The sequence below is a fragment of the Delphinapterus leucas genome, chromosome 18 (assembly GCF_059928025.1).
Source record: "Delphinapterus leucas isolate spDelLeu-1000000601 "Yukka" chromosome 18, BTC_Dleu_Yukka2, whole genome shotgun sequence".
Lineage (NCBI taxonomy): Eukaryota > Metazoa > Chordata > Mammalia > Artiodactyla > Monodontidae > Delphinapterus > Delphinapterus leucas.
Genome location: NC_143146.1, coordinates 452852 through 524300, shown reverse-complemented (window position 1 = coordinate 524300; position 71449 = coordinate 452852).

Genomic DNA, 71449 nt, shown 5'->3' with positions numbered 1-71449 from the left:
AAACCAGAATATTGTCTTGAGCTGCGGACACTTCAAAAAACAAAGCAAAAACAACTCCCCCCCCCCCCCCGCCACCAATACAGCAGGTGCAGAAGGGCGTTCTGAGCCTTCTCCTCTTTCTTCCTGGAAGCAGAAGATAACGTGTCCCCCCACCCCACCCCCAGGAAGACGCCTTCCCTCTGCTGGAAGGAGAGTGACATTGCGATCGTCAAGGGCAGACAGTGGAGAGTGAGAGAATTCTGTACAAACAGACCTGGTTCAACCTAATTCTCAACCTCCTTAGCCTCCCCACATAGTGTGGTTCCTTTTCCACAATCGCCTCTCTGCGTTCAACCCAACAGAAAAGAATTTAGGTTTTGCCACTTCTCTGGGTCTTTCTTCATTTCCTTAGGAGGGCGCCCTGGGTCAGGTAAAACTTGTGGGAAATAAATGTGTATGGTTCCGTCCTGTGAGTCTGTTTCATGCCCATTTAATTCTCAGGACCAGCCGTCAGCTCTAAGAGGGTGGAGGTCAGGTTCTGTCTCGGCCACATCTTCCCTGCCGGCATCTTTGAATTCTACCTCCTTCCTTGGCTTGACTCCTTAGCATGCTGACATGCTCTCAGCGACCATCTTCAGAAGCTCTGTGAACGTGGGCTGTGTCTTTCAAAATGAAACGCATTCTTCCTCCACGATCCAGTCCTCAAACTCCTTGGTACTGATGGACCTAAACGAGTCGAATGCTTCCATCTACACAGAAACTTGCTTCTGGACGTTTACGGCAGCTTTATTCATAACTGCCAGAACTTGGAAGCAACCAAGATGTCCTTCGGGAGGTGAATGGACAGATAGACGGGGCTCCATCCACGCAGCAGAATGTTCTTCACACTGAAAAGAAAAATGAGAGAGAGAGGGAGCCACGAGGTGACAGGTGGGGCACCTTAACTGCATGTCACTCACTGAAAGAAGCCAATCTGGAAAGGTGCCATATCTTAGGGTACCAACTACCTATGACATTTGGGAAAAGGCAAACCACAGAAAGGGTGGGTTGCTAGGGGTTTGTGGCGGGGTTAAGGGGTGGGGTATGATAAATAGCTCAAGCACAGAGGACTTTTAAGGCAGTGAAACTATTCATTGTGATACATTCATGGCAAGATACATTTGTCAAAACCCATAGAATGTACAACACCAGGAGTGAACCCTAGTGTAAACTCTGGACTCTGACGACCATGATGTGTCCACGTAGATTCAGCGATAGTGACCAACACACAGAATGTTGATAGGGTAGTTGGGGAGAGGGAAACTCTGAGCACCTGTGTGGGTGGCGGGGAGGGGGTGGATGGAGAGAGCAGTAACAGCAGAGCAAGGGCATGTGGCACCTCTCTGTACTCTGCCCAATTTTGCTGTGAACTCGAAACTTCTTTAAAAAAATAATAAACCCCATTTAAACAAAGAAACAAATGAACATTCCAGTAGCATCACATGACTCCTCCTCTTCAAGTCCTCAATTTGCCTGGGCTACTTGAGAGTCAAACTTCAGGAGGCACTTGGCCTTTCAATCAGCATCCTTTCAAAGTTTCATCTGATGCCCACTCTTTATCTCACTACACTCATTTTTACACACTTTTAATTAAAAAATTTTTTTTTTGCCTGCAGCGTGCAGCTTGCCGGATCTTAGTTCCCTGACCAGGGATTGAACCTGCGCCCTCAGCAGTGAAAGCACAGAGTCCTAACCACTGGACCACCGGGGAATTCCCCAACACTTTAAAAAATATTTATTTATTTATTTATTTGGCTGCACCGGGTCTTAGCTGCGGCACGTGGGATCTTTTAGTTACTGCATGTGGGCTCTAGTTCCCTGACCAGGGATCGAACCCAGACCCCCTGCATTGTGAGCACGGAGTCTTAAACACTGGACCACCAGGGAAGTCCCTCTTTTTTTTAAAAAAAATATTTACTTATGTATTTGGTTGCATCGGGTCTTAGTTGCAGCAGGCGGGCTCCTTAGTTGCAGCACGTGGACTCCTTAGTTGCAGCAGGTGGGCTTCTTAGTTGTGGCATGCGAATTCTTAGTTGTGGCCTGCATGTGAGTTCTAGTTCCCTGACCAGGGATCAAACCCCAGCCCCCTGCATTGGGAGTGCAGAGTCTTATCCACTGCGCCACCAGGGAAGATCCCCCTCCTCTTTTTAAGATAGTATTTTTTCTTCTTTTTTAAAATTGGGGTATACTTGACAGGCAATATTATATATTAGTTTTCTGGAACACAACATAGTGACTTGATATTTTTATACTCTACAAAATGATCACCAAGATAAGTCTAGTTACAATTTGTCACCATACAATGTTATTACAGTATTATGGACGCTATTCCCTATGCTGTAAATCACACCCCAGGACATTTGTTTTATAACTGGAATTTGGAACTTCTCAATCTTTCTCAACTATTGCACTCATCCCTCCACTCCCTCCCATCTGGCAGCCACCAGTGTATTCTTGGCATCTACGAGTCCATTTCTGTTTTGTTGTGTTTGTTCATTTGTTTTGTTTTGTAGATTCTACATATAAGTGATATCGTAAGGTAATTGTCTTTCTCTGTCTGCTACATGTCACTTGGCATAATGCCCTCTAGGTCCATTCATATTGTCATGTGATTTCATTCTTTTTTATGGCTGAGTAATATTCCAGTGTGTGTGTGTGTGTGTGTGTGTGTGTGTGTGTCCAGTTTTCATACATATATATGAAAACTTCTTTATCCAATTGTCTATTGATGGACACTTTGGTGGCTTCCACATCTTGACTATTGCCAATAAAGCTGTCATGAACATAAGGGTGCATATATCTTTTTGAATTTGTGTTTTGGTTTCCTTCAGAAAGATACCCCCAAGTGTAATTCCTGCATCATATGGTAGGTCTATTTTTAATTTCTTGAGGAAACTCCATACTGTTTTCCATAGTGGTTGTACCAATGAACATTCCCAACAAAAGTGCATGAGGGTTCCCTTTTCTCCACATCCTGAGCAATACTTGTTATTTGTTCTCTTTTAGATGATAGCCATTCTTTCAGGTGTGAGGTAATCTCATTGTGGCATGGATGTGCATTTCCCTGATGATGAGTGATGTTGACCATCTTTTCATGTGTCTTTTGGTCAACTGTATATATTCTTTGGAAACATGTTTGGTCTTCTGCCAATTTTTTATTTGGGTTTTTGTTTTTTTGGAGGCTAACTTGTGTGAGTGAGTTCTTGGTCTATTTTGTGTATGAATCACTTACCAGACATATTGTTTGTAAATATTTCTCACATTCAGTAGGCTGCCTTTTTGTTTTGTGGATGGTTTCCTTTGCCGTTGAAAAACTTTTCAGTTGGATGGAGTCCCATTGCTTTATTTTGCCTTTGTTTCCCTTGCTTGAGGAGACAGGTCCAAAAAATATTGCTAAGACTGTTGTCAAAGAGTGTACTGCCGGGCTTCCCTGGTGGTGCAGTGGTTGGGAGCCCACCTGCCGATGCAGAGGACACGGGTTCGTGCCCCGGTCCGGGAGGATCCCACGTGCTGCGGAGCGGCTGGGCCCGTGAGCCATGGCTGCTGGGCCTGCGCGTCCAGAGCCTGTGCCCCGCGGCGGGGGAGGCTGCAGCGGTGAGGGGCCCGTGTACCACACACACACACACACACACACACACACACACATACAAAAAAGAGTGTACTGCCTCTGTTTTCTTCTAGGAATTTTATGGCTTCATGTCTTTGTTCTAGTTCTCCTAAAAATTCCATTGGTATTTTGCTAGAAATGGCATCAAAACTCTAGATAGCCTTGGGGTGTGGAATCATTTTAACAATACGAATTCTTCTAATCCATGAGCATGCTATGTCTTTCCATTTGTTTGTATCATCTTCAATTTCTTTCATCAATGTCTTCCAGTTTTTTGAGTCTAGGTCTTTCACCTCCTCAGTTAGATGTATTCCTAGGTATTTTGTCTTTGTTAATGTCATTGTCCATGGGGCTGTTTTCTTTTTTTTTGCAGTACGCGGGCCTCTCACCGTTGTGGCCTCTCCCATTGCGGAGCACAGGCTCCAGACGCGCAGGCTCAGTGGCCATGGCTCACGGGCCTAGCCGCTCCGCGGCATGTGGGATCCTCCCAGACCGGGGCACGAACCCGTGTCCCCTGCATCGGCAGGTGGACTCTCAACCACTGCACCACCAGGGAAGCCCCATGGGGTTGTTTTCTTAATTTCTCATTCTGACGTTTTGTTGTGAGTGTATAGGAAGGCGACCAATTTCTGTAGATTAATTTTGTATGCTGCAACTTAACTGTGTTTTCTGATGAGTTCTATTTGGAGTTAGGTGTCATCTTCAAGATTTTCTGTATAGAGTACCATGTTATCAACAAACAGTGACAGTTTTACTTTTTCTTCTGCCATGAGATTCCTTTTATTTTTATTTTAAAAAATATAATTACTATGACTATGACTTCTTAGACCATATCAAATGAAAGTGGCCGGAATGGTCAGGGTTAGAGTTAGGTTTAAGTATAACTAACCCTCTTCCCCTTCCTCTCTCTCCATGTCTCTGAGACCTCCATGAAGGACAGGACTAGTCCACAGTCACAAATGGCTCAGGGAGTTGACCTGGACCATTGTTTTTCTGCCCCCTAGTCCTGGGCATAGTTTTGTGTACTGTCTGTGTATCTTCTTTGGCCAGGTGTCCATTCAGATCTTTCCCTATTTTAATTGGGTTGTTTGTGTTAGAGTTATTTGTGTTTTGAGACAAAACCTTTATTAGATATGTGTTTGCAAATATTTTTCTCCTGGTTTGTGACTTGTCTTTTGATTTTCTGAGTAAGGTCATTCACAAAGTACAAATCTTTAATTAAGTCCATGTTATTCCTTGTTTTCATTTTTAGATTGCCTTTTTGTGTTGTGTGTTAAAACTCCAAAGCTCATGATTTACATGGGCAAACCCAAGCTCATGTCAATTTTCTTCTATAATTTTGAATAGTTTTGTATTTAAAACTTGTCTGTGGGGACTTCCCTAGTGGCGCAGTGGTTAAGAGTCCGCCTGCCAATGCAGGGGACCTGGGCACGAGCCCTGGTCCGGGAAGATCACATACCGCAGAGCAACTAAGCCTGTGCGACACAACTACTGAAGCCTGTGCGCCTAGAGCCCATGCTCCCCAACAAGAGAAGCCACCTCAATGAGAAGCCCGTGCACCTCAACGAAGAGTAGCCCCACTCGACGCAAGTAGAGAAAGCCCACATGCAGTGATGAAGACCCAACGCAGGCAAAAATAAATTATAAAATAAAATAAAATTTGCCTCTGAATAACTTTGAGTGAATTTGGTATAAGTTGTAATGTTTGCATCTACATTCATTTCATTCCAAATGGTTTCCAATTAATTGTTCCTTAACTGATTTTAGAAAACTTTTGGGACAGAGACTCCAGTTCAGTTTGAATTTCCAGTTTAATGGATTCAGCAGTTCTGTCAATAGGGGGCGCTGTCTCCAGTGACCTGTGAGGGAGGCGCGGCCTGCACTTCCTGAACTGACCACAGGGTGGCGCCGAGCTCGCCTCTCTGACCCACAGCGCATGCGCGTTCCCTGCGAACTGGATTCTGAGCGCAGCTGAGAGGAGTGGAGCCTCCTCAGGCGCGAGGGCGGGGGCTTCGGGTGGGACGCCAGGCTCAGCGCCTCTGCTGACAGGAGCTCGGTCTCCGTCTCCTTAGGACTCGCTGGGGTTTCGGCTTCAGGACAAAGTGGGGCTGCGTCCACGCTGACTAGGGAACAGGTTACCTGAGGACCCAGGTGATGCCTGAGGGAAAGGTGAAGAGACAGCGAGGAAAAGTGGGGAGAAGCTTCCTGTGGGCGACTGACGGCCGAGGGGGTCCGTCTTCATGTGACCGAGGAAGGGCTTGGTGTGCAAAGCTGGGCTTTTGGTCAGGTTTGTGTGCAGGGTAGCCAGCATGAGTTATGGGGTGTCCAGTTTTCCCAGCACCATTTATTGTGGGGAGTGTCGTGCTCCGTGGTGTGTCCTTGGTCCCTTTGTCATGAATTAACTGACCCCGTCCGTGTGGGCTGAATTCTGAGCTCTCCGTCCTGTTCCTCTCGTCCCTGTGCCTGTTTTGAGCCAGTTCCGCGCTGTTTTGGTGACTGTAGCTTCGTGATGTAGTGTGAAGTCAGGGAGGGAGATGCCTCTAGCCTGTTCTCTTTTCTCAGGGTCGCTTTGGCTATTTGGGGTCCTTTGTGGTTCCACACAGATACTAGGAGGATTTGCTCTATTTTGGGGGAAAATACCGTGGAATTTTGGGAGGGATTGCATTCACTGTGTCCATTGCTTTGGGTAGAATGGGTATTTTAACAATATTAATTGTTCCATTCCCTGAGAACAGGATGTCTTTCCATTTATTGGTGTGTTTTTTAATTTCTCCATCAATGTCTTAAAGTTTTCAGTGTGCCGGTCTTTCACATCCTTGGTTAACTTTATTCCCAGGTATTTTGTTCTTTTTGATGCAGTTGTAAATAGGGTTGCCTTCTTTCTCTTTCTGATGGTTCATTATTAGTGTTTAGAAATGCAACTGATTTCTGTGTATTGAGTTTGCAACTTTACTGAATTCATTTATTAGTTCTAATAGCTTTTTTGTGGAATGCAGTGGAAAATTGGAATTCCAAAATCCCACTGTTTCTACCGTATCCAGGTCATCCACAACACGGAGGACAGTGGCTCCTAATATAACCTTCCCCCAGTGCCTCTAAATGACATGTGGACTTTGGGTGAACTGGATCTGGGTAAAGCTTGGCTGCTCTATGGAAGCTTGATGTTTTCTCTGCTTTTCTGGCGTGCTATTGACATACATGATGTTTTGAAAAGTAATTTACTTTCCAGTAATTTCAAACATACAACTTTACATGCATAAAACAAGTCTTGTACCTTGATTAAATATACTCCTAAATATTGATGTTGACATTATTTAAAACGGAATTGTTTTCATAAATTCTTTTTCAGATTATTTTTTGCTAGCGTATACATATAAGACAGATTTTCATGAATTGATATTTTGTTCTATAACTTTGCTTAATTAGTTGATTAGCTCAAATAATTTCTTCGCTGATTTTAGGTAGTTTTATATATAAGATGATGTGACCTATGTTCTGTGAAGAGACACAGTTTTAATTTTTCCATTCACCCACAGATGCCTTTCATTTTTTCCTCAAGAGTCTGGGTAGAACTTCCAGTACACTACTGAGTAACGGTGATGGAGGCCAGCTTCCTGGCCTTGCTCCTGATTTCAGGAGTAAATCTTTCAGTCTTCAGCATTGAGCATGATGTTTGCTGTGGCTTTTTGTACTACTCTTTTCCATATTGAACAAATTTCCTTTTAGTCCTGCTTTCTTGAGTGTTTATCATGAAATAACACTGGATTTTCACTGTAGTTTTTTTGCATTAATTGATATGATCATGTGTTTTTACTTCACACCATTATTGTGCTTTAATACATTGCTTACTTTTAATATGTTGAGCAACCTGAAACTTCTGGTGTAGAGATACTTGCTTATGGCATTATCCATTTAAAGTTCTGTTGGTTTCATGTTGCTATTATTTTGTGATAGATTTTTACATTCGTATTTATAAGTTATATTGGGGTAGTTTTCTTTTTTTTTCTTTCTTTCTTTATTTTTTATTTTCTTTCTTTCTTTTTTTTGTGGTACACGGGCCTCTCACTGTTGTGGCCTCTCCCGTTGAGGAGCACAGGCTCCGGACGCGCAGGCTCAGCGGCCATGGCTCACGGGCCCAGCCGCTCTGCGGCATGCGGGATCTTCCCGGACTGGGGCACGAACCCGTGTCCCCTGCATCGGCAGGCGGACCCTCAACCACTGCGCCACCAGGGAAGCCCGGGATTTTTTTAAAAATTCTTTTTCTGATGGTTCATTATCAGTGTATAGAATCATAAATGATTTTTGTGCATTGATTTTTCTTTTTCTTTTTTTGTATCCTGCAGCTTTACTGAATTCATTTTTTAGTTGTAACAGTTTTTTTGGTGGTTGAATGTGGAAAACTAGAATTCAGAAATCTCACTGTTTCATCTACATCCAGGTCATCCACAGCACCCAAGACATAGTGGATCCCAATATAATCTTCCCATGGTGCCTCTTGTAGTATGTGGACTCCTACAAGAGTGATTAGCATCACCACTGTGGGTGAACTGGATCTGGGTAGGGCTTGGCCTCTATAACAGAATTTGATGTCTGTATTTCTGGCATGGTATGACATGGTTGTTTTTATAAGTACTTTATTTTCTAGTAAATTTCAAGTGTATAAAAAACTTTAAGTAGCAGTATAAAGTTTTCCACATTCACAAAATACTCCAGTTTGTTTTACCCTGTGAGAGTGGGAGGGCCACTCTCCCAGGGAACCAGCACATAACCCCAAAGTGAGGAATAATTATGGTTTCCACATTATAATCCTATCCACAGGCCCGCTTCAACTTTCACCAGCTGCCCCAGCTTTGTGGAAATGTATTTTTCTATTCGAATCCAGTTTTCTTTTCTTGGAACCATCACTGGGGCTTTTCCTCACTTTAAAAACCTTGCTGGATTGAAAGTGTACAAGATGAGCATGATCTGGGTGGGTTTTCTGTATGGCTTCTTTCACTTGGGACGTTTTCAGTATTTATCCGCATTGTAGCATTGATCATTATTTCATTCATTTTTTCCATTGTGGTTAAAAACACATAACATTTACCATTTAAACCATTTTTTAAAAGCTTTTTAAAAAACTTATTTTATTTTCTATTTTTTGGCTGTCGGGTCTTTGCTGCTGCACGCAGGCTTTCCCTAGTTGCGGCGAGCGGGGGCTACTCTTTATTGCCGTGTGCAGGCTTCTCATTGCGGTGGCTTCTCTCGTTACGGAGCACGGGCTCTAGGCGCACGGGTTTCAGTGGTTGTGGCACGAGGGCTCAGTAGCTGTGGCTCGCGAGCTTAGCTGCTCTGAGGCATGCAGAATCTTCCAGGACCAGCGCTTGAACCCGTGTCCCCTGCAATTGGAAGGTGGATTCTTAACCACTGTGCAATGGGGAGAGCCCCATTTAAACCATTTGTAAGTATCCAGTTCTATGGCCTTAAGTACATTCACATTGTTGTAAAAATATCCTCACCATCCATCTCCAGAACTTTATTTTCCCCATGTGAAACTGTAGCCATTAAACACTAACTCCCCTCAACCCCTGGCAACCTTATTCTACTTTGTCTTTGGATTTGACTTATCTGCATACCTCATACTATTGGAATCATAGAACGTTTGTCCTTTTTGTGTCTGGCTGGTTTCACTTAGCATAATGACTTCAGGGTTCATCCACATTGTAGCATGTGTGAGAATTACCTTAGTTTTAAAGGTTGAATCATATTCCATTGTGTATATACTACACTGTACTTATCCATTCATCTGTTGAAGGATGTGTTGTGTTGCTTCCACCTTTTGGCTATTGTGAATGATGTTGCTATGAATATGGGGTACAGATATCTGTTCCAGTCCTTGCTTTCTAATATTCTGGGTGTACACCTGGAGTGGAATCAAGGGATCATACATTTTCCATGTTTTTTAGGAGCCACCATACAGTTTTCCACAGCGGCTGTATAATTTTACTTTATTCCTTTACATGACAGAATAATGCAGCTTATGGATCTACCTTACTTTGCTTATCCGTTTACCTGCTGATGGACATTTAAATCTTTCCTACCCTGGGCTATTGTGAACAGTGCTGCTATGAATCACTGGTGTACAAGTTTTTGTTTGAATGCCTGTTTTCCACTTTTTTGGTATATATCTAGGAGTGGAGCTGTTGAACCACATGGTAATTATATTTTATATTTTTGAGTAAATGCTAAAGGTTTGTACACATAGACTGCACCGTTGTACATATCCACAAGTAACTTTTAAGGGTTCCAATTTCTCTGCATTGTTGCCAACATTTGTTATTTTTATTTACATGTTTTAAAATTTATTTTTATTCTAGTGTGTGTGAAGAGGCATCACACTGTGGCTTTAATTTGCATTTTCATCATGACTCCTGACGTTTGACATCTTTTCATGTCCTTGTTGACCATTTGTATGTCTTGCCTGGAGAGCAGTCCATGCAAGCCATTTGTCTGTTTCAAAAAATTGTATTGTTTGTCTTTTTGTTGATGAGTTGTAAAAGTCCTGGGTATATTCTAGGTAAAGAGTCTTATCAGATATATAATGTGCCAATATTGTCTTCCATTCTGTGGACTTTTTACTTTCTGGATAGCCTCTTTTGATGCACAAAGGTTTGTAATTTTGAGGAAATCCAATGTATCTATTTTTTAATTTCCTTTCTTATGCTTTACTGTCAAGTCTAAGAAACCATCGCTAAATTCGTGGTCGGGAAGATTTAATTCCTTGGTTTATTTGAGAGTTCATAGAGTCCTTTCTCGGTACCCACTAGGCTAGGCTTTAGGCCTGGGGCTGAGTCAGTGTGAGGGTTCCGGGGTCACGGTTTAGGGTTATGGGTCATTGTTGGAGAGTCATGGTAGAGGGTTGTGGTTAAAGGGTCAGGGATTAGAGTTTAGGGGTCAGTGGCGAGGGTCTAGGGGTCTGGGGCTAGGGTTGTTAGGGGGTTACGGTGAGAGGTTAGGGTTCTTAGGGTAAAGGTTAGAGTTAGGTTTAAGCACAATTGGCCCTCATTGCCCTCCCCTCTCCTTCTCTCTGAAGCCTCCAGAATGGATAGGACTTGCCCAGGGTCAAACAGGAGTCAGGGAGCTGAGGCCAATAACTGTTTTTCTGGCCTCCCTTCCCCCAGTCCTGGGCTCTGAGAGAAGAATGAAATGTCTGTTCTTGTCTCGGACTGTTTCTTATCCAGCTCAACCTCTGTCAAGGATTGGGGAGGGTGTCAGAAGTCATGCATGGTTTCCTTCTGCCCTCCCACCTGGGAAGGGTGATGCTGGCCCTACTCTGCCTGGGCAGCCCCAGGTTCCAGCACAGCCCAGACAGGAGGGCACTCAGTGGACATGTGTGGATTTATACAGGACTGGGTGCAGTGACCTGCCAGCCCCCAGATGCTGCCTTCTTGAGGGCTGGTGGGGCCCTCCTGGCACTGGAGGCATCCTTTGTCCCATCTGAGTGGGCATGAATAGATGATCAAGCCTCAGGCAGGACAGCCCTTGACCTCTGACTATCCAGGCAAGCATCTGTGGTCCTCTAGCTCAGTCCAGCCCGGGCACTGTCAGGCCCTCATGTACAGTTATGGAGCTGACCATGATGCCAGGCAATTCAAGAGCTACCTGGGCAGTGTAGACATTCCTTTGAGAAGTTTCAACTACCAACATGCATGTGGCTGAGAAAAAGGCCTCCCGCTCACGGCCTCATAGGCTGCCAAGAGAGGTAATAATCCTCTAGACATTGGAGTGTGGCCCTGACACAACACCCATACAGCAGACCATGGCCCTGCAATCCTTTGCTCTTTCAGTCGTTAGAAACTTTTGACATGCATATTCATTAAGAATCAAAGATATGGGAGCAACTGGACCTCCCAGTGGGAGGTTTACACTGACACTGCCATTGTCTTGGAGAGCCCTATGCATCCATGTGGCCTCTGGAAAGCCTGCCAATTATGGGTTCCATGGCATGGAATAATTCTTGAGCCTCCTGTTACTTCATTGCACAAGAGTTTCCTTACCACCCTAGCATTTGTTTCTTCCTCTTAGTAAAGGAGAGAGAAGAAACTGGAAAAGGAGCAGTATTGTTTTTCAGGGATGGGCAATTAATATGGCCAGGGAGATGGCATAGCTCAAGGGCTCCCACCTCTCAGGGGCAGGAATGAGGTCTGTGTGTCTTCTGAGGGCAAATGGGCTGTTCTGGGCCAGCCTCTGAGATGTGAGGACCTGATGACCAAGGAAAGAGACTTGAGTTTACCACCACCAATGATCCTGACTTTTCAGCAAGGGAAATAACTTCTTGCAGTCTTGGGAGGGACAGTAAGAGCCCTGGATGAGTAGCTGCAGCCCCTGACCCTAAGTGAACCCCTTTCTTCCTTTTGTGTCAGATTCTGTGCTGTGCAGTGAGCTGTCATTGACATAGAATCTGTTGCTCTCTCCCAGCCAGCATCTGTTCTCAGGCCCAAGTGCCTCAGTTTTCCTTTGGGAATTACATCTCACCTGCTTCCAGTCCAAACAGTTGCAGAACGATGACCCCATGTTCCACCCAGCTCAAAGATGGGTTTACAACCCACATCTAGCCAGTCCCATTTTCCATCTTCTGGTGATGGGTCAAGGATAAGAATGCAACCCAAGGCAGACCAAAGGCATTTAAAACCATGACTCTCTTGGAATCCAAGAAAAGGAGAAACTCTTTCTCAGAAAATGGATGGTGAGTGGTTGTCAGCCTAGAACTGCTGTTGGCTCAAGGGCAGTGAGAGAGCCTGTGCCTGTGAATGGGGTCCCCCAAAGGCACTGAGCGGGACAAAGGTTTGGAGAGAAGCAAGGTCACCCTGAGATGGTGTGAGCCCCTGGACCTGCCAGGTCCAAACCCATTCTTCAACTTTCCACTTGCAAGTATTAACGTATTTCTACTCTTACAATAAATACTAATTTATTTTACTTCCGTAAGTGTGTCCAGTCGCTGGGAAAAGAAAAAGTCCTGGTTGATACATCTGAGTCAATAATCCCTGACCCTTCCTCAGGTGTCCTCACTGGGTAGGTGTGTCTGGGGGAGGTGAAGACACTGGGTGGGGGGTCATATACTAGGGGAGCTGCCAAACAGCTCTGTCCCTGCTCCTTCCCTGTCCCGGGAGAGGGAAAGCCTGGAACAGTGATAGGATAGCCAGTAGGGGAAGAGGTTCCTCAGTGGTTAATTGGCCTTTTTGTGTTTTCCTTAATTTAGGGTCCATTTGGGTAATGTGTTTTTACAAAGAAATCCCCCTTTTCCTCTAGATTTCCAGTTTGTTACAGTAGGTTTCTCTTATTTGATGTTTAATTTTTCCTGTCTAATTTTCTACAGAATCATGACAAATAATGAACAAATACTGATCCTTTACTATTAACTGAAGTCCCTATTCACATTCCCTTTGTTATACCTTTCCTTGTTCCAGGGTCTCAGAGGACATGGGATCATCATGCGTGTTTAGTCTCTTCTGGGCTCTGACAGTTGCTCAGACTCTCCTTGTTTCCATGACCTTGACAGCGTGGAGGAGGGCTGCTCAGGTATTGTATAGACTGCCAGGCGCTGGGATTTGCTTGGTGGTTTTGTCGTGGTTAGACTTGGCTTTGAAAAACAGACCACAGAGGTGAAGTCCTTCCTCTTCACTAAATATCAAGAGGACAGGCTCTTAAGGGAACTTCTCCCTTATATTCTTCATTTTGGTCACCTAGCTGAGGTAATGTTTGTCAAGTTTTCCCACAGTGAGGTTAATTTTGTCCCATGTTCATCCTGTGTGTCTTATGTAGGAGGAAGTCATAATGCAGAAGCCACACTTGAGGAGAGAGGGGTGAGCTTCACATCCTTGGTGGACAGCTGAGTGGCTATATACATTGTTTAGAAGCTTTCTGCATAGGAGATTTCTATTTAACACCATTCTTCAAAAACTATGTAATTTATTTGTACCAGTTTGGACACGTGAATAATTATTGTAAACTTTTGGTTATAATCCAGCACTACATTATTAGACTGCTTAGTTAATTCTTGCTTTGGCTGTTGAGAGCTTCTTCCATTTGCTCCTGTTTTCATTTTACATAATTTTCTTTTGTGGGTTTTTAAAATTTTTGGTGCTTCTTTACCTTCTGATATTTTAAGATTATCCTGCTTCATATATTTACTGTCTCAGTCCTAGCAGCAGCCCTTTCTTCAAAGAGCCCTTGTTCCTTTTATTAGAGAATGGTATTAAAAACTTACATGTGGGAGCTAAATATGCTCCGCTGACAGTACATAGAAATATATGCATGTATCCCAGCCTATGCATATACACATAATTATAAAGATTTCCATGTGGAACTATGTGTAGGCTAAAGAGAGTTTATACTGATATCTCCAACGAGATCTGTTATGACATGGATATTGTAACCTTCTCCCTTTGTTTGACTGTAACATCCAACTCCAGTGGTAAGAAACCTGGCTTCCACCATTTGTCATTTATTAAATTCAGTGCTTGTTCCATTCGATGACTGATATAGTAGTTTCAGTACTGTTAGCTGCTACCCCTCCTGGGAAAGAACATAGAGGCCACTGTGTATGTATGGCACATTTTGTCTTTGGCCTACAGATTCTGTACATTTCCAAAGTTAATTTAGGTCAGCCCATTTGTCCCACTACCAACAGTGGGTTTTTTCATACATTTCTGAATCAGTTAGATTCTTTGTTACATTCTGTATTCCAGTCTTTGACACTCCCATATCCTAGGTAGCTAAGTTTGAATAGATTGTAAATTACTTGTTGGGTTGTAAACATCTGTGGGTGTAGCCAAATGCATAGTGACAGGTATTCACCACTGAAGTATCATATGGACTATTTCAACCACATATTCCGTAAACTGTTTACCATTGTCAGTTTTGCCTTTTCTAGAATGTCATATAAATGAGGTCATACAGTGTGTAGCACTTCAGACTGTATTCTTTCACTTAGCAATGTAAGTGTTAGATGCATCTATTTTTTTTTGCATGGGTTGATGATCCATTCCTTTATATCTCTGAATACTATTGCACTGCATGTATATGAGAGGAAAAATAATTTTCCCTCTACACTCCTATGTTCTTTATTGAGATCTCCCTTGTAATGAAAAAGAGGTGAACTGGAGAAAACAATCAGAAGTTTAATATATACCATGCGTACCTCCTGTATACTTGAAAGATACCCAGGAAAACTGAGTCACTCCCTGAAATGGCCCAAGCCGTTACCTTAAATGCTATCTTCTGCTGAGAACAAGAGAAAGATGTTAGGGAATGGAGGCAGCCATTTAAGGGATGTTATTAGTCAAAGCCCAGTAAACAAGGGTATGGTTGTTACACAGATTTACATCCAGGCCTATTTCATTGACAAGCTTTTTTTTTTTTAAAAAAAACATTTATTTATTTGGCCGCGCCGGGTCTTAGTTGCAGCCTGTGGAATCTTTAGTTGTGGCATGTGGGCTCTTAATTGCAGCATGCGGGATCTAGTTCCCTGACCAGGGATTGAACTCTGGCCCCCTGCATTGGGAGCATGGAGTCTTAACCACTGGACCAGCAGGGAAGTCCCAACAAGCTTTTCTTGATATTTAGTCATCATTCAGTTCCTGTTCCAGAGAGGGACATACTCTTACAAATGGAGATATCCTTAATAAATGTAAATGTACCTCCTAAAAGCGCATTTTCTACTTGGTGTTGAAAGATTCTCCTGGGTCTGCTGTTTCTTAAATTAATCAGTCCAAAATAATCCTTCTGTCAAATGGGCATATTTTGGGGTGGTGTATTCTGCTCCCCTTGGCATGTATCTGCCCCAATTTGCTTATGAATTCATCTGCAGAAGGACATCCTGATATCTTTAAGTTTTTAGCCATTATGAATAGAGCTGCTGTGCATTGCTTGATGCTAGTTTTGATTTGAACACAGTTTTTCAAAGCAGTTGTCTAAATACAAGAGCTACACTTCTTGGATCCTAAGGTGAGACTGTTTAGATTTGGAGAAAACTGCCAAAGTGTCTTCCAAAGTTGGTTGTACATGCATTCCACCAGCATCTTGAGTTTATTCTTGTGTGCTTATTTACTGCCTGTTTATCTTCTTGGGCCAGGTGTGTGTTTCAAGCTTTAACAAATTTTAACGGCGTTGTTGGCATAATTTGAGTACAAATCCTTTATCAGATATGTGTTTTGGAAATAGTTTCTTGCAGTTTGTGGTTTGCCTTCCGGTTTTCTGAATAAGGTCACCAGACCCAAAGTCACGTAGATTATCTTTTTTTTTCCCTAGGATTTTTATAGTTTGGTAACTTAAATTTGTCTATGGGCAATTTTGAGTGAATTTTGGTTTAAGTTGTAAAGTTTGTGTATACATTCATTTCATTACATATGGTTTGTAATTAATTGCTCCTTAAGCATCTTTTGAGAAGATACAGTGAGATACTTGGCTCCATTTCAGTTTGGATTTCCAAACTTAGTGTATACATCAGAACTGCCTTCCGGATGAGGCCTCTGGGTTTGTGAGTGCGGCACTCCCGGCACTTTTCTCACGTCCCACAGGGGGCGCCAAACCCACCTGTCTGACCCTGGGGGCACAGGTGCACCCTGCCCACAGACTGCTCTGTGACAAGCAGACAGGAGCTTTGTCTCCTGTCAGGGCTTAGGTTTCTGGACCATGAGGCATTGTCCACACTGACAGGAGCTGGGTTTTCTCAGGAACCACTGGTGAGGAGACTTCACAAGAGGAAAAAATGAGCAAGTGTGGAGAATCCTCCTGTGCAGCTGACTGCTGGGTGGGTGGGGTGCATCTTCAGGGGACTCAGGAGAGGAAGGGTTTAATGTGGAATACTGTGCGCTTTTAGTTAGTTTTATGTGCAGTGTAGATGGTGACCGGTGTCGTTCTTTGGAGTCTGGTGTCTAGTTTTCCTGGCACTGTTTGTTGATGGCTATAGGTAGAATAAACATTATTTTTTAAAATCTTTATTGGAGTATAATTGCTTTACAATGGTGTGTTAGTTTCTGCTTTATAACAAAGTGAATCAGTTATATATATACATGTGTTTCCATATCTCTTCCCTCTTGCGTCTCCCTCCCTCCCACCTTCTCTATCCCACCCCTCTAGGTGGTCACAGAGCACCGAGCTGATCTCCCTGTGCTATGCGGCTGCTTCCCACTAGCTGGCTATTTTACGTTTGGTCGTGTATATATGTCCATGCCACTCTCTCACTTTGTCACAGCTTACCCTTCCCCCTCCCCATATCCTCAAGTCCATTCTCTCGTAGGTCTGTGTCTTTATTCCTGTCTTACCCCTAGGTTCTTCATGACATTTTTTTCCTTAAGTTCCATATATATGTGTCAGCATACAGTATTTGTCTTTCTCTTTCTGACTTACTTCACTCTGTATGACAGACTCTAGGTCCATCTACCTCATTACAAATAGCTCAGTTTCGTTTCTTTTTATGGCTGAGTAATATTCCATTGTATATATGTGCCACATCTTCTTTATCCATACATCCGATGATGGACACTTAGGTTGTTTCCACCTCCTGGCTATTGTAAGTAGAGCTGCAATGAACATTTTGGTACATAACTCTTTTTGAATTATGGTTTTCTCAGGGTATATGCCCAGTAGTGGGATTGCTGGGTCATATGGTTGTTCTATTTGTAGTTTTTAAGGAACCTCCATACTGTTCTCCATAGTGGCTGTACCAATTCACATTCCCACCAGCAGTGCAAGAGTGTTCCCTTTTCTCCACACCCTCTCCAGCATTTATTGTTCCTAGATTTTTTGATGATGGTCATTCTGACTGGTGTGAGATGATATCTCATTGTAGTTTTGATTTGCATTTCTCTAATGATTAATGATGTTGAGCGTTCTTTCATGTGTTTGTTGGCAGTCTGTATATCTTCTTTGGAGAAATGTCTATTTAGGTCTTCTGCCCATTTTTGGATTGGGTTGTTTGTTTTTTTTGTTATTGAACTGCATGAGCTGCTTGTAAATTTTGGAGATTAATCCTTTGTCAGTTGCTTCATTTGCAAATATTTTCTCCCATTCTGAGAGTTGTCTTTTGGTCTTGTTTATGGTTTCCTTGGCTGTGCAAAAGCTTTGCAGTTTCATTAGTTCCCATTTGTTTATTTTTGTTTTTATTTCCATTTCTATAGGAGGTGGGTCAAAAAGGATCTTGCTGTGATTTATGTCATAGAGTGTTCTGCCTATGTTTTCCTCTAAGAGTTTGATAGTTTCTGGCCTTACATTTAGGTCTTTAATCCATTTTGAGCTTATTTTTGTGTATGGTGTTAGGGAGTGATCTAATCTCATACTTTTTCATGTACCTGTTCAGTTTTCCCAGCACCACTTATTGAAGAGGTTGTCCTTTCTCCACTGTACATTCCTGCCTCCTTTATCAAAGATAAGGTGACCATATGTGCGTGGGTTTATCTCTGGGCTTTCTATCCTGTTCCATTGATCTATATTTCTGTTTTTGTGCCAGTACCATACTGCCTTGATCACTGTAGCTTTGTAGTATAGTCTGAAGTCTGGGAGCCTGATTCCTCCAGCTCCGTTTTTCGTTCTCAAGATTGCTTAGGCTATTTGGGGTCTTTTGTGTTTCCATACAAATTGTGAAATTTTTTGTTCTAGTTCTGTGAAAAATGCCAGTGGTAGTTTGATAGGGATTGCATTGAATCTGTAGATTGCTTTGGGTAGTAGAGTCATTTTCACAATGTTGATTCTTCCAATCCAAGAACATGGTATATCTCTCCATCTCTTTGTATCATCCTTAATTTCTTTCATCAGTGTCTTATAGTTTTCTGCATACAGGTCTTTTGTCTCCTTAGGTAGGTTTATTCCTAGATATTTTATTCTTTTTGTTGCAGTGGTAAATGGGAGTGTTTTCTTGATTTCACTTTCAGATTTTTCATCATTAGTGTATAGGAATGGCAGAGATTTCTGTGCATTAATTTTGTATCCTGCTACTTTACCAAATTCATTGATTAGCTCTAGTAGTTTTCTGGTAGCATCTTTAGGATTCTCTATGTATAGTGTCATGTCATCTGCAAATAGTGACAGCTTTACTTCTTCTTTTCCGATTTGGATTCCTTTTATTTCTTTTTCTTCTCTGATTGCTGTGGCTAAAACTTCCAAAACTATGTTGAATAAGAGTGGTGAGAGTGGGCAACCTTGTCTTGTTCCTGATTTTAGTGGAAATGGTTTCAGTTTTTCACCATTGAGGGCGATGTTGGCTGTGGGTTTGTCATATATGGCCTTTATTACGTTGAGGAAAGTTCCCTCTATGCCTACTTTCTGGAGGGTTTTTATCATAAATGAGTGTTGAATGTTGTTGAAAGCTTTGTCTGCATCTATTGAGATGACCGTATGGTTTTTCTCCTTCAATTTGTTAATATGGTGTATCACATTGATTGATTTGTGTATATTGAAGAATCCTTGCATTTCTGGAATAAACCCCACTTGATCATGGTGTATGATCCTTTTAATGTGCTGTTGGATTCTGTTTGCTAGTATTTTGTTGAGGATTTTTGCATCTATGTTCATCAGTGATATTGGCCTGTAGTTTCTTTGTGACATCCTTGTCTGGTTTTGCTATCAGGGTGATGGTGGCCTCGTAGAATGAGTTTGGGAGTGTTTCCCCCTCTGCTATATTTTGGAAGAGTTTGAGAAGGATAGGTGTTAGCTCTTCTCTAAATGTTTGATAGAATTCGCCTGTGAAGCCATCTGGTCCTGGGCTTTTGTTTGTTGGAAGATTTTTAATCACAGTTTCAATTTCAGGGCTTGGGATTGGTCTGTTCATATTTTCTATTTCTTCCTGATTCAGTCTTGGCAGGTTGTGCATTTCTAAGAATTTGTCCATTTCTTCCAGGTTGTCCATTGTATTGGCATAGAGTTGCTTGTAGTAATCTCTCATGATCTTTTGTATTTCTGCAGTGTGAGTTGTTACTTCTCCTTTTTCATTTCTAACTCTGTTGACTTTAGTCTTCTCCCTTTTTTTCTTGATGAGTCTGGCTAATGGTTTATCAATTTTGTTTATCTTCTCAAAGAACCAGCTTTTAGTTTTATTGATCTTTGTTATCGTTTCCTTCATTTCTTTTTCATTTACTTCTGATCTGATCTTTATGATTTCTTTCCTTCTGCTAACTTGGCCGTTTTTTTATTCTTCTTTCTCTAATTGCTTTAGGTGCAAGGTTAGGTTGTTTATTCGAGATGTTTCCTGTTTCTTAAGATAGGATTGTATTGCTATAAACTTCCCTCTTAGAACGGCTTTTGCCGCATCCCATAGGTTTTGGGTCGTCGTGTCTCCATTGTCATTTGTTTCTAGGTATTTTTTGATTTCCTGTTTGATTTCTTCAGTGATCACTTCGTTATTAAGTAGTGTATTGTTTAGCCTCCATGTGTTTGTATTTTTTACAGATCTTTTCCTGTAATTGATGTCTAGTCTCATAGCGTTGTGGTCGGAAAAGATAATTGATACAATTTCAGTTTTCTTAAATGTACCGAGGCTTGATTTGTGACCCAAGATATGATCTATCCTGGAGAATGTTCCATGAGCACTTGAGAAAAATGTGTATTCTGTTGGTTTTGGATGGAATGTCCTATAAATATCAATTAAGTCCATCTTGTTTAATGTATCATTTAAAGCTTGTGTTTCCTTATTTATTTTCATTTTGGATGATCTGTCCATTGGTGAAAGTGGGGTGTTAAAGTCCCCTACTATGAATGTGTTGCTGTCGATTTCCCATTTTATGACTGTTAGTATTTGCTTTATGTATTGAGGTGCTCCTATGTTGGGTGCATAAATATTTACAATTGTTATATCTTCTTCTTGGATTGATCCCTTGATCATTATGTATGTCCTTCTTTGTCTCTTGTAACAGTCTTTATTTTAAAGTCTATTTTGTATGATATGAGAATTGCTACTCCATCTTTCTTCTGGTTTCCATTTGCATGGAATATCTTTTTCCATCCCCTCACTTTCAGTCTGTATGTGTCTCTAGGTCTGAAGTGGGTGTCTTGTAGACAGCATATATATGGGTCTTGTTTTTGTATCCATTCAGCCAGTCTGTGTCTTTTGGTGGGAGCATTTAATCCATTTACATTTAAGGTAATTATCGATATGTATGTTCTTATTCCCATTTTCTTAATTGTTCTGGGTTTGTTATTATAGGTCTTTTCCTTCCTCTTGTGTTTCTTGCCTAGAGAAGATTCTTTAGCATGTTTTATAAAGCTGGTTTGGTGGTGCTGAACTCTCTCAGCTTTTGCTTGTCTGTAAAGGTTTTAATTTCTCCATGAAATCTGAATGAGATCCTTGCTGGGTAGAGTAATCTTGGTTGTAGGTTTTTCTCCTTCATCACTTTAAATATGTCCTGCCACTCCTTTCTGGCTTGCAGAGATTCTGCTGAAAGATCAGCTGTTAACCTTATGGGGATTCCCTTGTATGTTATTTGTTGTTTTTCCCTTGCTGCTTTTAATATGTTTTCTTTGTATTTAGTTTTTGACAGTTTGATTAATATGTGTCTTGGCGTGTTTCTCCTTGGATTTATCCTGTATGGGACTTCCTGTGATTCCTGGACTTGATTAACTATTTCCTTTCCCATATTAGGGAAGTTTTCAACTATAATCTCTTCAAATATTTTCTCAGTCCCTTTCTTTTTTCTCTTCTTCTTCTGGAACCCCTATAATTCGAATGTTGGTGCGTTTAATGTTGTCCCAGAGGTCTCTGAGACTGTCCTCAGTTCTTTTCATTCTTTTTTCTTTATTCTGCTCTGCAGTAGTTATTTCCACTATTTTATCTTCCAGGTCACTTATCCGTTCTTCTGCCTCAATTATTCTGCTATTGATCCCTTCTAGAGTATTTTTAATTTCATTTATTGTGTTGTTCATTGTTGTTTGTTTCATCTTTAGTTCTTCTAGGTCCTTGTTAAATGTTTCTTGCATTTTGTCTATTCTACTTCCAAGATTTTGGATCATCTTTACTATCATTATTCCGAATTCTTTTTCAGGTAGACTGCCTATTTCCTCTTCATTTTTTAGGTCTGGTGGGTTTTTATCTTGCTCCTTCATCTGCTGTGTGTTTTTCTGTCTTCTCATTTTGCTTATCTTACTGTGTTTGGGGTCTCCTTTTTGCAGCCTGTGGGTTCGTAGTTCCCGTTGTTTTTGGTGTCTGTCCCCAGTGGCTAAAGTTGGTTCAGTGGGTTCTGTAGGCTTCCTGGTGGAGGGGACTAGTGCCTGTGTTCTGGTGGATGAGGCTGGATCTTGTCTTTCTGGTGGGCAGGTCCACGTCTGGTGGTGTGTTTTGGGGTGTCTGTGGACTTATTATGATTTTAGGCAGCCTCTCTGCTAATGGGTGGGGTTGTGTTCCTGTCTTGCTAGTTGTTTGGCATATGGTGTCCAGCACTGTAGCTTGCTGGTTGTTGAGTGAAGCTGGGTGTTGGTGTTGAGATGTAGATCTCTGGGAGGTTTTTGTCGTTTGATATTACGTGGAGCTGGGAGGTCTCTTGTGGACCAGTGTCCTGAAGTTGGCTCTCCCACCTCAGAGGCACAGCACTGACTCCTGGCTGCAGCATCAAGAGCCTTTCATCCACATGGCTCAGAATAAAAGGGAGAGAAAGTAGAAAGAAAGAAAGAAAGAAATAGGACAATATAAAATAAAATAAAGTAAGGTAAAATAAAATAAAAAATAATTATTAAGAAAAAATGTTTTAAAAAGTAGAAAATACAAACAAACAAAAAAGGACGGATAGGACCATAGGACAAATGGTGGAAGCAAAGCTATACAGATAGAATCTCACACAGAAGCATACACATACACACTCACAAAAAGAGGAAGAGGGGGAAAAATCATAAATCTTTCTCTCAATGTCCACCTCCTCAATTTGGGATGATTCGCTGTCTATTCATGTATTCCACAGATGCAGGGAACATCAAGTTGATCGTGGAGCTTTAATCCACTGCTTCTGAGGCTGCTGGGAGAGATTTCCTTTTCTTTGTTCACACAGCTCCCGGGGCTCAGCTTTGGATATGGCCCCACCTCTGCGTGTTGGTCACTGGAGGGCGTCTTTTCCTGCTCAGACAGGACGGGGTTAAAGGAGCCACTGATTCGGGGGCTGTGGCTCACTCAGGCTGGGGGGGGAGGGAGGGGCCCTGAGTGCAGGGCGGGCCTGTGGCAGCAGAGGCCGTTGTGACGTTGCGCCGCTGTGACTTTGCACCAGCCTGAGGCACGCTGTGTGTTCTCCCGGGGAAGTTGTCCCTGGATCCTGGGACCCTGGCAGTGGCGGGCTGCACAGGCTCACTGTAAGGGGGGTGTGGATAGTGACCTGTGCTCGCACACAGGCTTCTTGGTGGCGGCAGCAGCAGCCTTAGTGTCTCCTGTCCGTCTCTGGGGTCCGCGCTGTTAGCCGCGGCTCGCGCCTGTCTCTGGAGCTCCTTTAAGCAGCACTCTTAATCCCCTCTCCTCGCGCACCAGGTAACAAAGAGGTAAGAAAAAGTCTCTTGCCTCTTCGGCAGGTCCAGACTTTTCCCCGGACTCCCTCCCGGCTAGCCGTGGTGCACTAACCCCCTGCAGGCTGTGTTCACGCCGCCAATCCCAGTCCTCTCCCAGCGCTCCAACCGAAGCCTGAGCCTCGGCTCCCAGCCCTGCCTGACCCGGTGGGGGAGCATACATGCCTCTTGGGCTGGTGAGTGCCAGTCGGTGCCGATCCTCTGTGTGGGAACCTCTCTGCTTTGCCCTCTGCACCCCTGTTGCCGTGCTCTCCTCTGCGGCCCCGAAGCTTTCCCCCTCCGTCCCCCGCAGTCTCCACCCGCGAAGGGGCTTCTAGTGTATGGAAACCTTTCCTCCTTCACGGCTCCCTCCCACTGGTGCAGGTCCCATCCCTATTCTTTAGTCTCTGTTTATTCTTTTTGCTTTTGCCCTACCCAGGTACATGGGGACTTTCTTGCCTTTTGGGAGGTCTGAGGTCTTCTGCCAGCGTTCAGTAGGTGTTCTGTAGGAGTTGTTCCACGTGTAGATGTATTTCTGGTGTGTCTGTGGGGAGGAAGATGATCTCCGCGTCTTACTCTTCCGCCATCTTCCCACTCTCCCAAACATTTAAATAATAGTAATTTTTCTGATGCATGAGCATGGAATATTGTTTTCTATTGTTTCTTCAGTTTCTTTATCAATGCTTTATAGTTTTCTGAGTATAGGTCTTTCATGTCCTTGGTTAAATTTATTGCTAAATAGTTCGTTCTTTTTGATGGAATTGTAAATGGGATTGTTTTCTTAATTTTTCTTGCTGGTGGTTCATTATTAGTGTATGGAAACAAAACTGATTTGTGTATATTGATTCCATATTTTGCAACTTTACTGAATTTATTTTTTAACATATTTTTGAAGTAATGTGAAAAATTGCAATACCAAAATCTCACAGTTTCTACTGCACCCCAGGTAATCCACAGGACCCAAGAGATGGTAGCTACTAATATACTCTTCCCATGGTGCCTCTTAATACCATGTGGACTCCTACAAGGGAAATAAGTATCACAACTTTGGTTGAACGTGGCCTGGGTAAGTCTTGGCCTCTATAACAAAATTTGATGTCTGTCTTATCTGATTTTCTGGCATGATACTGACATGGTTGTCTAGAAAAGTAATTTACTTTCCAGTAATTTTAAATGTACAGAAAAGTTGCAATAATGGTAAAAAGTACTCACATTTGCCACTTCACACAAAATGCTCAGTGTGTTTTGCCTAAGGAACCAGCACATAACCCCTAAATGAAGAAATCCTGATGTCCACATTATAATTTAATACTCAGCCCCACTTCAACTTTCACCTGCTGTCCCAATTGTATGAAAATGTCTTTTTCCATCCTGATCCAGTTTTCTTTTTCTGGACCCATTCCTGAGTTTCCCCCTCATTTGGACAACCGTGATGGATCTGAAGCAGACAAGATGAATATGGGATCTAGGTGGCCTTTTCTGTATGGCTTTTTTCACTAAGAATGTTTTTAATGTTCATTTTTGTAACAAATATCAGCGCTGCACTTCTTTTTCATTGTCATTAAAAATACAAAACACGACTTTAGCATTTAATTCACTTTACGTATACAGTTTTGTGGTATTAACTACCTTCATATAGTTGCACAAGCAAGTTAACTAACATGTGTACCTCCTGTGTGCATGGCAGATACCCAGGAAATTGAGTAACACCCTGAAACGGCCCAAGACATCACCTTAAATACCGTCTTCATCTATAAGGAAAAAAAAGGAAGGCTATAGTTGTTTCTGTCTACATTCATTTGATTGTATATGGTTTCCAATTGATGTTGTATAACTAGTTGTAGAGAAGTCATGGGATAGGTGGCTTCATTTCAGTTTGAATTTCCAAATTTAGTGGATTCTGCAGGCTTGATACAAGGCTTACAAACTTCATATTGGATCAGGACCTCCCATGGTGTAACTGGTATTCATGGTTTGTTCAACAATTAAAGTTCTGTGTGATTTGAGTTCATCCCGGAGTAATCCAGGTTAGTTTCTGTTATACATTTGTCCCAGGATGAAAGGACAAGAGAAATAAGACCTGATTTATAAAAGTGCCTTCAAACTAATTGATACTGAAGTATAGTTGACCTACAATGTTGTGTTAATTTCTACTGTACAGCAAAGCGATACATATGTACATACATACATATATACATATTTTTCATATTCTTTTCCATTATGGTTAATTACAGGGTATTGAATACAGTTCCCTGTGCTGTACAGTAAGACCATGTTTATCCATCCTATATATAATAATTTGCATCTACTAATCCCAAACTCCCAATCCATCCCTCTCCCCTGTCTTCCCCTTGACAACCACAAGTCTGTTTTCTATATTTGTGAGTCTGTTTTTGTCCTGTAGATAGGTTCATTTGGGTCTCATTTTATAATCCACATATAAGTGATATCATATGGTATTTGTTATTCTCTGTCTGACTTACTTCACTTTGTATGATAATCTCTAGGTCCATCCATGTAGCTGCAAATGGCATTATTTCATTCTGTTTTATGGCTGAGTAATATTCCATTGTATATATGTACCACATCTTCTTTATCCATTCATCTGTTGAGGGACATTCAGGTTGCTTCCATGTCTTGGCTATTGTGAATAGTGCTGCTGTGAATGCTGGGGTGCATGTATCTTTTTGAATTATAGTTTTGTCTGGATATGTGCCCAGGAGTGGGATTGCTGGTTCATATGGTAATTCTGTTTTTAGTTTTTGAGGAACCTCCACACTGTTTCCCATAGTGGCTGCATCAATTTACTTTCCCACCAGTAGTGTAGGAGGGTTCCCTTTTCTCCACACCCCTTCCAGCATTTATTTCTAGACATTTTAATGATGGCCATTCTGACCACTACGAGGTGATAACTCACTGTAGCTTTGATTTGTGATCTCTAATAATTAGCGATGTGGAGTGTCTTTTCAGGTGCCTATTAGCCATCTGTATGTCTTTGGAGAAATGTCTATTTAGACCTGCCTATTTTTAAAATTTTTTTTCGTTTTTGAGTTGTATGAGCTGTTTGTATATTTTAGAATTAAGCCTTTGTTGGTCGCATCATTTGCAGGTATTTTCTCCCAAACAGTGAGCACAGGTTCTGGAACAACTGGATACCCACATGCAGAAGAGTAAAGTTGGACCCTTACCTCCCCCGACCCCATATACAAAATCAACGCAAAATGGACCAAAGGCCTAGATGCAAGAACGAAAATTATAAAACTCGTAGAAGAAAACATGAGAGTAAGTCTACATGACCTTGGATTTGGTCATGATTTCTTAGATCTACCAAAAGCACAAGCAACAAAAGACAAAATAGATGAATTGGACTTCCTCAAAATGAAAAACAGTTGTGTATAAAAGGAGCAAGGAATAAGATAATCCACCATCCAAAGTGGCCCAAGTTGTTTGCAAACCATGTATCTGATAAAGGACTGTAGCCCACCAGCCAAGCCCCCGGTGGTCCAGTGCAGTGTCTGTGCGGCCCCTCCCGTCCTTGGTGATCAGGGGATTTCAGGCCCCACAGCACCCGAGGGGTGGGCACGGGTCACCCTCAGCACCCTCAGGGGGTGAGTGCTGGATGGTTTTGAGCCCAGATGCACTCCCATTACTGCCCTCAAAGGCTGAAGGCTTCATCATGCCTCCAGAAGGACACAGAGTATTTGCAAGTCTTTGAGAACCAAGAGAACCGCCTTCACTTTTCTGAAAGGGCATCTTATTATTTCACAGCATGACCATTTTCAATCTGGCTCTCAGGGGTGCCCTCCAACCTTCCTGATTTCTCTGAGAGTGGCCATGGTGGTTTGGCTGCCCCCAGTCCCCACACCAGGTGACAAGGCCAGTGGGGCCAGACCCTGGTGGTCCTTAGCTTCGCTGGAGACTAACCCAGACTCTCAGCCTGCGATTGAACGTGGACGCCCCTGCTTCTCCCCATCACCTATTCTCATCTCCTCCTCTGTCTCTCTTCCTCTTGCTTTTCAGTCTCAGATTTACCTGACGGCCACCACTCACAGCTCCCACAGAACCCAGAGATTTCTCCTGGAAGGAAAGGTTCTGGAAAATCAGAGGGATAAATAAAGGGTGCAGCTGATTCCCGCCTTGTGCTGACGCCCAAGAGGGTGAGGAGAGTCAGTGTTTTCTCATTAGAATTTTAAATCCTCCAAGTAATAGATCATTGGAGGACATCCAGTGTTCTCCTGCTCATTCTAAGAATGTCATTCCTGGATTTTAATGTGGTAAATAATTTATATTATAAATATGCTGAGGGGGATATCCATTTAAAAAATGTTAGAGGTAACTCCAAGGGATTTACAACAAACAAGGACACAGAACCCTGTGTCCAGACACTGGCTGAGAGGCTCCTACCATGAGCTGCAGTCCCCTGGAGGGCGGAGTGGCCATGACTCTCCTCCCGCAGGTGAGCCTACACAGGCACATCCCACGTGGGACCACTGCATCGCAGAACCTTAGAGTGGCCAATGGCAGGCAGCTGGCTAGAGATGCGGACAAGAGAAAACTGCCCAGCAGCCTGGGACAACCCTGGGGTGAGGCCTTAGGAAGGGCCAGTGTCAGAGCCTCAGAGATAACTTGAAGAGAGTTCAGGCTGTTAAGGACATCGTCAGAGATGTACTTAGGGACATATTCAGGGCCTTAGTTATGGACAGGATCAGGGCATTATTTAGTGACAGCTTAGACTATAAGGGAGAGCATCAGGGCCTAAGTTAGGGACAGTGTCAGTGCTTCACTTAGAGATAATCGTGAGAGCCTTAGTTAGACACAGTTCAGGCTGTTACTTAGGGATATCTTCAGGGCCTTAGGCCAGCATCATGGCCATAATTAGAACCAGTGTCAGGGCGTTAGTTAGGGCCAAAACTAGGGTGTTAGTTAGGGAAAGAGTCAGGTCATTAGTTACAGACAGTGTCAGGGTTTTAGGTAGGGACAGCGGCAAGTCCTTAGTTAAGGTGTCGAGGCCTCACTTAGGGGCAGCGTCAGGATGTTAGGGAGAGTCAGGACATTAGAATTTCAGATTCTGAGGTAGAGACAGCATCAGGGCCTTAGTTAGGGACAGTGTCAGAGACTTACCTAGGGACATATTCAGGGCCTTAGTTATGGACAGGATCAGGGTGATACAGAGGAACACCTAAGGATATTAGGGACATCTTCAGGGCCTCAATTAGGGATAGCATCAGGGTATTAGTTAGAGAAAGAGTCAGGCCATTATTATAGATAGTGTCAGTGCCTTAGGTAGAGAAAGCATCAGGGCCTTAGTTAAGGACAGCGTCAGAGATATACTTAGGGACATATTCAGGGCCTTAGTTATGGACAGGATCAGGGCGTTATTGAGAGATACATGAGGCTATTAGGGACAGCATCAGGGTGTTAGGGAAAGAGTCGGCTGTTATTATAGACAGTGACAGTGCCTCAGGTAGAGACATCATCACAGCCTTAGGAAGAGGGTCAGGTCCTTGGGGAGGGACAGGGTCAGGCCAACAGTGAGGGACATCTAAGGCTATTAGGGACATCGTCAAGGCCTTAGATTGGGCCAGCATCAGGGCTGTAGTGTTGACCAGTGTCAGGGAATTAATGAAGGACAAAATTAGGGTGTTAGTTAGGGAAAGAGTCAGGTCATTAGTTACAGACAGTTTTAGCGCCTCAGGTAGAATCGGCATCAAGGCCTTAGTTAGGAAGAGCATCAGGGCCTCAGTTAGGTTCAGCATCAGGACGTTAGTTAGGGCCAGCAACAGGGCCTTAGTTAGGGACAGTGTTGTCAGGCCCTCAGTGATCACTTGAGGGCCTTCGTAAGAGACAGTTTAGGCCGTTAGTTAAGGACACTACAGAGACTTTCTTATGGATATATTCAGGGCCTTAGGAACAGAATCAGGGTGTTATTTTGTGACTGCTTAGGCACTAAGGGACAGCATCAAAGCCTAAGTTAGGGAGGGTGTCAGCGTCTTGGGGATAGTGTTAGAGACTTTGTAAGTTATAGCTTAGGCCATTAGCTAGGGACAGTGTCAGGGGCTTATTAAGGGCAGTGTCAGAGACTTAATGAGGGACATCTTCAGGGCCTTAGTTATGGACAGGATCAGGTCCATACTTGGGACCAGTGTCAGGCCGTTATTTAGGGGCAGTGTCAGGGCCTTCTGTAGAGACAGCATCAAGGCCCTTAGGAAGAGGGTCAGGGCCTTAGGACAGGGTCAGAGACGTCCTCAGGCACATATTCAGGGCCTTAGTAATGGACAGGATCAGGACCCCAGTGAGGGACATCTAAGTCTATTAGGGACATCGTCAGGGCCTTAGATATGGTCAGCATCGGGGCCGTAGTTAGGACCAGTGTCAGGGCGTTATTTAGGGACAAAATTAGGATGTTAGTTAAGGAAAAAGTCGGGAAATTAGTTACAGACAGTGTCAGATTCTCAGATAGAGACTTCAAGGTCTTAGTGAGGGCATCAGCATCTCAGGTAGGAGCTGTATCAGGCCATTACTTAAAGACAGTGTCAAGGCCTTAATTAGGGAGAGTGTCAGGGCCTCAGAGAAAAACTTGAGGGCCTTAGTAAGAGGCACTTCAGGCTGTTCGTTAGGGACATCATCAGGGCGTTAGTTATGGACAGGGTCAGGGTATTAGTGAAAGACAGCTCAGGCAATTAGGCACACCGTCAGGGCCTTGGGTAGGGGCAGTGTCAGGGAGGAGTTGGGGAAAGAGTGAGGCTGTTAGGTAAAGACAGACTCAGGGCCTTAGTTAGAGACATTGTCAGGTTCTTCATTAGGGACACTGTCATGGCCTCAGTTAAAGATAACTTAAGGGTCTTAGTTAGAGACAGTGTCAGGGACTTAGTTATGGACATCATTAGGGCCTCAGTTAGAGGTAATTTGAGGGCCTTAGTAAGAGACATTTTGGGTCATTAGTGACATTGTCTGGACCTTAGTGCCGTCTTCAGTACATCATTTATGGGCCGCATCAGGGCATTAATGAGGGACAGCTCAAGTTATAGGGACCATATCAGGGTCTTAGTTAGGGACTGTGTCAGGACCTTTGTTAGGGAAACAGTGAGGCCACTAGTTAAAGACAGACTCAGGGCCTTAGTTAGAGACAGCCTCAGTCCTTAATTAGGGAGAGTGTCAGGGCCTCAGTTAAAGATAAGTTGAGGGCCTTTGTTAAGGACAGCCTCCAGGCCCCAGTTAGGGACAAGTTCACAGCCTCGGGACTAAATTCAGGGCCTTAGTTAGGGACAGCATCAGGGATTTTGTTATCATAAGAGGCTCGACATTAGCTAAAGACAAGGTTAGGTTAAGGTCTAGGGATAGCGTCAGGAAATGACCGAGGGATAGTGTCAAGACAATAGCTACTTAGAACATCATTGCCTAATTTAGGACCAGTGTCAGGACTTCAGGTAGGGACAGCATCAGAGCCTGACTTAGGGAGAGAAACAGGACCTGAGTGAGGCCTAGCGTCAGGCCCTTAGCTGGGAACACTGTCAGGGCATGATGTAGGAGCAGATTAAGGGCCTTTGTGTAGGGTCTTAGTTAAAGACATGATGAGGGCCTGAGGTAGTCACAGCGACAAGGCCTCAGGTAGGCATAGCTTCAGGGCCTGAGTTAGGCACAGCCTCAGGCCTTCACTTAGGGACAGTGACAGGGCTTTCTTAGGGACAGTGTCAGGCCCTTGGTTAGAAATGGGTCAGGATATTAGCTCAGGATAGTGTCCGGATTTTAGTTATTGCCGGAAGCAGGCCCTATATTAGGGACAGATTCCAGGCCTTAGTTAGAGACAGTGTCAGGGCCTTAGTTAGGACAAGTCTGGGCCTTAGTTAGGGAGAGCATTAAGGCTTGAGTGAGGATAAGAGGCAGGAAATTAGCTCGGGACAGAGTCAGCTTCCAGGCCAGAGATAGTGTCAGGAAGTGGGCTAGGGATAGCGTGAAGATGTTCGTTACTGAGAGCATCAGGGCCTTAGTTAGGACCAGTGTCAGGTCCTTAATCAGGACCAGTGTCAGGGCTTGATGTAGGGGTAGCGTCAGAGCCTAACTATGGTACGGCAACAGGGCCTAAGTGAGACCTATCTCTAGGGCCTGAGTAAGGGACAGTGTCAGGGCATGACCTAGGAGCAGGATAAGGGCCTCTGTAGGATCAGCATTAGGGTCTTCGTTAAAGACATTCTCAGGGCCTCTGTTAGGGACAGCCTCAGGGCCTCACTTAGGGACAGCGTCAGGGCTTACTTAGGGACAGTTTCAGGAACTTGGTAAGAGATTGGTCAGGAAATTAGTTCAGGATAGTGTCAGGACATTAGATATTGAGGGCAGCAGGGCCTTAGAGACAGTGTCAGGGCCTGCGTTAGGACTAGCATCAGAGCCTCTGTTAGGTACAGTGTCAGGGCCTGAGTTAGGAATAGTGTTAGGGCATAAGTGAGGGACAGTTCTGGGCCGGATTTAGGACGAGCATCTAGGCCTTAGTTAGGGACAGTGTCATGGCCTTGGGCCTAAATTCAGGGTCAGTGTTAGGCACAGTGTAAGGGTTTCAGTTAGCATAAGAGGCAGGACATTTGCTAGGGACAGGGTTAGGGTAAAGTTTATGGATCGTGTCAGGAAATGACCTAGGGATAGTGTCAAGACCTTAGTCACTGAGAGTATCAGGGCCTTATTTAAAACCAGTATCATGGCTTCAGGTAGGGACAGCGTCAGTGCCTGACATAGGGAGAGTGACAGGGCCTGAGTGAGGCCTAGAGTCAGGCCCTTAGCTGGGAACACTGTCAGGGCATGATGTAGGAACAGCATCAGGGCCTTTGTTGGATCAGCAATAGGGTCTTAGTTAAAGACATGATGAGGGCCTGAGGTAGTCACAGCGTCAAGTCCTCAGGTAGGCATAGCTTCAGGGCCTGAGTTAGGCACAGCCTCAGGCCTTCACTTAGGGACAGTGACAGGGCTTTCTTAGGGACAGTGTCAGGACCTTGGTTAGAAATGAGTCAGGATATTAGCTCAGGATACTGTCCAGATTTTAGTTATTGCTGGCAGCAGGGCCTATATTAGGGACAGATTCCAGGCCTTAGTTTGAGACAGTGTCAGGGCCTTAGTTAATACTAGTCTGGGTCTTAGTTATGGAGAGCATTAGGGCTTGAGTGAGGATAAGAGGCAGGAAATTAGCTCGGGACAGAGTCAGCTTCCAGGCCACGGATAGTGTCAGGAAATGAGCTAGGGATAGTGTGAAGACATTAATTATTGAGAGCATCAGGGCCTTAGTTAGGACCAGTGTCAGGGCCTTAATCAGGACCAGTGTCATGTCTTGATGTAGGGACAGCATCAGAGCCTAATTAAGGTATGGCAACAGGGCCTAAGTGAGGCCGATCTTTAGGGCCTGAGTGAGGGACAGTGTCAGGGCATGACGTAGGAGTAGTATAAGGGCCTCTGTAGGATCAGCCTTAGGGTCTTCGTAAAAGACATTCTCAGGGCCTCGGTTAGGGACAGTTTCAGGACCTTGTTAAGAGATGGGTCAGGAAATGAGCTCAGGATAGTGTTAGGACATTAGATATTGACGGCAGCAGGGCCTTAGTTAGAGACAGTGTCAGGGCCTGAGTTAGGACTAGCATCAGAGCCTCTGTTAGCTACCGTGTCAGGGCCTGAGTTAGGAATAATGTTAGGGCATTAGTGAGGGACAGTTCTGGGCCGGATTTAGGACGAGCATCTAGGCCTTAGTTAGTGACAGTGTCCTGGCCTTGGGCCTAAATTCAGTGTCTGTTAGTCACAGAGTAAGGGCTTCAGTTAGCATAAGAGACAGGACATTTGCTAGGGATAGGTTTAGGGTAAAGTTTATGGATCGTGTCAGGAAATGACCTAGGGATAGTGTCAAGACCTTAGTCACTGAGAGTATCTGGGCCTTAATTAGAACCAGTATCAAGGATTCAGGTAGGGACAGCATCAGAGCCTGACTTAGGGAGAGTGACAGGGCCTGAGTGAGGCCTAGCGTCAGGCCCTTAGCTGGGGACACTCTCAGGGCATGATGTAGCAGCAGCATCAGGGTCTTTGTTGGATCAGCAGTAGGGTCTTAGTTGCTAAGCAACATCCAGGCCCATAGCCCTTCAGAGTCACTCTGTGTATGCCGCGTGTAGGGCAACACAGTGCACTGTGTTTTGGGACAGCTTGATTTACCCAATACTCCCACAGGTTCACGAACACCTTTCTAGCATGTCCAATATGCCGTGTAAGTCTGACTCATTGCCCTAGTCTGAGCTGCACTAAGAGAAACACTTGGCTTCGCATTCCACCTAAGACCTCCTACTTGAAGTCACCCTGCCTCCAAGAATAAGTCGGCTTGCGTTCCTACTGCAACTAAAGCCCAGTTCTTCGAGTAACACTGCAGGCTTTTAAAGAGGCACAGGCCTGAATTCCTACCTAGGGCGTTCCTTGGTTGACGTAGTTCACTAGATGCAGAACACCTTGCTTGGAGAAGTTGGTTCAGGGAAGGAACCAGTTGTAATCGGTGTCTCTTTTGACCTGTTAGAAAGCACAGGGATGTATGCTGCATGTGCCCATGGAAATGAGGGCCTGATGGAACTAGCCTTGCTTTCCCATTTTGAAAGCTCCCTTCATGTTGCCTTGAAGCTACCTGAAATTCACTGCTGTTGACAGAACTCTAGCCACTGTAGGCATGGCTCTGCAAAGAAAGTGAGTTTCCTCTAGCTAAACAGGGTTCTTCCATGGCTGGGGTGGAGCTCAGCTTGCCATGCTCTAGAGCTAAATGGAAACTCAACTTGAGTACTTGCCTCGAGGTAAGGCCCTGAGTAGACATGCAGAAAGGGAGGCATGCGGCTGTTTCCATGAGGTCTTCATCGGGGTTCTGCCTTATTTTAAAGAAGTACCCTTTTCAGGACTCTTATGCCCCTTGGGTGTGCATCCTTTTCCCTCCAAGATCACTGAGTACCTCCAGACCTCTGTGGACCTGTTGACCAGAATCGAGGCCCATAGGTCCCTTGGAGGTCCTCTGTGTATGACAAGTGATGGGCAACACATTGCACGTTACTTAAGGAGAACTACATTGCCAGAGCACTCAAACAGCATCAGGACCACATTTATAGCCAGTCCAATGTGCCACGGAAGTCATCATGGCTCTTGTCTGTGCTGCCATGAGAAAACACTCTGCTTAGAATTTTTCGAGGACCTCGTACCTGAAGTCACTATACTCAGGTAGGAAGTCAGCATCCTACCATGCTGTGTCACTAATGGGACATTAAACGAGAGCACTTGCCTCGAGGTAAGGCCCTGAATTGCCATGCAGAAGTGGAGGCGTGCAGCAGTTTCCATGAGGCTGTAGCCACTGCTCTGCATTATCTTAACAGCAGTATGCTTTTCAGGACACCTAGGAGCCTCGCGGGGGCACCCTGTTCCCGGCAGGAACAGTGAGTGCCCCGAGCGCCCCCTGGGCCTGCTAAGCAACTTCCAGGCTCGTAGCCCTTCATAGTCACTCTGTGTATGCTGAGTGTAGGGCAACACACTGCACTCTTTTTTTGGGACAGCTTGATTCCCCCAGTACTCCCACAGGTTCAGGTAAACCGTTCTAGCACGTCCAACATGCCATGTAAGTCTGACTCATTGCCCTAGACTGAGCTGGACATAGAAAAACACTCGGTTTCCCATTCCATCTAGGACCTCCTATCTGAGTTCACCCTGCTTCCAAGATACAGTCGGCATGTGTTACTACTTGAACTAAAGCACAGTTCTTCATGTAACAGTGCAGGCTTTTGAAGAACCACAAGCCCGAAGTTCTACCTAGGGTGATCCTTGGTTGACGTAGTTCACTAGATGCAGAACACCTGGCTTGGAGAAGTTGATTCAGGGAAGGAACCAGTGTGTAATCGGTGTCTCTTTCGACTTGTTAGAAACAACAGGGATGTATGCTGCCTGTGCCCATGAAATGGGGGCCTGATGCAACTAGCTTTGCTTTCCCATTTTGAAAGCTCCATTCATGCCGCCTTGAAGCTACCTGAAATTCACTGCTGTTGACAGGCCTCTAGCTACTGTACACCTGGCTCTGAGAAGAAAATGAGTTTTCTCTAGCTAAGCCAGTTGCTTCTATGGCCGGGGTGGAGCTCAGCTTGACATGCTTTAGAGCTAAAGGGAAACTCAACGTGAGTACTTGCCTTGAGGTAAGGCCCTGAGTAGCCAGGCAGAAATGGAGGCGTGCATCTGTTTCCATGAGGTCTTACTCGCTGTTCTGCTTTATTTTAGAGGAAGTACCCTTTTCAGGACTCCTACGCCCCTCGGGTGTGCATCATTTTCCCTCCAAGATCACTGAGAACCTCCAGAAAACCTGTGGGCCTGCTGAGCAACAACGAGGCCCATAGGTCGCTGCCTCGGAGGCCCTCTGTGTGTGCCAAGTGATGGGCAACACACTGCACGTTCCTTAAGGAGAGCTACATTTCCAGAGCCATCGAACTGCCTCAGGACCACATTTGTGGCCAGTCCGACGTGCCATGGAAGTCTTCATCATGACCTTGTATAGGCGACCATGAGAAAACATTCTGCTTAGAATTCTTCGAAGACTACGTAACTGAAGTCACCCTATTCAAGGAGAAAGTCAGCATCCTATCATGCTGTGTCGCTCACGGGACACTCAAAGTGAGCACTTGCCTCGAGGTAAGGCCCTGAATTGCCGGGCAGAATCAGAGGGGTACAGCAGTTCCCATGAGGCCGTAGTCGCTGCTCCGCATTATCGTAATGGCAGTACGCTTTTCAGGACACCTAAGATCCTCGTGTCAGCACCCTATTGCCGACAGGAACAGTGAGTACCCCCAGGCCCCCCTAGCCCTGTAAAGCAACTTCCAGGCTGGTAGCACTTTAGAGCCACTCTGTGTATGCCGAATATAGGGCAACACACTGCACTCCTTCATGGGACAGCTTGAAATCTCAAGCACTCCCAGAGTTTCACGAACACCGCTGTGGCATGTCCAAAATGCCGGGGAAGTCTGACTCATTGCCCTAGTTGGAGCTGCACTGAGAAAAACCCTCGGCTTCTCATCCCATCTAGGACTTCCTGCCTGAAGTCACCCTGCCTCCAGGAGAAAGTCGGTTTGCAGTCCAACTGCCACTAAAGCCCAGTTCTTCGTGTAACACTGCAGGCTTTTGAAGAGCCACAGGCCCGAGGCCTAGCTATGGCGTACCTTGGTTGAGGCAGTTTGCGAGATGCAAAACACCCTGCTTCGAGGAGTTGATTCAGGGAAGGAACCACTGGGTAACCTGTGTCTCTTTTGACTTGTTAGAAACCACAGGGATGTATGCTGTGTGTCCCCATGGAAATGGGGGCCTTATGGAACTAGCCTTGCTTTCCCATTTTGAAAGCTCCATGCATGCTGCCTTGAAGCTACATGAAATTCACTGCTGTTGACAGGCCTCCAGCCACTGTACGCCTGGCTCTGGGAAGAAAATGAGTTTCCTCTAAACCAGGTGCTTGCATGGGCGGTGTGGAGCTCAGCCTGCCATGCTTATTGCTAAAGGGAAACTCAACGTGAGTACTTGCCTCGAGGAAAGGCCCTGAGTATCCAAACAGAAAGGGAGGCATGCAGCTCTTTCCATGAGGTCTTAGTCGCTATTCTGCTGTATTTTAAAGGAAGTACTCTTTTCAGGACTCCTAGGCGCCTCGGGTGTGAATCATTTCGCTCCAGGATCACTGAGTGCCTCCAGACCCCTGTGGGCCTGCTGAGCAACATCGAAGCCCATAGTTTGGTCCCTCGGAGGCCCTCTGTGTATGCCAACTAATGGGCAACACAGTGCATGTTCCGTAAGGAGAGCTACATTTCCAGAATTCTCGAACTGCCTCAGGACCACATTTCTGGCCAGTCTGACGTGCCATGGAAGTCTTCGTCATGACCGTCGTCTGAGCTGCCATGGGAAAATATTCTGCTTACAATTCTTCGAGGAGCTCGTACCTGAAGTCACTCTGCTGAAGGAAAAATTCACCATCCTACCATGCTGTGTTGCTAACGGAACAATCTGCATGAGCACTTACCTCAAGGTAAGGCCCTGAATGGCCGTGCAGAAGTGGAGGCGTGCAGCAGTTTCCATGAGGCCGTAGCCACTGCTCTGCATTATCTTAAGAGCAGAACGCTTTTCAGGACACCTAGGATCCTCGCGTGGGCACCCTATTCCCGGCAGGAACACTGAGTACCCCCAGGCCCCACTGGGCCTGCTAAGCAACTTCCAAGCCCAAAGCCCTTTGGAGCCACTCTGTGTATGCTGAATACAGGGCCACACACTGTACTCCGTCATGGGACAGCTTGAAATTCCCAACACTCCCAGAGCTTCACAAAAACCATTGTAACATGTCCAAAATGCCGGGTAAGTCTGACTCATTGCCCTAGTCTGAGCTGCACTGAGAAAAACCATCGGTTTTGCATTCCATCTAGGACCTCCTCCCTGATCACCCTGCTTCCAGGAGAAGTCGGCTTGCAGTTCGACTGCCACTAAAGACCAGTTCTTCGTGTAACACTCCAGGGTTTTGAAGAGCCACAGACCGGAGGCCTAGCTAGGGCATACCTTGTTTGAGGCAGTTTGCTAGATGCAGAACACCCTGCTTCGATGCGTTGATTCAGGGAAGGAACAACTGGGTAACCTGTGTCTCTTTTGACTTGTTAGAAACCACAGGGATGTATGCTGCGTTTGCCCATGGAAATGGGGACCTGATGGAACTAGCCTTGCTTTCCCATTTTGAAAACTCCATGCATGCTGCCTTGAAGCTACCTGAAATTCACTGCTGTTGACAGGCCTCTAGCTACTGTACACCTGGCTCTGGGAAGAAAATGAGTTTACTCTATCTAAACCAGGTGCTTCCATGGCCGGGGTGGAGCTCAGCCTGCCATGCTCTAGAGCTAAAGGGAAACTCAACATGAGTATTTGCCTCGAGGAAAGGCCCTGAGTATCCGTACAAAAAGGGAGGCATGCAGCTGTATCCATGAGGTCTTAGTCGCTGTTCTGCTGTGTTTGAAAGGATGTATCCTTTTCAGGACTCCTAGGCCCCTCGGGTGTGCATCATTTCCCTCAAGGTTCACTGAGTACCTCCAGAACGCTGTGGACCTGCTGAACAACATTGAGGCCCATAGGTCGGTCCCTCAGAGGCCCTCTGTGTATGCCGACTGATGGGGAACACAGTCCATGTTCCTTAAGGAGAGCTACATTTCCAGAATTCTCCAACTGCCTCAGGACCATATTTCTGGCCAGTCCGACGTGCCATGGATGTCTTCGTCATGACCGTCGTCTGAGCTGCCATGGGAAAATATTCTGCTTACAGTTCTTCAAGGACCTCGTACCTGAAGTCACTCTGCTTGAGGAGAAATTCAGCGTCCTACAATGCTGTGTCGCTGACGAGGCACTCACCGTGAGAACTTACCTCAAGGTAAGGCCCTGAATTGCCATGCAGAAGCGGAGGTGTGCAGCAGTTTCAATGAGGCATTAGCCACTGCTCAGCATTATCTTAAGGGCAGTAGGCTTTTCAGGACACCTGGGATCCTCATGGGGGCACCCTATTCCCGGCAGAAATAGTGATTACCCCCAGGGCCCACTGGGCCTGTTAAGCCACTTCCAGGCCCGTAGCCCTTCAGAGCCACTCTGCGTATGCCGAATATAGGCCCACACAGTTCACTACTTCATGGGAGAGCTTGAAATCCCAAGCACTCCCAGAGCTTCACGAACAAGGTTCTAGCATGTCCAAAATGCCGGGGAAGTCTGACACATTGCCCTAGTCTGAGCTGCACTGAGAAAAACCCTCGGCTTTGCATTCCATCTAGGACCTCCTGCCTGAAGTCACCCTGCCTCCAGGAGAAAGTTGGCTTGCAGTACAACTGCCACTAAAGCCCAGTTCTTCGTGTAACACTGCAGGCTTTTGAAGAGCCACAGTCCCAAGGCCTAGCTTCGGCGTTCCTTGTTTGAGGCAGTTTGCTAGATGCAGAACACCCTGCTTCCATGAGTTGATTCAGGGAAGGAACCACTGGGTAACCTGTGTCTCTTTTGACTTGTTAGAAACCACAGGGATGTATGCTGTGTGTGCCAGTGGAAGTGGATGCCTGATGGAACACGCCTTGCTTTCCCATTTTGAAAGCTCCATGCATGCTGCCTTCAAGCTACCTGAAATTCACTTCTGTTTACAGGCCTCTAGCCACTGTAGGCCTGGATCTGGGAGAAAAATGAGTTTCCTCTATCTAAACTAGGAGCTTCCATGGCCAGCATGGAGCTCAGCCTGCCATGCTGTAGAGCTAAAGGGAAACTCAACATGAGTACGTGCCTCGAGGATAGGTCCTGAGTATCCGTACAGAATGGGAGGCATGCAGCTCTTTCCATGAGGTCTTAGTCGCTGTTTTGCTGTAGTTTAAAAAAAGTAACCTTTTCAGGACTCTTAGGCCCCTTGGGTGTGCATCATTTTCCTCCAGGATCACTGAGTACCTCCAGACCCCTGTGGGCCTGCTGAGCAAAATTGAGGCCCATAGGACGGTCCCTCAGAGGCCCTCTGTGTTTGCTGAGTGATAGGCAGCACATTGCATTTTCATTAAGGAGAGCCACATTTCCAGAGCCCTCGAACAGCCTCAGGACCATGTTTCTGGGCAGTCCGACATGCCATGGAAGTCTTCATCATGGCCGTCGTCGGAGCTGCCATGGGAAAATATTCTGCTTACAATTCTTCTAGGACCTCGTACCTGAAGTCACTCTGCTCGAGGAGGAATTCAGCATCCTACCATGCTGTGTCGCCAATGGAACACTCAGCATGAGCACTTGCCTCAAGGTAAGGCCCTGAATTTCCATGCAGTAGCCGAGGCGTGCAGCAGTTTCCATGAGGCCATAACCACTGCTCTGCGTTATCTTAATGGCAGTACGCTTTTCAGGACACCTAGGAGCCTCGCGGGGGCACCATATTCCCACCAGGAACACTGAATACCACTAGGCCCCCTTGGGCCTGCAAAGCAACTTCGAGGCCTGGTGCCCTTTGGATCCACTGTGTGTATGTCGAGTATAGGGCAATACACTGCACTCCTTCATGGGAGAGCTTGAAATCCCCGGCACGCCCAGAGTTTCACGAATGCCGTTCTTGCACGTCCAACGTGCTGGGGAAGTCTGACTCATTGCGCTAGTCTGAGCTGCACTGAGAAAAGCCCTCGGGTTTGCATTGCATCTAGGACCTCCTGCGTGAAGTCACCCTATCTCCAGGAGAACGTTGGCTTGTGTTCCGACTCCCCTAAAGCCCAGTTCTTCGTGTAACACTGCAGGCTTTTAAAGAGCCATAGGCCCAGAGGCCTAGCTAGGGCGTACCTTGGTTGAGGTAGTTCTCTAGATGCAGAACACCCTGCTTTGAGTAGTTGATTCAGAGAAGGAACCACTGGGTAACCTGTTTCTCTTTTTACTTGTTAGAAACCACACGGATGTATGCTGCATGTGCCCATGGAAATGGGGGCCTGATGGAACTAGCTTTGCTTTCCCATTTTAAAATCTCCATACATACTGCCTTCAGTCTACCTGAAATTCACTGCTTTTGACATGCCTCTAGCCACTGTAGGCCTTGCTCTGGGAAGAAAATGAGTTTCCTCTATCTAAACCAGGTGCTTCCATGGCCGGGATGGAGCTCAGCCTGCCATGCTCTAGAGCTAAAGGGAAACTCAACAGGAATACTTGCCATGAGGAAAGGCCATGAGTATCCGTACAGAAATGGAGGCATGCAGCTGTTTCCATGAGGTCTTAGTCACTGTTCTGCTGTATTTTAAAGTAAGTCCCCTTTTCAGGACTCCTACGCCTCTTAGTGTGCATCATTTCCCTCCAGGATCACTGAGTACCTCCAGACACCTGGGGGCCTGCTGCACAACATCGAGGCCCATAGGTCGGTCCCTCTGAGGCCCTCTGTGTATGCCCCGTGATGGGCAACACACTGCACGTTCCTTAAGGTGAGCTATATTTCCAGAGCCCTCGAACTGCCTCAGGACCACATTTCTGGCCAGTCCGACGTGCCATGGAATTCTTTGTCATTGCCATCGCCTGAGCTGCCGTGGGAAAACATTCTCCTTATAATTCTTCGAGGACCTCGTACGTGAAGTCACTCTTCTCGAGGAGACATTCAGTGTCCTACCATGATGTTTCGCTAATGGTACACTCAGTGTTAGCACTTGCCTCAATGTAAGGCCCTGAATTGCCGTGCAGAAGTGGAGGCGTGCAGCAGTTTCCATGAATCCATAGCCGATGCTATGCATTTTCTTAATGGCACTATGCTTTTCAGGACACCTAGGAGGCTTGCGTCGGCATCGTATTGCTGGCAGGAATACTGAGTACCCCCAGGTCCCCCGGGCCTGCTAAGCAACTTCCTGGCCCGTAGCCCTTCAGAGCCACTCTGTGTATGCCGAGTACAGGGCAACACACTGCACTCCTTCATGGGACAGCTTGACATCCCCAGCAATCCCAGAGTTTCACAAACACCGTTCTAGCCCATCCAACCTTCCGGAGAAGTCTGACTAATTGCCCTAGTCTAAGCTGCAGTGAGAAAAATCTTCGGCTTCGCATTCCATCTAGGACCTCCTGCCTGAAGTCACCGTCACTCCAGGAGAAAGTCAGCTTGCATTTCGACTGCCACTAAAGCCGGGTTCTTCGTGTAAAACTGCAGGCTTTTGAAGAGCCACAGGCCTGGAGGCCTAGCTATGGCATACCTTGGTTGAGGCAGTTCGCTAGATGCAGAACACCCTGCTTTGAGGAGTTGATTCAGGGAAGGAACCGCTGGGTAACCTGTGTCTCTTTTCACTTGTTAGAAACCACAGGGATGTATGCTGTGTGTGCCTATGGAAATGGGGGCCTGATGGAACTAATCTTGCTTTCCCATTTTGAAAGGTCCATTCATGATTCCTTGAAGCTACCTGAAATTCACTGCTGTTGACAGGCCTCTAGCCACTGTAGGCCTGGCTCTGGGAAGAAAATGAGTTTCCTCTATCTAAGCCAGGTGCTTCCATGGCCAGGGTAGAGCTCAGCCTTCCATGCCCTAGAGCTAAAAGTAAACTCAAAGTAAGTACTTGCCTCCAGGAAAGGCCCTGAATCTCCATACGGAAACGGAGGCATGCAGCTGTTTCCATGAGGCCTTAGTCACTGTTCTGCTGTATTTTAAAGGATGTACCCTTTTCAGGATTCCTAGGCCCCTTGGGTGTGCATCATTTCCCTCCAGGATCACTGAGTACCTCCAGACCCCTGTGGGCCTGCTGAGCAACATCGAGGCCCATAGGTCCGTCCCTCGGAGGCCCTCTGTGTTTGCTGAGTGATGGGCAACACACTCCATGTTCGTTAAGGGGAGCTGCATTTCCAGAGCCCTCCAGCAGCCTGTGGACCACATTTCTGGCCAGCGCAATGTGCCATGGAAGTCTTCATCATGGCCAGCTTCTGAGATGCCATGGGAAAACACTCTGCTTAGAATTCTTCTAGGACCTCATACCTGAAATCACTCTGCTCGAGAAGGAATTCAGCATCCTATCATGCTGTTTCGCTAACGGGACACTCAGCGTGAGCACTTGCCTCAGTGTAAGGCCCTGAATTGCTGTGCAGAAACGGAGGCGTGCAGCAGTTTCCATGAGTCCATAGCTGATGGTATGCATTTTTTCAATGGCACTATGCTTTTCAGGACACCTAGGAGCCTCGCGTCGGCATCGTATTGCTGGCAGGAACACTGAGTACCTCCAGGCCCCCCTGGGCCTGCTAAGCAACTTCCAGGGCTGTAGCCCTTCAGAGCCACTCTGTGTATGCCGAGTGTAGGGCAACACCCTGAACTCCTTCTTGGGTCATCTTGAAATCCCCAGCACTCCCAGAGTTTCATGAACACTGGTCTAGAACGTCCAACATGCTGGGGAAATCTGACTCATTGCCCTAGTCTGAGCTGCACTGAGAGAAACCCTCAGGTTCGCATTCCATCTAGGTCCTCCTGCCTGAAGTCACCCTGCCTCCAGGAGAAGTCGGCTTGCGTTCCGACTGCATCTAAAACCCAGTTCTTTGTGTAATACTGCAGGTCTTTGAAGAGCCACAGGCCCGGAGGCCTAGCTAGGGCGTACCTTATTTAAGGCATTTCGCTAGATGCAGAACACCCTGCTTCCATGAGTTGATTCAGGAAAGGAACCACTGGGTAACCTGTGTCTCTTTGACTTGTTAGAAACCACAGGGGTGTATGCTGTGTGTGCCCATGGAAATGGGGGCCTGATGGATCTAGCCTTGCTTTCCCAATTTGAAAGCTCCATTCATGCTGCCTTGAAGCTTCCTGAAATGCACTGCTGTTGACCGTCCTGTAGCCACTGGAGGCATGGTTGTGGGAAGAAAATGAGTTTCTTCTATCTAAACCAGGTGCTTCCATGGCCAGTGTGAAGCTCTGCCTGGCATGCTCTAGAGCTAAAGGGAAACTCAACGTGAGTACTTGCCTCGAGGAAAGGCCCTGAGTATCCATTCAGAAAGAGAGACATGCAGATGTTTCCATGAGGTCTTAGTCACTGTTCTGCTTTATTTTAAAGGAAGTACCCTTTTCAGGACTCCTAGGCCCCTTGGGTGTGCATCATTTCCCTCCAGGATCACTGAGTACCTCCAGACCTCTGTGGCCCTGTTGAGCAACATCAAGGCCCATAGGTTGGTCCCTCGGAGGCTCTCTGCATATGCCGAGTGATGGGAAAGACACTGCACGTTCCTTAAGGGGAGCTACATTTCCAGAGCCCTCAAACAGACTTCAGGACCACATATCTAGCTAGCCTGGTGTGACATGGAAGTCTTTGTCATGGCCGTCGTCTGAGCTGCCATGAGAAAACCCTCTGCTTAGAATTCCGTGAAGACCTCGTACCTGAAGTCAACCTCCTCCAGGAGAAAGTCAGCACCCTACCATGCTGTGTTGCTAATGGGACGCTCAGTGTGAGCACTTGCCTCGAGGTAATGTCTACTGTGTGCTGTGACCCATATCACCTGTGAGGACACAAGCCACAAGCATATGTTGGGTCCTGTTAGCCTCCCAGCCAGTCCCTGAAGGTGAGGGTGGCCCTGCAGACCCCAGCCCTCTCCTCCATGTCTTGTAGGTGGAAGACCCACTTCTCCTTGCCATTCCAGAAGCAGTTCTGGGGCTGTCCTGGGAGGGCTTCTGGGGTTATGCAGGCTGAGCCCCTGTTGCTAAGTCCCCACTATCCCAAAAGGGCCTCCAGAGCAAGCTGTTTGCCCTGTTGCCTGAATGACTGCCCAGAATTTTTCTCAGGAAAGAATCAGTGGTTTCTGTAGCAGCATCTGCAGGCAGCTCTGCATCTGGGCCCACGTTCACATCTTCTGTGTAAACACCGAGAACCTTCCCTGACACGTGCCCCTGGGTGACCACCTCCGCATGCTGACCACAGGCCCCAGTGCGGGCGTCAGACTGACCACCCGTCTCAGCCTCCTGTTGTTGTCAGAGCTGCTCCAGGCCCTGCTCAAACCCGTGCACCCACCTTTCACAGGGCTGTCCTGCACCTCCACCTTCAGCAGGAGTTCCCCTAAGTATTTAAGTGAAGGGGATCCAGAGGTAAGAAAGGACGCTACAAACAAACAAACAGATGGAACCAGCTGGGACCAAGATGGCAATGAGTGTGACCTCCAACCGACCCCGAGTCTCATCACATGTTGAATTTACTACATCAGCATATTAAGTGACACACCTACCGGCGGCCATGGCTGGACATGAAGGACCAGAAACGGGTAAAAGGAGGTGGTACCCCAGCCCCTTGGAAAAAGCCCCGCCCCTTTCCCGGAAGGTCTCTTCATCCCATCACTAGCCTCACTGCTCCTCCCTTTGTCTTTACTCTTTAAAATTAAACCACTCTCTCCAGGAGGGCGAGAAGGTGATCTGTGAACTCAGTTCCTGCTTCTCCGTTCTTTGGCCACTGAATAGAGCCTGTGCTGTGTTGGTCTCGGCTTTGGTTCTGTTCTTTGCCTACTTGAACCCACGTGGAAAAAGGAAACCTTCCCCACTGAGGCAGAGCACCTTGCAGGCTGGGGCCTGAGCAGGGTCCACATGACTTCACTTGGTAACAGTCTGTAAGGGGACGGTGGTTTCTGCCCGTGGGGTGGGGAGGGAACACCTACAGCCACAGCACCAGCTCCGTGGATGGCACGGCCCCTCATGGGCCTGGACCATGTGCTCTCGTCCCCCCACGCCTGACACCCCTGACAGTCGTGACATGGTGACACTGGCTGCTGGGCGTCCAGTCAGGCAGGACCAGAGGCAGCACCTGGTGCCAGGTGAGACATACCTTTTCACAGGCAGGGGACATAGGAGATATTAAGACTTTTTGTTTAGAAGACAAACCAAATGGCTAGAAGGTGATCTGGGCTGTGGACTTGAAACCCATGTGCACGGTGAGGGCTCCCACTGGATACTGGCTCGGGAGCTTCCGCACAGGCAAGACCACACCCGTGCTTCTCGCCCGACCCCTCCAGGCCTCCCTGTGGGCACAGCTGGACCTGCGCCCCTCAGGCTCCCCGACCCAGAGCCTGGAGGGCTGATGCTGGCAGGGCCTGGGGATGCGAGGGGTCCCTCCATCAATGCTGCTCGCTCCCTCCTGCCCAGTGACCAGGGGAGGGAAGCCCTGTGGAGTCTGAGGCCCGGCACTGGTGAAGTTCATACCCCCACCCCCCCCGGACCCCCAGCCCCGCCCTGCTTCCTCAGGTCCACCGTCTGCCCCTCCCGGTGCCCGCGTCCCACCAACCCACATTCCTGGTGTGGACGTCCACGTGCACAAGCCGCTCCATGTCCTGTTCCCACATGGGACACCCCCATCCCTGCTTCTCCCTAAAGAGGGCCTGGACCCCGAATGTTCTGGGCAGGAAGAGGGCCAAGGAGGATGCCGGCCTGTCCCACCTGTCTCCTGGGGGCCCAGACACAGGGCTTGAGGGCTGCTGGGCCTTGAGGTCTGGATGCTTCCAGGTGTGGGATGAACCTGCCACTTCCCACTGGAACTGCTCCTTCCGAGACTCAGGAAACAGGGGGACCCACCAAACGGAGCCCATCCCCAGGTTCTGCTGCAAGTCTGCTTGGATTTGCTCTCCCGATCCTGAAGACAGACCTGCGGGAAACAGGGCCTGTGATTCCCATACTGACGCTGTTCTGTGGAATTTCCACTAGACCCCTTCCTACCCTGTTCTGAGCAAATTACTAGTCAGTCCACGCTACCATCACCCCACGAGCAAACTGGGAAGCTGAGGCTCCGAGAAGCCAAGTAATCCAGCTGGAAGCACAGCTGTGGGACCATGGAGTGGGGTCTGCACCCACTGCCCGCCCAGGGGGACTGCCCACTCTCCGCAGCTTCCACGCCTGTTCCCTTCACCCCCTCCCAGGACCAGCTCGCAGAGCCTCCTCTTGGGGGGATTCACTTACCTTCTTCTAACAGGATCCGTCTCACTATCCTGTTCTGGGATCACCCGGAAGCTTGTCACTGAAGCACGATCAGCCTCACGTCACCAGGGCAGCTTTCCTGGATCACACTCACCACCTGAACGTCCACTCTTAGCTCAGACCCAGAATGGCCCCCTCGGCCCTGAGCACCATGGCTCTGCCTGGGCTCCCACCTCCTCCTGCCTGGTCCGTCCCTCTCATGTCCCCTGCAGGGTCACCAGGAGCTCCCACCTGCCCCAGGCAGGCTGTCTGCTCTGTCCTGGGGAGGCCTCCGTGTTGTCAGGTGGAAGACACAAGAGGTACCCATGGGGCCTCCCTCACGCAGCCCAGTGGCCAGCACCCGCGTACTCACCTCATCACTCTAGATGGACGGGGGTTCAGGGGGCCCGTGGCATCTCCCGGTTCTCATCTCATCCCAGCACTGCCCACAGGGAAGTTGCTAAGCAACTCTGTGCCGGCTGCACAGAGAGGGCGCTCATACCCACGCCCCCCTCCCAGCACACAGGGCTCTCGTGTCCAGGCCTCACCCAGGATATGGAGCTCACCTGTGCAGGTACCCAGCAGCCCCTGGGGCCCTCATGGTCAGGCCCCTCCCCAGGTATGGAGCTCACCTGGGCAGGCACCCAGGAACCGTGCATGTAGCCCTCATTGCAGAGCACCCCCAGGTCACCTGTCACTCAGAGCTGACCCTGAGCACCTCAGAGCAGGACCTGAACTAACAAACAGCATCTCCGACAGGTCTGTGACCCTGGGTTTCACTCTGTGCGGCCTCCTTCCACTGGGTCTTCCAGAGGCTTCCACTGCAGCTGGGGCACCAGGCCTCTGTTTTCACCCACCACCCCTCCTCTCCCTGACTCCTGGGTTCCTTTCATTAGGAGAGGGTCTTGGAGTTGTCTCCCACTCATGGACCAGACAAAATGATTAGAAAACAAGCAGGGCTGCAGCCCCGTGTCTATCCTGACCCTGAGGACCCTACACCTGTTCCTTGGACCTGGCCAGTGCAGCAAGGCCCGTTTTCTGCAGCTATGAGCCCCTGAGGGGCGAGGATTGGCTGACCTGGGCAGCCTGACATGGCCCACCAGCCCTCCCCAGGTGTGCCTGGGTTGAGGTCAATATAAACACCCCTCCAGGCAGCAAGAGCCCCTGCAGCTGTGCCTGACGCCTTATTCTCTGCCCCGTCAGCAGTCTCGGGGCTGGGCTGGTGGGAGGGAGTAGGGCCCATGTCTCCGTGGGTGGCCCGTTGTGAGTGGGGCTCTGCTGGACTTTCCACAGGAGTTGCCTGGCTGCCACCTGCTAAAGAAGAGGATGTGTCACACATACCTGCTGCTGGAATTTCTCCCTGGTAGAGGTGAGGAAGAAAAAAAGCAGTGGGGGCCGGGACAGGAGGGGTACCTCAGGCAGGGAAATGGAAAGCTTCCAGAAGAGCACCTGGGGCCAGGACCATCCTGGCTGGCCTGCAGGCACCAACTTGGCCTGCGTGCTGTGGCTGGTGTGACTCCAAGCCCTTTCCTCTAGGCTTTCAAGTCCTTGCACAAGTTTTACCTGGGAAGGGTGGGAACAGTTCAGCAGCAGCTGGCCTGGGGCTCAGCTCATGATTACTCACAGACACCTCGGCACCATCCCCCAGTCCTCCAATGAGGATGCTCCTTGCAGCAGGGGGCTTCTGGCTGCATGGGAGATTATTCCCCACCTCTGTTGGTCAGAATTGTTTACCACTGGGGCAAGTGTTCTGATAGGGTTTTCATCTGTGTAACTAGTGGGTTCTTAATTAGCAACGTGAACAGTGACATCAGAAGTCCTGAATCAGGAGGGAAATACTTATCCCGAACATGTACAGGCGTAAAAACCTTGGGAGAGGGCTTCCCTGGTGGCTCAGTGGTTGAGAGTCCGCCTGCCGATGCAGGGGACACGGGTTCGTGACCTGGTCCGGGAGGATCCCACATGCTGCGGAGCGGCTGGGCCCGTGAGCCATGGCCGCTAAGCCTGTGCATCCGGAGCCTGTGCTCTGCAATGGGAGAGGCTGCAACAGTGAGAGGCCCACGTACCGCAAAAAAAAAAAGAAAAAGAAAAAGAAAAATCCTGGGGAGCCTGTGTGCAGCCGGCACCCTTAGGGATTGGCTTCCGACCGACCCCTCAACATTCTGGTGTCTAGCCACTGCTTTAGGATTTCTGCGGCCCAATGCTGACTCTATGGGTTCTGCAATCCAGCCTCTGTCGGCCTTTAATGAGACCTGCACTTCCAGGATCCTACAGAGCAGGGTCTGTGTGACTGTTCTGTGGCTTCTATAAAAAATGACCAAAAGCTGGGTGGTTTAGAACAACAGGAATTCATCGCCCCCCCAGTCTTGGAGACCAGGCATCTGAGATCAAGGTGTTGCAGGACGGAAGTCTCTCCAAAGACTCCGGGATAGGGTTCTTCCTGCCTTTTCCAGCTTCTGGGGTCTCCAGGCATTCCCAGGCTTGCGGCTGCATCCCTCCCGTCTCTGCCTCTGTCTTCACGTGGTTTCTCCTCTATATCTGTGTTTCTCCTCTTTTGTCTCTCATAAGGACTCTCTCAATTGGATTGAGGGCCACCATAACCCAAGATGACTTCACCTCGATATCCTTAACTACATGTAGAAAGACTCTTTTCCCAGATATGGTCCTGTTCACGTGTTCTGGAGGGGCACATCTTTTGGGGCCAGCATTCAACCCATTACCTGTGTATAAAATAACACTCTTTTAGGAGATTACCAAGGTCCCGTATGGACTGGCAAAGACAGTAGCCATGTAGGTGGTGCACGTGGGGCTGTGGTGGTCTGGGGAGAATGAGGACCCTGGAATCACCTGGAAGGGATGAAGTCCTGGCTGAATTAGGTGAGCTCTTCCACCACGGGGTCCGTGGAAACAGCCACTCCACTCGGTCCGTGGAAAGGGACCCAGTGCCGAGTCCAGAAGTGGTTATGTTGCAAAGCTGGCTCTTCTGGGATTTCATCATCAATAGCATCATGTAACCAATAACTACGGGCTTGGGGGAATCGGTTTCTGGCACGTGATGACAGCACTGTCTCTTGAGGCTCATCCAGCCTAGAATAGGAATGTTTGAAGGAGAAGAGTTTGGGAGATTGTGAAGTTTGGTTGTCAAGGAAACTGAGCAGGTTTGTCAAGGTTGTCAAGGAAAATTCTCCCTTAAACTGAAGGCAGGGCTGGGAGAGCTGAACTCCAGGGGTCTTTTAAAGGGGCTGCTCTGAAGCACCATCACCTAAGAGGAGGTCTCAGTGTGAGCTGGGGATTGAGAAAAGTGTGATGAGATGAAGCCTGACTTTCTGTGACAGCTGGGGAGGGGTTTGTAAAGCAACTTGACTTTTAAGGCAAAGTTTGTTGCTGGAAGAAAGTGCCTCCCAAAACTGGGCTGAAGTTAAAGATGTCTCTGTCCCTTTCTTGTGAGAGTCCAGGGCAGGTGGGTGTCAGGTCCCAGGCTCTGTCCCCCTTGCTTCTCCTCCCGGCTTCCAGGTGAGGGCTCCAACCAGCAGGGTGGGGTGACCAGGAGGGCATCATGCCCTCCATCCTAAGATGCAGGCTGGCCAAGGCCCTCACCACCTCCACTCCTTCCCCTTGGAAACAGGAGACACTGTGCCCCAGCTGTAAGGGGTGGGAAAGCTGGGAGTTGCAGGGTAGCTGTGAACAGGAAAAAGGGAAATGGGTTCTTATGGGCAGCTGTGCGGCCCTGCTGTGAGGGTCACCTGGACGGTAGCGCACAGAATCTGGGTCCTGTGAAGCTTCGATGCTTTGTGGTTCTGGAAATCCTATAGGAGACGGTCCACAGCAGGTGAAGCTAATGCTCTCAGTGGAGGTGGTGAAGCCAAAGATCTTCAGTTCAGACTGAAGGTGCCGATGTACATAGAGGGCAAAACCGTCTCGTGTAAATGTAGTTCAGGCACGTTTAACACGAATGCAGTCATGTTAATGCCTAGCATCTTCTATCTTGTGCCTCCCATCAGGGACCCACTCCTCAGTTCCTGAGGATCCTGTAACTCACGTACAGGAGGATGGAGCGTGGGCTCTGTCCAGTCTGAGCCCTGAGTTACCCTGCATGTGAGTCTGCTCAGGACTGCCATAAGAAATAGCACAGACAGGGCAGCTTGGATAACAGACCTATCTCCCAGTCCTGGATGCTGTCGGAGATCAAGGTGTGTGCACGCTGGCTTCTCCTGAGGCCTCTCTCCTTGGTGCTTAGACAACCATCTTCTCCCCAGGTCCTCACATGGTCTCCCCCTGTGCCTATCTCTGTCCTAATCTCTTCTTGTAGGACATCAATCCTATTGGATTAGGACCCACCCTAGTGACCTCATTTTTACCTTGATCACCTCTTTAAAAATCCCATCTCCAAATACAGCCACGTCCTGGGTTCCTGGGGGTTAGGGATTCAGCATGTGAATTTGGGGGGATGTGACTGAGCCTATACCATCCTCCTTAGGAACCAAGTGTGCTTCAGTCCTTCCTTCCCTCAAGTCACACGAGGTGATGTAATGGCTCAAGGAGAGGTCACTCATGCAGAGTTTGTGTCCCAGCTGGGGAAGCCTTCTCTGCTCTCTCTGATCAGGCCGTGGTGGTGCCTGCCCCGTCCTGAGGTAAGCAGTTCTGGGGTTTCCTGCCGTGTCTCCTGGCCTGCTAAGGCGCCCGTTGTCAGGGAGCTCAGGAGCCAGCAGCCTAGTGGGGATGCCGGGGACTCTCAGGGCCTGGGCAGATGTCTCTCCCGGCAGATACCCTAGTGAAAGTGGGGAAACATTTGGGGGATTACAGGTGGGAGAGAGTCCGTCTCATTTATGCTTCAGAAAGACCACATTGGGGTGGGATGTGAGACGCACCATGCGGGCAGGGAGCTTCGTCAGGCCTGATGGAGGAACCAGGCACCAGATCGGGCTTGGGCCAGGGCTGTGGGTGTAGAGGGGAATTAGTGTGGGAACTAGCCACAGACTGTTGTCGAAATCTCAGCTTCCCTGTGCACTGAGGCTGAACAGAAATACGGAGATGGGTTCTGGAGGAAAAGGGATGGCTTTATTTTTCTGCCAGGCAGAAGGGAAGACACAGCTGGCTAGAGCCTCAAGAACTGAACACCCCCTCCTTGAGAATCAGGGAAGATTTTATATGTGGGGCTCTCACAATCCGGGGTATAGGATAAGGATCAAAGTAGTGAAGGTCTTGCATTCCTCCTTTCCTTTGCATTATTTCAAAAGAGTCATAGTTGGCATCAGGCCGCCCAGTAATTGGGGTCCAGCAGTCTGGTAATTGTGTACGTTTGCCTCTGGTTTATCAGCGGTGACCTTGTTTCTGAAATGCAAAAACCACAGGGGGTGATTTGTTAGGAGGGGCGTATAGAATGTAAGTGCTGGACATAATAAGGTTAGGGAGTGAGAGGCAGGTGATGTAACTCTCACAGAGTTAGGGATGATGGGTGCCAAAGGTAAATTACATAGTGTCATGGAGTGAGGTTAGTCTTGTAAAGTACAAATCTAGTTACTACAAATGAGTGACAAAGTAAAACAAGGAGTGATGAACTCTTTCAGGCCAGGTTATGTTTCTTCTCTAGCCTGTTCGCTGTTCCCTTTGTTTTCCTTGTTCTCAGGGCAGGGAAAACTTCATTTCTATTTTTGCTGCAACACGACTCTGGAGGAGCAGATGACAGTCAGTGGGGCACAAGGAGAGTGGGAGCCTGGGAGACCCCAGTGTTACTGAACAAAATGTGGGTCTGCTTCCCCGAGTGCAGTAAAGCCAGTCTGACACCAGGTGTGGTGAAGGAAGGTGCAGCCTTAATTGTACAAGTGCCAATACAAGGAGGCCATGTGGCTTGTGCTCTAAAACCCCAAACTCCCTGAAGGATTTCAGCAAAGCAATTTTAAAGGCCAAGTTAAGGAGGGATGTCGCAGGGTATGTGATCAGCTGGTGCACAATTCTCTGGTTGATGGTGAGGTAACAGGCGGTTAACATTATAAATTCTTAGGCACCAGAAGCTCTGGGGATAGGGTTAGGGTTAGGGGTAGGGTCAGAGTATGGGTTAGGGTCAGGGTACAGGTTAGGTCTAGGGTACGGGTTAGGGTATGGCTACGGGTTAGGGTTAGGGTGTAGGTTAGGGTAAGGGTATGGGTTAGGGTTCAGATTAGGGTATGGGTAAGGATATGGGTTAGGATTAGGGTATGGTTTAGGGTTAGGGTACGCTGTAGGGTTAGGGTATTTATTAAACCTGTCCCACTCTCCAGATATCACTTAGCACGTAAAGGAATATTATTTGGGGTCCAGCCATGGAGAAGACTTTAGACACTAGGATAAGACAAAGAACACACACATTATAAATAAACCACATTAGGATTTTGTTTTTAACCTGCACATTAAAACACTAGTGCTTAGGAAATCTAATTGAGGCAGAAGCAGTAAAGGGTAGTTTTATGGGAATAACATCACAGTTTTCTGTAGAATACACAGATTTTGACTGGTTAGAAAGTCAGGGAGGAATGCTTTTGTTCTGAAGATATAAACCCTCTTCTAAATTGAGCTGTTATTGGAAGTTAGAAATTGTTTGTTGCTGTTGTATTGCTTTGTGTTTTCATGATTATTCTGCTTGCATCTCCCTTGTTAAACCTTTGATTTGGGGAAGAGTGCCATTACTGGAAATGAGTTTACAGAATTATTCTCAAAAGAGAAGGAAATAGTTCTCACCTAAATATTAAGAAATAATCTCTATACTGGTGTACAAACAGAATTATGATTCATGGATAATAATTATATGAAATGTAATTAAACACACAATATATACTTTTTCTTTCAAATTTACATTGTTAATTTTTAAAAGTACAATTATAATTCAAGATTTTTGTAACAAAAGAAATTTAAAAAGATTAAAGAGAAAGATAATATTTTACCACATGCCATCCTTTCCCACTCCCTGAAACGACAAGCATAATGGGTACCTCTCTCATTTCATCCAGGTGTTCCTGACATGTGAAACATCATGTTTCTCACTGTAGAAAAACATATTTAGCTCTCACATTTTTATAGGCTAAATAAGAGTCGATAGAACAGAAGTACCAAGTATTTAAGACGTAGATATTTGAGGGACACACAGGTTAGTTTCTGTTTTATTGAGTTGTTGTGCTAATTTATTTTAACCCCAGAAAAATATTTTTTAAATACAAAAAAAATTAAGTTAGGGGTAAGGATTAGGGTTTAGGGTTAGGTAGGGTTAGGGTCAGTGTTAGGGAAGGGGGACAGTTTAGGGTACAGGTTAGGGTATGACAACGGTTTAGGAATAGCATAGGTTATAGGGTATGGCTTAGTGTTAGGGAACGGATTAGGATTAGGGGACAGGTAAAGATAAGGCTTTGGGTAAGGGATAGGGTCAGGGTTAGGAAATGGGTATGGTTTAGGGTAAACGTTAGGGTTAGGGATAGGGATAGGGTTAGGGTAAGGGATAGGGAATGGGGACAGTTTAGGGTACAGGTAGGGGTACAACAAATGTTTAGGGTTAGTGTACGTGTTAGGGTACGGATTAGAGTTAGCGTAAGGGTTAGGATTAGGGGACAGGTTAGGATAAGGAATTGGGTAAGGGTTAGGGTTAGGGTTACAGGGCAGGGACGGGTTAGAGGACAGGTTAGGGTACGACAACGGTTTAGGGTGAGCGTACGTGTAAGGGTATGGGTTAGTGTTACTGTAAGGTTAGGATTAGGGAACGGGTAAGGGTAAGGCTTCCGGTAAGGGTTAGGTTTAGGGTTAGGTGATGGGGACAGTTTAGGGTACAGGTTAGGGTATGACAACGGTTTAGGGAGAGCGGACGTGTTAGGGTACAGGTTACTGTTAGCGTACGGGTTAGGATTAGGGGATGGGTATGGGTAAGGCTTCGGGTAAGGGTTAGGTTAGAGTTAGGGTTAGGGGACGGGGACAGTTTAGGGTACAGGTTAGGGCAGGAAAGCGGTTTAGGGTGAGCGTACGTGTTAGGGTATGGGTTAGTGTTAGGGTATGGGTTAGGATTAGGGGACGGGTTAGGGTAAGGCTTCAGTTAAGGGTTGGGTTAGGGTTAGGGCTAAGGGACGGGGACGGTTTGGGGTACAGGTTAGTGTACGACAACGGTTTAGGATGAGCATAAGTTTTAGGGTACAGGTTAGTGTTAGCGTACAGGATAGTGTTAGCGTACTTCTTAGGGTAAGGCTTCGGGTAAGGGTTAGGGTTAAGGTTAGGGGATGGGGAAGGTTTAGTGTACAGGTTAGGGTACGAAAACGGTTTAGGGTAAGCGTACGTGTTAGGGTACGGGTTAGTGTTAGCGTATGGGTTAGGATCAGGGGACGGGTTAGGGTAAGGCTTCGGGTAAGGTTTAGTGTTAGGGTAAGGGGACGAGGACGGTTTAGGGTACAGGTGAGGGTACGACAACGGTTTAGGGTGAGTGTACGTGTTAGGGTACGGGTTAGTGTTAGCATATGGGTTAGGATAAGGGGACGGGTTAAGGTAAGGCACCGGGTAAGTGTTAGGGTTAGGGTTAGGGGACGGGGATGGTTTAGGGTACAGGGAATGGTATGACAATGGTTTAGGGTGAGTGTACGTGTTAGGGTACGGGTTAGTGTTAGAGTAGGGGTTAGGACAAGGGGACGGGTTAGGGTAAGGCTTCGGGTAACGGTTGGGGTTAGGGATAGGGTTAGGGTTAGGGGATGGGGATGGTTTAGGGTACTGGTTAGGGTACGACAACGGATTAGGGTGAGTGTATATGTTAGGGTATGGGTTAGTGTTAGCGTACGGGTTAGGAATAGGGGACGGGTTAAGGTAAGGCACCGGGTAAGTGTTAGGGTTAGGGTTAGGGGACGGGGACAGTTTAGGGTACAGGTTAGGGTACGACAACGGTTTAGGTTGAGCGTACGTGTTAGGGTACGGGTTAGTGTTAGCGTACGGGTTAGGATTAGGGGACGTGTGAGGGTAAGGCTTCGGGTAAGGGTTACGGTTAGGGTTAGGGTTAGGGTTAGGGGACGGGACAGTTTAGGGTGCAGGTTAGGGTATGACAACGGTTTAGGGTGAGCGTAAGTGTTAGGATACGGGTTAGTGTTAGCGTACGCGTTAGTATTAGGGGACGGGTGAGGCTAAGGCTTCGGGTAAGGGTTAGGGTTAGGGTTAGGGGACGGGGACGGTTCAGGGTACAGGTTAGGGTACGACAACAGTTTAGGGTGAGCGTACGTGTTAGGGTGCGGTTTAGTGTTAGCATATGGGTTAGGATTACGGGACGGGTTAGTGTAAGGCTTCGGGTAAGGGTTAGGGTTAGGGGACAGGGATGGTTTAGGGTACAGGTTAGGGTACGACAACGGTTTAAGGTGAGCGTACGTGTTAGGGTACGGATTAGTGTTAGCGTACGGGTTAGGATTAGGGGATGGGTTAGGGTAAGGCTTCGGGTAAGGGTTAGGGTTAGGTTTAGGGGACGGGGACGCTTTAGGGTACAGGTTAGGGTACGACAACGGTTTAGGGTGGGCGTACGTGTTAGGGTACGGGTTAGTGTTAGCATAAGGTTCAGGATTAGGGGACGGGTTACCGTAAGGCTTCGGGTAAGTGTTAGGGTTAGGGTTACGGTTAGGGGACAGGGACGTGGACAGTTTAGGGTACAGGTTAGGGTACGACAACGTTTTAGGGTGAGCGTACGTGTTAGGGTACGGGTTAGGATTAGGGGACGGTTAGGGTAAGGCTTCGGGTAAGGGTTAGGTTTAGGGTTAGGGTTAGGGTTAGGGGACGGGGACGGTTTAGGGAACAGGTTAGGGTACAACAACGGTTTAGGGTGAGCGTACGTGTTAGGATACGGGTTAGTGTTAGCGTACGGGTTAGGATTAGGGGACGGGTGAGGGTAAGGCTTCGGGTTAGGTTTAGGGTTAGGGTTAGGGGACGAGGAAGGTTTAGGGTACAGGTTAGTGTACGACAATGGTTTAGGGGGAGCGTACGTGTCAGGGTATGGGTTAGTGTTAGTGTACGGGTTAGGATTAGGGGACGGGTGAGGGTAAGGCTTCGGGTAAGGGTTAGGGTTAGGGTTAGGGTTAGGGGACGGGGACGGTTTAGGGTACATGTTAGGGTACGACAACGGTTTAGGGTGAGCGTACGTGTTAGGGTAAGGGTTAGTGTTAGCGTACGGGTTAGGATTAGGGGACGGGTGAGTGTAAGGCTTCGGGTAAGGGTTAGGGTTAGGGTTAGGGTTAGGGTTAGGGTTAGGGGACGGGGACGGTTTAGGGTACAGGTTAGGGTACGACAACGGTTTTGGGTGAGTGTACGTGTTAGGGTACGGGTTAGTGTTAGCGTACGGGTTAGGATTAGGGGACGGGTGAGGGTGAGGCTTAGGTTAAGGGTTAGAGTTAGGGTTACGGTTAGGGGACGGGGACGGGGAAGGTTTAGGGTACAGGTTAGTACGACAACGGTTTAGGGTGAGCGTACGTGTTAGGGTACGGGTTAGAGTTAGCATACGGGTTAGGTTTAGGGGACGGGTGAGGGTAAGGCTTCGGGTAAGTGTTAGGGTTAGGGTTAGGTTTAGGGGACGGGGATAGTTTAGGGTACAGGTTAGGGTACGAAAACTGTTAAGGGTGAGCGTACGTGTTAGCGTACGGGTTAGTGTTAGCGTACTGGTTAGGATTAGGGGACGGGTTAGTGTAAGGCTTCTGGTAAGGGTTAGGGTTAGGGTTAGGGTAAGCGTTAGGGGACCGGGACAGTTTAGGGTACAGGTTAGGGTACAACAACGGTTTATGGTGAGCGTATGTGATAGGGTATGGGATAATGTTAGCGTACGGGTTAGGATTAGGGGATGGGTGAGGGTAAGGCTTCGGGTAAGGGTTAGGGTCAGGGTTAGGGTTAGGGGACGGGGACGGTTTAGGGTACAGGTTAGGGTATTACAACGGTTTAGGGTGAGCGTAGTAGTTAGGGTACGGGTTAGTGTTAGTGTACGGGATAGGTTTAGGGGACGGGTGAGGGTAAGGCTTCGGATAAGGCTTAGGGTAAGGGTTAGAGTTAGGGTTAGGGGACGGGGATGGTTTAGGGTACAGGTTAGGGTACGACAACGGTTTAGGGTGAGCGTACGTGTTAGGGTACAGGTTAGTGTTATCGTATGGGTTAGGATTAGGGGGCAGGTTAGGGTAAGGCTTCAGGTAAGGGTTAGGGTGAGGGTTAGGGTTATGGTTAGGGGACGGCTTAGGATACAGGTTAGGCTACGACAATGGTTTAGGGTGAGCGTATATGTTAGGGGATGGGTTAGGGTTAGCGTACGGGTTAGGATTAGGGGATGGGTTAGGGTAAGGCTTTGGGTAAGGATTAGGTTTAGGGTTAGGAGATGGGGACGGTGTAGGGTACAGGTTAGGGTACGACAACGGTTTAGGGTGAGCGTACGTGTTAGGGTACATGTTAGTGTTAGCGTACGGGTTAGGATTAGCGGAGGGGTAAGGGTAAGGCTTCGGGGAAGTGTTACGGTTAGGATTAGGGTTAGGGTTAGGTTTAGGTGACGGGGACGGTTCAGGGTACAGGTTAGGGTACGACAACGGTTCAGCGTGAGCGAACGTGTTAGGGTGCGGTTTACTGTTAGCATACGGGTTAGGATTACGGGACGGGTTAGGGTAAGGCTTCGCGTAAGGGTTAGGGTTAGGGGACGGGGACGCTTTAGGGTACAGGTCAGGGTAAGACAACAGTTTAGGGTGAGCGTACGTGTTAGGGTACGGGTTAGTGTTAGCGTACGGGTTAGGATTAGGGGACGGGTTAGTGTAAGGCTTCGGGTAAGGGTTAGGGTTAAGGTTAAGGTTAGGCTTAGGGGACGTGGACGGTTTAGGGTACAGGTTAGGGTACGAAAATGGTTTAGTGTGAGCGTACATGTTAGGGTACGGGTTAGTGTTAGCGTACGGGTTAGGTTTAGGGGACGGGTTAGGGTAAGCCTTCGGGTAAGGGTTAGGGTTAGGCTTAGGGTTAGGGGACGGGCACGGTTTAGGGTACAGGTTAGGGTACGACAACGGTTTAGGGTGAGCGTACGTGTCAGGGTACGTGTTAGTGTTAGCGTACGGGTTAGGTTTAGGGGACGAGTTAGGGTAAGGCTTCGGGTAAGTGTTAAGGTTAGGGTTAGGTTTAGGGGACGGGGACGGTTTAGGGTACAGGTTAGGGTACGACAACCGTTTAGGGTGAGCGTACGTGTTAGGGTATGGGTTAGTGTTAGCGTACGGGTTAGGATTAGGGGACGGGTGAGGGTAAGGCTTCGGGTAAGTGTTAGGGTTAGGGTTAGGGTTAGGGTTAGGGGACGGGGACGGTTTAGGGTACCGGTTAGGGTGCGACAACGGTTTAGGGTGGGCGTACGTGTTAGGGTACGGGTTAGTGTTAGCATACGGGTTAGGATTACGGGCCGGGTGAGTGTAAGGCTTCGGGTAAGGGTTAGGGTTAGGGTAAGGGTTAGGGATAGGGGACAGAGACAGTTTAGGGTACAGGTTATGGTACAACAACGGTTTAGCGTGAGCGTATGTGTCAGGGTATGGGTTAATGTTAGCGTACGGGTTAGGATTAGGGGACGGGTGAGCGTAAGGCTTCGGGTAAGGGTTAGGGTTAGGGTTACGGTTAGGGTTAGGGGACAGGGACGGTTTAGGGTACAGGTTAGTGTACGACAACGGTTTAGGGTGAGCGTACGTGTTAGGGTACGGGTTAGTGTTAGCTTACGGGTTAGGATTATGGGACGGGTGAGGTTGAGGCTTCGGGTAAGGGTTAGGGTTAGGGTTAGGGTTTGGGTTAGGGGACGGGGACAGTTTAGGGTACAGGTTAGGGTACGATAACGGTTTAGGGTGAGCGTACGTGTTAGGGTACGGGTTAGTGTTAGCGTACGGTTTAGGATTAGGGGACGGGTGAGGGTAAGGCTTCGGGTAAGTGTTAGAGTTAGGGTTAGGGTTAGGGTTAGGGGACAGGGATGGTTTAGGGTACATGTTAGTGTACGGCAACGGTTTAGGGTGAGAGTACGTGTGAGGGTACGGGTTAGTGTTAGCGTACGGGTTAGGATTAGGGGATGGGTGAGGTTAAGGCTTCGGGTAAGGGTTAGGGTTAGGGTTAGGGGACGGGGACGGTTTAGGGTACAGGTTAGGGTACGAAAATGGTTTAGGGTGAACGTACGTTTTAGGGTACGTGTCAGTGTTAGCGTACGGGTTAAGATTAGGGGACGGGTGAGGGTAAGGCTTCGGGTAAGTGTTAGGGTTACGGTTAGGTATAGGGTTAGGGTTAGGGTTAGGGGACGTTTTAGGGTACAGTTTACGGTACGACAACGGTATAGGGTGAGCATACGTGTCAGGCTACGGGTTAGTGTTAGTGTACGGGTTAGGATTAGGGGACGGGTGAGGGTAAGGCTTCGGGTAAGGTTTAGGGTTAGGGTTAGGGTTAGGGGACGGGGACGGAGTAGGGTACAAGTTAGGGTACGACAGTGGTTTAGGGTGAGCGTACGTGTTAGGGTACGGTTTAGTGTTAGCGTACGGTTTAGGATTAAGGGACGGGTGAGGGTAAGGCTTCGGGTAAGGGTTAGGGTTAGGGTTAGGGTTAGGGTTAGAGGACCGGGACGGTTTAGGTTACAGGTTAGGGTACGACAACGGTTTAGGATGAGCATACGTGTTAGGGTACGGGGTAGTGTTAGCGTACGGGTTAGGATTAGGGGACAAGTGAGGGTAAGGCTTCGGGTAAGTGTTCGGGTTCAGGTTAGGGTTAGGGTTAGGGTTAGAGTTAGGCTTAGGGGACGGCGACGGTTTAGGGTACAGGTTAGTGGACGACCACGGTTTAGGGTGAGCGTACGTGTTAGGGTACGGGTTAGTGTTAGCGTACGGGTTAGGAAAAGGGGACGGCTTAGGGTAAGGCTTCGGGTAAGGGTTAGGGTTAGGGTTAGGGTTAGGGGACGGGGACGGTTTAAGGTACAGGTTAGTGTACGAAAACGGTTTAGGGTGAGCGTATGTGTTAGGGTACAGGTTAGTGTTAGCGTACGGGTTAGGATTAGGGGACGGGTGAGGGTAAGGCTTCGGGTAAGGGTTAGGGTTAGGGTTAGGGTTAGCGTTAGGGTTAGGGGACGGGGACGGTTTAAGGTACAGGTTAGTGTACGAAAACGGTTTAGGGTGAGCGTATGTGTTAGGGTACAGGTTAGTGTTAGCGTACGGGTTAGGATTAGGGGACGGGTGAGGGTAAGGCTTCGGGTAAGGGTTAGGGTTAGGGTTAGGGTTAGGCTTAGGGTTAGGAGACGGGGACGGTTTAGGGTACAGGTGAGGGTACGACAACGGTTTAGGGTGAGCGTACGTGTTAGGGTACAGGTTAGTGTTAGTGTACGGGTTCGGATTATGGGACGGGTGAAGGATAAGCTTCGGATTAGGGTTAGGGTTAGTGCTAGGCTTAGAGGATGGGGACGGGGAAGGTTTAGGGTACAGGTGAGGGTATGACAACGGTTTAGGGTGAGAGTACGTGTTAGGGTACGGGTTAGTGTTAGCGTACGGGTTAGGATTTGGGGACGGGTGATGGTAAGGCTTCGGGTAAGTGTTAGGGTTTGGGTTAGGGTTAGGGTTAGGGGACGGGGAGTGATTAGGGTACAGGTTAGGGTACGAGAACATTTCAGGGTGAGCATACGTGTTAGGGTACGGGTTAGTGTTAGCGTACGGGTTAGGATTAGGGGACGGGTGAGGGTAAGGCTTCGGGTTAGGGTTAGGGTTAGGGTTAGGGGAAGAGGATGGTTTAGGGTACAGGTTAGGGTACGACAATGGTTTAGGGTGAGGTTACGTGTTAGGGTACGTGTTAGTGTTAGCGTACGGGTTAGGATTATGGGACGGGTGAGGGTAAGGCTTCGGGTAAGGGTTAGGTTTAGGGTTAGGGTTAGGATTTGGGGACGGGGACAGTTTAGGGTACTGGTTAGGGTACAATAACGGTTTAGGGTGAGCGTACGTGTTAGGGTACAAGTTAGTGTTAGCGTACGGGTTCGGTTTAGGAGACGGGTGAGGGTAAGGCTTCGGGTAAGGGTTAGTGTTAGGTTTAGGGTTAGAGTTAGGGTTAGGGGATGTAACGGATTAGGGTAGAGGTTAGGGTACGACAATGGTTTAGGGTGAGCGTACGTGTTAGGGTACGGGTTAGTGTTAGGGTACGCGTTAGGATTAGGGGACGGGTGAGGGTAAGGCTTCGAGTAAGGGTTAGGGTTAGGGTTAGGGTTAGGGTTAGGCGACGGGGACGGTTTAGGGTACAGGTTAGGGTACGACAACGGTTTAAGTTGAGCGTACTTGTTAGGGTACGGGTTAGTGTTAGTTTACGGGTTAGGATAAGGGGACGGGTGAGGGTAAGGTTTCGGGTAGGGGTTAGGGTTAGGGTTAGGTTTAGGGTTAGGGTTAGGGGACGGGGACGGTTTAGGGTACAGGTTAGGGTACGACAACGGTGTAGTGTGAGCGTATGTGTTAGGGTACGGGTTAGTGTTAACATACGGGTTAGGATTAGGGGACGGGTGAGGGTAAGGCTTCGGGTAAGGGTTAGGTTTAGGTTTAGGGTTAGGGTTAGGGTTAGGGGACGTGGTCGGTTTAGGGTACAGGTTAGTGTACGACAACGGTTTAGGGTGAGCGTACGTGTTAGGGTACGGGTTAGTGTTAGCGTACGGGTTAGGATTAGGGGACGGGTGAGGGTAAGGCTTCGGGTAAGGGTTAGGGTTAGGGTTAGGGTTAGGGTTAGGGGTAGGGGACGGGGACCGTTTAGGGTACAGGTTAGCGTACGACAACGGTTTAGGGTGAGCGTACGTGCTAGGGTACGGGTTACTGTTAGTGTACGGGTTAGGATTAGGTGACGGGTGAGTGTAAGGCTTCGGGTAAGGGTTAGGGTTAGGTTTAGGGAACGGGGACGGTTTAGGGTACAGGTTAGTGTACGTCAACAGTTTAGGGTGAGCGTACGTGTTAGGGTACGGGTTAGTGTTAGCGTACGGTTTAGGATTTGGGGACAGGTGAGTGTAAGGCTATGGGTATGGGTTAGGGTTAGGGTTAGGATTAGGGTTAGGGGTAGGCGACGGGGACAGTTTAGGGTACAGGTTAGGGTACGACAACGGTTTAGGATCAGCGTACGTGTTAGGGTACGGGTTAGTGTTAGCGTACGGGTTAGGATTAGGGGACGATTGAGTGTAAGGCTTCGGGTAAGGGTTAGGGTTAGGGTTAGGGGACGGGGACGGGGACGGTTTAGGGTACAGGTTAGGGTACGACAACGGTTTAGGGTGAGCGTACGTGTTAGGGTACGGGTTAGTGTTAGCGTACGGGTTAGGATTAGGGGACGGGTGAGGGTAAGGCTTCGGGTAAGGGTTAGGGTTAGGTTTAGGGTCAGGGTTGGGGTTAGGGTACGGGGAGGGTTTAAGGTACAGGTTAGGGTACAACAATGGTTTAGGGTGAGCGGACGTTTTTGGGTATGGGTTAGTGTTAGCGTACGGGTTAGGATTAGGGGACGGGTGAGTGTAAGGCTTCGGGTAAGGGTTAGGGTTAGGGTTAGGGTTAGGGTTACGGGACGGGGACGATTTAGGGTACAGGTTAGGATACGATAATGGTTTAGGGTGAGCGTACGTGTTAGGGTACGGGTTAGTGTTAGCGTACGGGTTAGGATTAGGGGACGGGTGAGGGTAAGGCTTCGGGTAAGGGTCAGGGTTAGGGTTAGGTTTACGGGACCGGGACGGTTTAGGGTACAGTTTAGGGTACGACAAGGGTTTAGGATGAGCGTAAGTGTTGGGGTACGGGTTAGTGTTAGCGTATGGGTTAGTATTATGGGACGGGTGAGGGTAAGGCTTCGGGTAAGGGTTAGGGTTAGGGTTAGGGTTAGGGTTAGGGAACGGGGACGGTTTAGGGTACAGGTTAGGGTACGACAACGGTTTAGGTTGAGCGTACGTGTTAGGTTACGGTTTAGTGTTAGCGTATGGGTTACGATTAGGGGACGGGTGAGGGTAAGGCTTCGGGTAAGGTTTAGGGTTAGGGTTAGGGTTAGGGGACGGGGACGGTTAGGGTACAGGTTAGCGTACGACAACGGTTTAGGGTGAGCGTATGTGTTAGGGTACAGGTTAGTGTTAGCGTACGGGTTAGGATTAGGGGACGTGTGAGGGTAAAGCTTCGGGTAAGGTTTAGGGTTAGGGTTAGGCTTAAGGGATGGGGACGGTTTAGGGTACAGGTTAGGGTACGACAACGGTTTAGGGTGAGCGTACATGTTAGGGTACTGGTTTGTGTCAGCGTACGGGTAAGGATTAGGTGACGGGTGATGGTAAGGCTTCGTGTAAGGGTTAGGGTTAGTGTTAGGGTTAGGGTTAGGGGACAGGGACAGATTAGGGTACAGTTTAGGGTACGACAATGGTTTAGGTTCAGCGTACGTGTTAGGGTACGGTTTAGTGTTAGCGTACGGGTTAGGATTAGGGGACGGGTGAGGGTAAGGCTTCGGGTAAGGTTTAGGGTTATTGTTAGAGTTAGGGTTAGGGTTAGGGTTAGGGTTAGGGTTAGGGGACGGGGTCGGTTTAGGGTACAGGTTAGGGTACGACCACTGTTTAGGGTGAGCGTATGTGTTAGGGTACGGGTTAGTGTTAGCGTACGGGTTAGGATTAGGGGACGGGTGAGGGTAAGGCTTTGGTTAAGGGTTAGGGTTACGGTTAGGGTTAGGGTTAGGTGATGGGGACGGATTAGGGTACAGGTTAGGGTACGACAATGGTTTAGGGTGAGCATACGTGTTATGGTACGGGTTAGTGTTAGCGTACGGGTTAGGATTAGGGGACGGGTGAGGTAAGGCTTCTGGTAAGGGTTAGGGTTAGGGTTAGGGTTAGGGGACGGGGACGGTTTAGGGCACAGGTTAGGGTACGACAACGGTTTACGGTGAGCGTATTTGTTAGGGTACGGGTTAGCGTTAGTTTACGGGTTAGGATTAGGGGACGGGTGAGGGGAAGGCTTCAGGCAGGGGTTAGGGTTAGGGTAAGGTTTAGGGTTAGGGTTAGGGGACGGTTCAGGGTACAGGTTAGGGTACGACAACGGTTTAGGGTGAGCGTACGTGTTAGGGTACGGGTTAGTGTTAGCATATGGGTTAGTATTATGGGACGGGTGAGGGTAAGGCTTCGGGTAAGGGTTAGGGTTAGGGTTAGGGTTAGGGTTAGGGGACGGGGACGGTTTAGGGTACAGGTTAGGGTACGACAACGGTTTAGGTTGAGCGTACGTGTTAGGTTACGGTTTAGTGTTAGCGTATGGGTTACGATTAGGGGACGGGTGAGGGTAAGGCTTCGGGTAAGGTTTAGGGTTAGGGTTAGGGTTAGGGGACGGGGACGGTTAGGGTACAGGTTAGCGTACGACAACGGTTTAGGGTGAGCGTATGTGTTAGGGTACAGGTTAGTGTTAGCGTACGGGTTAGGATTAGGGGACGTGTGAGGGTAAAGCTTCGGGTAAGGTTTAGGGTTAGGGTTAGGCTTAAGGGATGGGGACGGTTTAGGGTACAGGTTAGGGTACGACAACGGTTTAGGGTGAGCGTACGTGTTAGGGTACTGGTTTGTGTCAGCGTACGGGTAAGGATTAGGTGACGGGTGATGGTAAGGCTTCGTGTAAGGGTTAGGGTTAGTGTTAGGGTTAGGGTTAGGGGACAGGGACAGATTAGGGTACAGTTTAGGGTACGACAATGGTTTAGGTTCAGCGTACGTGTTAGGGTACGGTTTAGTGTTAGCGTACGGGTTAGGATTAGGGGACGGGTGAGGGTAAGGCTTCGGGTAAGGTTTAGGGTTATTGTTAGAGTTAGGGTTAGGGTTAGGGTTAGGGTTAGGGTTAGGGGACGGGGTCGGTTTAGGGTACAGGTTAGGGTACGACCACTGTTTAGGGTGAGCGTATGTGTTAGGGTACGGGTTAGTGTTAGCGTACGGGTTAGGATTAGGGGACGGGTGAGGGTAAGGCTTTGGTTAAGGGTTAGGGTTACGGTTAGGGTTAGGGTTAGGTGATGGGGACGGATTAGGGTACAGGTTAGGGTACGACAATGGTTTAGGGTGAGCATACGTGTTATGGTACGGGTTAGTGTTAGCGTACGGGTTAGGATTAGGGGACGGGTGAGGTAAGGCTTCTGGTAAGGGTTAGGGTTAGGGTTAGGGTTAGGGGACGGGGACGGTTTAGGGCACAGGTTAGGGTACGACAACGGTTTACGGTGAGCGTATTTGTTAGGGTACGGGTTAGCGTTAGTTTACGGGTTAGGATTAGGGGACGGGTGAGGGGAAGGCTTCAGGCAGGGGTTAGGGTTAGGGTAAGGTTTAGGGTTAGGGTTAGGGGACGGTTCAGGGTACAGGTTAGGGTACGACAACGGTTTAGGGTGAGCGTACGTGTTAGGGTACGGGTTAGTGTTAGCATATGGGTTAGTATTATGGGACGGGTGAGGGTAAGGCTTCGGGTAAGGGTTAGGGTTAGGGTTAGGGTTAGGGTTAGGGGACGGGGACGGTTTAGGGTACAGGTTAGGGTACGACAACGGTTTAGGTTGAGCGTACGTGTTAGGTTACGGTTTAGTGTTAGCGTATGGGTTACGATTAGGGGACGGGTGAGGGTAAGGCTTCGGGTAAGGTTTAGGGTTAGGGTTAGGGTTAGGGGACGGGGACGGTTAGGGTACAGGTTAGCGTACGACAACGGTTTAGGGTGAGCGTATGTGTTAGGGTACAGGTTAGTGTTAGCGTACGGGTTAGGATTAGGGGACGTGTGAGGGTAAAGCTTCGGGTAAGGTTTAGGGTTAGGGTTAGGCTTAAGGGATGGGGACGGTTTAGGGTACAGGTTAGGGTACGACAACGGTTTAGGGTGAGCGTACGTGTTAGGGTACTGGTTTGTGTCAGCGTACGGGTAAGGATTAGGTGACGGGTGATGGTAAGGCTTCGTGTAAGGGTTAGGGTTAGTGTTAGGGTTAGGGTTAGGGGACAGGGACAGATTAGGGTACAGTTTAGGGTACGACAATGGTTTAGGTTCAGCCTACGTGTTAGGGTACGGTTTAGTGTTAGCGTACGGGTTAGGATTAGGGGACGGGTGAGGGTAAGGCTTCGGGTAAGGTTTAGGGTTATTGTTAGAGTTAGGGTTAGGGTTAGGGTTAGGGTTAGGGTTAGGGGACGGGGTCGGTTTAGGGTACAGGTTAGGGTACGACCACTGTTTAGGGTGAGCGTATGTGTTAGGGTACGGGTTAGTGTTAGCGTACGGGTTAGGATTAGGGGACGGGTGAGGGTAAGGCTTTGGTTAAGGGTTAGGGTTACGGTTAGGGTTAGGGTTAGGTGATGGGGACGGATTAGGGTACAGGTTAGGGTACGACAATGGTTTAGGGTGAGCATACGTGTTATGGTACGGGTTAGTGTTAGCGTACGGGTTAGGATTAGGGGACGGGTGAGGTAAGGCTTCTGGTAAGGGTTAGGGTTAGGGTTAGGGTTAGGGGACGGGGACGGTTTAGGGCACAGGTTAGGGTACGACAACGGTTTACGGTGAGCGTATTTGTTAGGGTACGGGTTAGCGTTAGTTTACGGGTTAGGATTAGGGGACGGGTGAGGGGAAGGCTTCAGGCAGGGGTTAGGGTTAGGGTAAGGTTTAGGGTTAGGGTTAGGGGACGGTTCAGGGTACAGGTTAGGGTACGACAACGGTTTAGGGTGAGCGTACGTGTTAGGGTACGGGTTTGTGTCAGCGTACGGGTAAGGATTATGGGACGGGTGATGGTAAGGCTTCGGGTAAGGGTTAGGGTTAGTGTTAGGGTTAGGGTTAGGGGACAGGGACAGATTAGGGTACAGTTTAGGGTACGACAATGGTTTAGGGTCAGCGTACGTGTTAGGGTACGGGTTAGTGTTAGCGTACGGGTTAGGATTAGGGAACGGGTGAGTGTAAGGCTTCGGGTAAGGGTTAGGGTTATTGTTAGAGTTAGGGTTATGGTTATGGTTAGGGTTAGGGTTAGGGGACGGGGTCGGTTTAGGGTACAGGTTAGTGTACGACCACTGTTTAGGGTGAGCGTATGTGTTAGGGTACGGGTTAGTGTTAGCGTACGGGTTAGGATTAGGGGACGGGTGAGGTTAAGGCTTTGGGTAAGGGTTAGGGTTACGGTTAGGGTTAGGGTTAGGTGATGGGGACGGATTAGGGTACAGTTTAGGGTACGACAATGGTTTAGGGTGAGCATACGTGTTATGGTACGGGTTAGTGTTAGCGTACGGGTTAGGATTAGGAGACGGGTGAGGTAAGGCTTCGGGTAAGGTTTAGGATTAGGGTTAGGGTTAGGGTTAGGGGACGGGGACGGTTTAGGGTACACGTTAGGGTACGACAAGGGTTTAGGGTGAGCGTACGTGTTAGGGTACGGGTTAGGGTTAGCGTACGGGTTAGGATTAGGGGACAGGTGAGGGTAAGGCTTCGGGTAAGGGTTAGGGTTAGGGTTAGTGTTAGGGTTAGGGCTAGGGGACGGGGACGGTTTAGGGTACAGGTTAGCGTACGACAACGGTTTACGGTGAGCGTATGTGTTAGGGTACGGGTTAGTGTTAGCGTACGGGTTAGGGTTAGGGCACGGGTGAGGGTAAGGCTTCGGGTAAGAGTTAGGGTTAGGGTTAGGGTTAGGGTTAGGGTTAGGGCACGGGGACGGTTTACGGTACAGGTTAGGGTACGACAACGGTTTAGGGTGAGCGTACGTGTTAGGGTACGGGTTAGTGTTAGCGTACGGGTTAGGATTAGGGGACAGGTGAGTGTAAGCCTTCGGGCAAGGGTTAGGGTTAGGGTTAGGGTTAGGGTTAGGGTTAGGGGACGGGGGCGGTTAGGGTACAGGTTAGGGTACGACAACGGTTTACGGTGAGCGTACTTGTTAGGGTACGGGTTAGTGTTAGTTTACGGGTTAGGATTAGGGGACGGGTGAGGGGAAGGCTTCGGGCAGGGTTTAGGGTTAGGGTTAGGTTTAGGGTTAGTGTTAGGGGACGGTTCAGGGTACAGGTAAGTGTACGACAACGGTTTAGGGTGAGCGTACGTGTTAGGGTATGGGTTAGTGTTAGCCTACGGGTTATGATTAGGGGACAGGTGAGTGTAAGGTTTCGGGTAGAGGTTAGGGTTAGGGTAAGGGTTAGGGGACGGGGACGGGGACGGTTTAGGGTACAGGTTAGGGTACGACAACGGTTTAGGGTGAGCGTACGTGTTAGGGTACGGGATAGTGTTAGCGTACGGGTTAGGTTTAGAGGACGGGTGAGGGTAAGGCTTCGGGTAAGGGTTAGGGTTAGGTTTAGGGTTAGGGTTAGGGGACGGGGACGGTTCAGGATACATGTTAGGGTACGACAACGGTTTAGGGTGAGCGTACGTGTTAGGGTACGGGTTAGTTTTAGCGTACGGGTTAGGATTAGGGGACGGGTGAGGGTAAGGCTTCGTGTAAGAGTTAGGGTTAGGGTTAGGGTTAGGGTTAGTGTTAGGGGACGGGGACGCTTTAGGGTACAGATTAGGGTACGACAACCGTTTAGGGTGAGCATACGTGTTAGGGTACGGGTTAGTGTTAGCGTACGGGTTAGGATTAGGGGACGGGTGAGGGTAAGGCTTCGGGTAAGGGTCAGGGTTAGGGTTAGGGTTAGGGGACGGGGACGGGGACGGTTTAGGTTTCAGGTAAGTGTATGACAACGGTTTAGGGTGAGCGTACGTGTTAGGGTAAGTGTTAGTATTAGCTTACGGGTTAGGATTAGGGGACGGTTGAGGGTAAGGCTTCGGGTAAGAGTTAGGGTTAGTGTTAGGGTTTGGGTTAGGGTTAGGGAACGGGGACGGTTTAGGGTACAGGTTAGGGTACGACAACGGTTTAGGGTGAGCGTACATATTAGGGTACGGGTTAGTGTTAGCGTACGGGTTAGGATTATGGGACGGGTGAGGGTAAGGCTCCGGGTAAGGGTTAGGGTTAGGTTTAGGGTTAGGGTTAGGGGATGGGGACGGGGACGGTTTAGGGTACAGGTTAGGGTACGACAACGGTTTAGGGTGAGCCTACGTGTCAGGGTACGGGTTCGTGTTAGCGTACGGGTTAGGATTAGGGGACGGGTGAGGGTAAGGCTTCGGGTAAGGGTTAGTGTTAGGGTTAGGTTTAGGGTTAGGGTTAGGGGACGGGGACGGTTTAGGGTAAGGTTAGGGTACGACAACGGTTTAGGGTGAGTGTACGTGTTAGGGTACGGGTTAGTGTTAGCGTACGGGTTAGGATTAGGGGACGGGTGAGGGTTAGGCTTCGGGTAAGGTTTAGGGTTAGGGTTACGGTTAGGGTTAGGGGTCGGGGACGGTTTAGGGTACACGTTAGGGTACGACAAGGGTTTAGGGTGAGAGTACGTGTTACGGTACGGGTTAGTGTTAGCGTCCGGGTTAGGATTAGGGGACGGGTGAGGGTAAGGCTTCGGATAAGGGTTAGGGTTAGGGTTAGGGTTAGGGTTAGGGGACGGGGACGGTTTAGGGTACAGTTTAGCGTACGACAACGGTTTAGGCTGAGCGTACGTGTTAGGGTACGGGTTAGTGTTAGCATACGGTTTAGGGTTAGGGCACGGGTGAGGGTAAGGCTTTGGGCAAGGGTTAGGGTTAGGGTTAGGGTTAGGGTTAGGGTTAGGGGACGGGGACGGTTTAGGGTACAGGTTAGGGTACGACAACGGTTCAGGGTGAGCGTACGTGTTAGGGTACGGGTTAGTGTTAGCGTACGGGTTAGGATTAGGGGACGGGTGAGTGTAAGGCTTCGGGTAAGGGTTAGGGTTAGTGTTAGGGTTATTGTTAGGGGACAGGGACAGATTAGGGTACAGTTTAGGGTACGACAATGGTTTAGGGTCAGCGTACGTGTTAGGGTATGGGTTAGTGTTAGCGTACGGGTTAGGATTAGGGGACGGGTGAGGGTAAGACTTCGGGTAAGGGTTAGGTTTATTGTTAGAGTTAGGGTTAGGGTTAGGGGACGGGGACGGTTTAGGGTACAGATTAGGTTACGACAACGGGTTAGGGTGAGCGTACGTGTCAGGGTACGGGTTAGTGTTAGCGTACGGTGTAGGATTAGGGGACGGGTGAGGGTAAGCCTGCGGGTAAGTGTTAGGGTTAGGGTTAGGGTTAGGGGATGGGGACGGTTTAGGGTACAGGTTAGGGTACGGCAACGGTTTAGGGTGAGCGCACGTGTTAGGGTACAGCTCAGTGTTTGCGTACGGGTTAGGATTAGGAGACGGGTGAGGGTAAGGCTTTGGGTAAGTGTTAGGGTTAGGTTTAGCGTTAGGGTTAGGGGACGGGGACGGTTTAGGTTACAGTTTAGGGTACGACAACGGTTTAGGGTGAGCGTACGTGTTGGGGTACTGGTTAGTGTTAGCGTACGGGTTAGGATTATGGGACGGGTGAGGGTAAGGCTTCGGGTAAGGGTTAGGGTTAGGGTTAGGGTTAGGGTTAGGGTTAGGGGACGGGTAAGTGAAAGGCTTCGGGTAAAGTTTAGGGTTAGGGTTAGCGTTAGGGTTAGGGGACAGGGACAGGGACGGTTTAGGGTTCAGGTTTGTCTACGACAACTGTTCAGGTTGAGCGTACGTGTTAGGGTATGGGTTAGTGTTAGCGTACGGGTTAGGATTAGTGGACGGGTGAGGGTAAGGCTTCGGGTAAGGGTTAGGGTTAGGGATAGGGTTAGGGTTAGGGTTAGGGGATGGGGACGGTTTAGGGTACAGGTTAAGGTACGACAACGGTTTATGGTGAGCGTACGTGTTAGGGTAGGGGTTAGTGTTAGCGCACGGGTTAGGATTAGGGGACGTGTGAGGGTATGGCTTCGGGTAAGGGTTAGGGTTAGGGTTAGGGTTAGGGTTAGGGTTACGGGACGGGGACGGTTTAAGGTACAGGTTAGGGTACGACAAAGGTTCAGGGTGAGCGTACGTGTTCGGGTACGGGTTAGTGTTAGCGTACGGGTTAGGATTATGGGACGGGTGAGGGTAAGGCTTCGGGTAAGGGTTAGGTTTAGGGTTAGGGTTAGGGTTAGGGGACGGGGACGGGGACGGT